The sequence below is a fragment of the Triticum urartu genome, chromosome 2, assembly GCF_003073215.2.
Source record: "Triticum urartu cultivar G1812 chromosome 2, Tu2.1, whole genome shotgun sequence".
Taxonomy (NCBI): Eukaryota; Viridiplantae; Streptophyta; class Magnoliopsida; order Poales; family Poaceae; genus Triticum; species Triticum urartu.
In genome coordinates, this window is record NC_053023.1 from 232,474,867 (window position 1) to 232,546,955 (window position 72,089).

Genomic DNA, 72,089 nt, shown 5'->3' on the forward strand with positions numbered 1-72,089 from the left:
TCGGATCTGAGTAGAAGGTATACCCAGTAGTTTCTTTAGGGTATCCTATGAACACGCATTTTTCCGACTTGGGTTCGAGCTTTTCAGGTTGAAGTTTCCTGTCATAAGCATCGCATCCCCAAACTTTCAGAAACGACAACTTAGGTTTCTTCCCAAACCATAATTCGAGTGGTGTCGTCTCAACGGATTTCGTCGGAGCCCTATTTAAAGTGAATGCGGCAATCTCTAAAGCATAGCCCCAAAAAGATAGCGGTAAATCGGTAAGAGACATCATAGATCGCACCATATCTAATAGAGTGCGACTACGACGTTCGGACACACCATTACGCTGAGGTGTTCCAGGCGGTGTGAGTTGTGAAACTATTCCACATTTTCTTAGGTGTGTGCCAAATTCATGACTCAAGTATTCTCCTCCATGATCTGATCGCAGAAACTTGATTTTCCTGTCACGTTGATTCTCAACCTCACTCTGAAATTCCTTGAACTTTTCAAAGGTTTCAGACTTGTGTTTCATTAAGTAGACATACCCATATCTACTCAAGTCATCAGTGAGGGTGAGAACATAACGATAGCCACCGCGAGCCTCAACACTCATTGGACCGCACACATCAGTATGTATGATTTCCAATAAGTTGGTTGCTCGCTCCATTGTTCCTGAGAACGGAGTCTTGGTCATTTTACCCATGAGGCATGGTTCGCACGTGTCAAGTGATTCATAATCAAGAGACTGTAAAAGTCCATCTGCATGGAGCTTCTTCATGCGTTTGACACCTATGCGACCAAGGCGGCAGTGCCACAAGTATGTGGGACTATCATTATCAACCTTAAATCTTTTGGTATTTACACTATGAATATGTGTAATATTATGTTCGAGATTCATTAAGAATAAACCATTGACCATCGGAGCATGACCATAAAACATATCTCTCATATAAATAGAACAACCATTATTCTTGGATTTAAATGAGTAGCCATCTCATATTAAACGAGATCCTGATACAATGTTCATGCTCAAACTTGGTACTAAAAAACAATTATTGAGGTTTATAACTAATCCCGTAGGTAAATGTAGAGGTAGCGTGCCGACGGCGATCACATCGACCTTGGAACCATTCCCGACGCGCATCGTCACCTCGTCCTTCGCCAGTCTCCGTTTATTCCGCAGCTCCTGCTGTGAGTTACAAATATGAGCAACGGCACCGGTATCAAATACCCAGGAGTTACTACGAGTACTGGTAAGGTACACATCAATTACATGTATATCAAATATACCTTTGGTTTTGCCGGCCTTCTTGTCCGCTAAGTATTTGGGGCAGTTCCATTTCCAGTGACCCTTCCCTTTGCAATAAAAGCACTCAGTCTCGGGCTTGGGTCCATTCTTTGGTTTCTTCCCAGCAGCTTGCTTGCTAGGCGCGGCAACTTCCTTGCCGTCCTTCTTGGAGTTCTTTTTACCCTTGCCCTTCTTGAACTTGGTGGTTTTATTTACCATCAACACTTGATGTTCCTTCTTGACTTCTACCTCTGCTGATTTCAGCATTGCAAATACCTCAGGAATGGTCTTTTGCATCCCCTGCATATTGAAGTTCATCACAAAGCTCTTGTAGCTTGGTGGAAGCGACTGGAGGATTTTGTCAATGACCGCGTCATCCGGGAGATTAAATCCAGCTGAGTCAAGCGGTTATGCAACCCAGACATAGTGAGTATGTGCTCACTGACAGAACTATTTTCCTCCATCTTACAGCTAAAGAATTTGTCGGAGACTTCATATCTCTCGACCCGGGCATGAGCTTGGAAAACCATTTTCAGCTCTTCGAACATCTCATATGCTCCATGTCTCTCAAAACGCTTTTGGAGCCCCGGCTCTAGGCTGTAAAGCATGCCGCACTGAACGAGGGAGTAGTCATCGGTACGTGCCTGCCAAGCGTTCATAACGTCTTGTTCTGCAGGGAGAACAGGTGCGTCACCCAGCGGTGCTTGTAGGACATAATCTTTCTTGGCAGCTATGAGGATGATCCTCAAGTTCCGGACCCAGTCCGTATAGTTGCTGCCATCGTCTTTCAGCTTGGTTTTCTCTAGAAACGCGTTGAAATTGAAGACAACGTTGGCCATTTGATCTACAAGACATATTGTAAAGATTTTACACTAAGTTCATGATAATTAAGTTCATCTAATCAGATTATAATGAACTCCCACTTAGATAGACATCCCTCTTCTAGTCATCTAAGTATTACATGATCCGAGTTGGCTAGGCCGTGTCCGATCATCACGTGAGACGGACTAGTCAACGTCGGTGAACATCTTCATGTTGATCGTATCTACTATACGACTCATGCTCGACCTTTCGGTCTTCTGTGTTCCGAGGCCATGTCTATACACATGCTAGGCTCGTCAAGTTAACCCTAAGTGTTTTGCATGTGTAAAACTGTCTTACACCCGTTGTATGTGAACGTAAGGATCTATCACACCCGATCATCACGTGGTGCTTCGAAACGACGAACTTTAGCAACGGTGCACAGTTAGGGGAGAACACTTCTTGAAATTGTTGTGAGGGATAATCTTATTTACTACCGTCGTTCTAAGCAAACAAGATGAAAAACATGATAAACATCACATGCAATCAAATAATAATAGTGACATGATATGGCCAATATCACACAACTCCTTTGATCTCCATCTTGGGGCTCCATGATCATCTTGTCACCGGCATGACACCATGATCTCCATCATCATGATCTCCATCATTGTGTCTCCATGAAGTTGCTCGCCAACTATTACTTCTACCACTATGGCTAACGCGTTTAGCAATAAAGTAAAGTAATTTACATGGTGTTTCTTAATGACACGCAGGTCATACAAAAATAAAGACAACTCCTATGGCTCCTGCCGGTTGTCATACTCATTGACATGCAAGTCGTGATTCCTATTACAATAGCATGAACACCTCATACATCACATATAGATCATTCATCATTCATCACAACTTTGGCCATATCATATCACAAAGCACTTGCTGCAAAAACAAGTTAGACGTCCTCTAATTGTTGTTGCAAGTTTTACGTGGCTGAAGTAGGGTTCTAGCAAGAACGTTTTCTTACCTACGTGAAAGCCACAACGTGATTTGTCAACTTCTATTTACCCTTCATAAGGACCCTTTTCATCGAATCCGCTCCAACTAAAGTAGGAGAGACAGACACCTGCCAGCCACCTTATGCAACTAGTGCATGTTAGTCGGTGGAACCGGTCTCACGTAAGCGTACGTGTAAGGTTGGTCCGGGCTGCTTCATCCCACAATACCATTGTAGCAAGATAAGACTAGTAACGGCAAGAAAGTTGACAACATCTACGCCCACAACAAATTGTGTTCTACTCGCGCAAGAAGAACTACGCATAGACCTAGCTCTGATACCACTATTGGGGAACGTTGCAGTAAACAAAATTTTTCCTACGGTTTCACCAAGATCCATCTAGGAGTTCATCTAGCAACGAGTGATTAGATGCATCTACGTACCTTGTAGATCGCGAGCGGAAGCGTTCAAAGAACGTGGATGAGGGAGTCGTACTCGACGTGATTCGAATCACCGAAGATCTTAGCACCGAACGGGCGGCACCTCCGCGTTCAACACACGTACGGAACAGCCACGTCTCCTCCTTCTTGATCCAGCAAGGGTAGAGGAGAGGTTGAGGGAGATGGCACCAGCAGCAGCATGACGGCGTGGTGTTGATGGAGCTGCAGTACTCCGGCAGGGCTTCGCCAAGCACTATGGAGGAGGAGGATGTGTTGGAGAGGGAGAAAGGAGGCAACCAAAGGCGTGTCTAAAAAGCCCTCCTACCCCCCCCACTATATATAGGAGGGCCAAGGGGGGGGAGCCGGCCCTAGGAGATCCAATCTCCTAGGGGGGTGCGGCCAAGGGGGAGGAATCCCTCCTCCCCAAGGCACCTAGGAGGTGCCTTCCCCTCCTAGGACTCTTCCTCCCTTGAAACCCTAGGCGCATGGGCCTCTTGGGGCTGGTGCCCTTGGCCCATGTAGGCCAAGGCGCACCCCCTACAGCCCATGTGGCCCCCCGGGACAGGTGGCCCCACCCGGTGGACCCCCGGGACCCTTCCGGTGGTCCCGGTACAATACCGATAACCCCGAAACTTGTCCCGATGCGCGAAACAGGACTTCCCATATATAAATCTTTACCTCCGGACCATTCCGGAACTCCTCGTGACGTCCGGGATCTCATCCGGGACTCCGAACAACATTCGGGTTACTGCATATACATATCCCTACAACCCTAGCGTGACCGAACCTTAAGTGTGTAGACCCTACGGGTTCGGGAGACATGTAGACATGACCGAGATCGCTCTCCGGTCAATAACCAACAGCGGGATCTGGATACCCATGTTGGCTCCCACATGCTCCACGATGATCTCATCGGATGAACCACGATGTCGAGGATTCAAGCAACCCCGTATACAATTCCCTTTGTCAATCGGTATGTTACTTGCCCGAGATCCGATCGTCGGTATCCCAATACCTCGTTCAACCTCGTTACCGGCAAGTCACTTTACTCGTACCGTAATGCATGATCCCGTGACCAGACACTTGGTCACTTTGAGCTCATTATGATGATGCATTACCGAGTGGGCCCAGTGATACCTCTCCGTCATACGGAGTGACAAATCCCAGTCTCGATCCGTGTCAACCCAACAGACACTTTCGGAGATACCTGTAGTGCACCTTTATAGTCACCCAGTTACGTTGTGACGTTTGGTACACCCAAAGCACTCCTATGGTATCCGGGAGTTACACGATCTCATGGTCAAAGGAAAAGACACTTGACATTGGAAAGGCTCTAGCAAACAAACTACACGATCTTGTGCTATGCTTAGGATTGGGTCTTGTCCATCACATCATGCTCCTAATGATGTGATCCCGTTATCAATGACATCCAATGTCCATAGCCAGGAAACCATAACTATCTGTTGATAAACGAGCTAGTCAACTAGAGGCTTACTAGGGACATGTTGGTGTCTGTTATTCACACATGTATTACGATTTCCGGATAATACAATTATACCATGAATAAAGACAATTATCATGAACAAAGAAATATAATAATAATGCTTTTATTATTGCCTCTAGGGCATATTTCCAACAGCGCCATTGAGAATAATTAACCATAATATTATCTAGGAGTTTAGTAGCTTCTCCTAAAGTGATTTCCATAAAAGTGCCTCCCGCGGCCGAATCTAAAAATTTCTAGAAGCAAAATTCAATCCGGCATAATTTTTTTGTATAATCATCCAAAGATTCAAACCATGTGTAAGGCAATTATGCATCATTAATTTCATCCTCTCCCAAGATTGTGCAACATGTTCATGATCAATTTGCTTAAAATTCATAATATCGTTTCTAAGAGAGATGATCTTAGCGGGAGGAAAATACTTAGAGATAAAAGCATCTTTGCACCTATTCCATGAATCAATACTATTTTTAGGCAAAGACGAAAACCAAGCTTTAGCACGATCTCTAAGGGAAAAAAGAAATAGATTCAATTTAACAATATCATTCTCCACATCTTTCTTCTTTTGCATATCACACAAATCAACAAAGCTATTTAGATGGGTAGCGGCATCTTCACTAGGAAGGTCGGCGAATTGATCTTTCATGACAAGATTCAACAAAGCAGCATTAATTTCACAAGATTCAGCATCGGCAAGAGGAGCAATCGGAGTGCTAAGAAAATCATTGTTGTTGGTATTGGCAAAGTCACACAATTTAGTATTGTCTTGAGCCATTGTGACAAGCAAGCAATCCAACACATGAGCAAACAAGAAGCAAGCGAAAAAGAGGCGAACGAAAAAAGAGAGGGCGAATAAAACGGCAAAGGTGAAGTGGGGGAGAGGAAAACAAGAGGCAAATAGCAAATAATGTAATGCGAGGGATAAGAGTTTGTGACGGGTACTTGGTATGTCTTGACTTGTGCATAGACTCCCCGGCAACGGCGCCAGAAATGGCTCGTTGTCGGGAGTCAAATCTTGACTTGACTTGGCGCGAATCTCCCCGGCAACGGCGCCAGAAATCCTTCTTGCTACTTCTTGAGCACTGCGTTGGTTTTCCCTTGAAGAGGAAAGGGTGATGCAGTAAAGTAGCGTAAGTTTTTGAGAACCAAGGTATCAATCCAGTAGGAGATCGCGCTCGAGTCCCACGCACCTACACAAACAAATAAGAACCTCGCAACAAACGTGTTAAAGGGGTTGTCAATCCCTTCACGGTCACTTACGAGAGTGAGATCTGATAGATATCATAAGATAATATTTTTGGTATTTTTATGATAAAGAGAAATAAAGATGCAAAGTAAAATAAACGGCAATAGAAATAGCTAAGTGTGGGAAGATTAATATGATGGAAGATAGACCCAGGGACCATAGGTTTCACTAGTGGCTTCTCTCAAGAGCATAAGTATTACGGTGTGTAAACGAATTACTATCGAGCAAGTGATAGAATTGAGCATAGTTATTAGAATATCTAGGTATGATCATGTATATAGGCATCACGTCCGCGACAAGTAGACCAAAACGATTCTGCACCTACTACTATTACTCCACAGATCGACCGCTATCCAGCATGCATCTAGAGTATTAAGTTCATAAGAACAGAGTAATGCTTTAAGTAAGATGACATGATGTAGAGGGATTAACTCATGCAATATGATATAAACCCCATCTTTTTATCCTCGATGGCAACAATACAATACGTGCCTTGCTGCCCCTGCTGTCACTGGGAAAGGACCCCGCAAGATTAAACCCAAAGCTAAGCACTTCTCCCATTTCAAGAAAGATCAATCTGGTAGGCCAAACCAAACTGATAATTCAAAGAGACTTGCAAAGATAACCAATCATACATAAAAGAATTCAGAGGAGATTCAAATATTGTTCATAGATAAACTTGATCATAAACACACAATTCATCGGATCTCGACAAACACACCACAAAAGAAGATTACATCGAATAGATCTCCAAGAAGATCGAGGAGAACTTTGTATTGAGATCCAAAGAGAGAGAAGAAGCTATCTAGCTAATAACTATGGACCCGAAGGTCTGAACTAAACTACTCACACATCACCAAAGAGGCCATGGAGTTGATGTAGAGGCCCTCCGTGATCAATGCCCCCTCCGGCGGAGCTCCAGAAAAGGTCCCAAGATGGGATCTCTTGGGTACAGAAGGTTGTGGCGGTGGAATTAGGTTTTCGTGGTGCTCCTGGATGTTTGGGGGGTACATGGATATATATAGGAGGAAGAAGTATGTCTGTGGGGCAACAAGGGGCCCACGAGGGTGGAGGGCCCGCCCCGGGGGTAGGCGTGGCCCCCTGCCTCATGGCCTCCTCGATTGTTTCTTGACGCCCACTCCAAGTCTCCTGGATCACGTTTGTTGAGAAAATCACGTTCCCAAAGGTTTCATTCCGTTTGGACTTCGTTTGATATTCCTTTTCGGCAAAACTCTAAAATAGGCAAAAAAACAGCAATTTGGGCTGGGCCTCCGGTTAGTAGGTTAGTCCCAAAAATGATATAAAAGTGTAAAATAAAGGCCATTAACATCCAAAATAGATAATATAATAGCATGGAGCAATCAAAAATTATAGATACGTTGAAGATGCATCAGCATCCAGCGTAACGGAACGCCATTAAGCTATCGGGTCCGGTTTTGGATCCAATAACCTGTTAACAGCCCGGACCAATGGGGATTTTCCACGTGTAAAATCATCGTTGGCCGGAGGAAACACGTGTTACCTCACGTTGGGACAGATGTCATCTACTCATTGGACAGGAGGCGCCTATGATAGGTTGACACGTGGCATGGCCCAATAGTGGCCCATTCCGGTGAAAAAGGCCGGCCCAGTAAAGATTAGCAGGCCGGCCCATATAAGGCCTACTTGTGTCACGTCCATTTAAGCCCACGACCCATACGAGTTGTGCCAATTCGGCCCGTCAACGGCCCGTTAAAGATTTGACACCATTGCAGCCCATCGTCAGTTCGAGCCCGTTAACAGCCCGCTATATATTTGGGCTCAATATCAGCCCGACGAGATTTTAGCCTGTTAATGACCCATTCAGTGGATGGAACAATTTTCACGATGTGCATCTTTTGGCCTTTTAGCAACCCATTTAAATGTTGGGCTAATTTCCGGCCCGGTGTGTCTTTCAGCTTATTGACGACCCATATATCTGTTGGGCCATTTGTAGTCGGACCTGAGTTTTGGCCTTTTGACGGCCCATGCCCTTCATGGTCCAATACCAGCCCGGTTTCTCTTTCGGCCTGCTAAAGGACCACAACACAGTTGGGCCATTTACAATATGACCTCATTTTCGGCCTCTTAGCGGCCCATGCTCTTCATGGTCTAGTACAAGCCCGCTGTCTCTTTCGGCCTGCTAAAGGCCCACAATATAGTTGGGCCATATGTAGCCCGAACTTAGTAATGGCCTATTAACGACCCGTGAAATCAATTGGGCCCACCTGTTGCCCGCTTTGATGTCAGCATGTTAATGACCCGGGAGTTAAGAGGTCCGACCATTAACTTTCGGCCTGGTAACGGCCCATTAACTTAATGGGCCACCACTAAATTTCATACATGTCTTTAGGACAAATTAGATAATTTGAGCCCATTACGACGAGCAATTATGCACAGGGCCAAACCCGATCAAGCAAAGGTACAACATACAGGGAAAAACGTTGCACATCCAGTATATATTACAGGAAATTACATCCACTGGGCAATCAATGATCGATGCCAGTGCAAATAAATGAACATAACCTAACGATCTACAACGTCACAATCTGCAACCTCAACACGGATGACGCCCGTAAGCATGTGGGCAAGTTCTTGCTGCTTTGCTACACTGTCTCTGAAAACATTGATCAGTTGTTGGGTCGCACGACTCTGCACATCTGATTCCTCCACCATTTCCATCATTCCTTCAAACCATTAATTGGTTCACAAACATACATTTTTTCCGTTGCATTTGAGATAGAGGATATTGAACAAATTCAGATGGCGATTTTGGCAGCTTGTATTATTGATAGTGGAGAGTGTCTCGACCACTACATCATAACATAAATTAGGAGGGGAACCAAACAGATTAATCATGAGTTATTGCCATATTACCTGGCCTAGATTTATTGGAAAGAAACAATGGGGTTGCCTTGCTGTTTTCAGAGTTTGTCTTCTTTTCTTCAGCAGCCTGCACCAAATTAAGACACTAGCATTTCTATCATTGGCCAAGTCAGATAATAGGAAAGAAACATTGGCACAACGAACGTTTGGGAAACTATCCAACACCAAATTAACACAATATGGCACAGCTATCATCAGCCAGGTAAGGTAATACGAAAGCAACATTGACACAATGAATGAATGGGCAACTAGAGCAGCACTACAATTCAGTAATGTGCATGATATGAGATAGTACACTCATGCAGCTCAGTATGCAAAACTACCAGGCAGTTTTCTTTACTAAAATCAACATTGGCGCCTTTAACATTTTGCTACAACTAATTTTAGATCATATAAAGGTTGGATTCACGCGATTAAAAAAATACATGCTGATGTAAAAGTATAGTGATATACAACAGGTACTTACATCAGCATTGGAGCAGAGAGAATTCCCGCAAGATATTTTCCTCAAATACAATCCCAATGAAGGAAGTCTTCTATCATTTAACCTTATTTTCTAAAAGAGAGATGGGTAAGAAACATGTAGAAAATATGATCTGAATGCTATAAATTTCATGATGCAAGGATACGCACACGCTTCTTAGAATGGAGTTGACATTCTTTTGATGGACTGGAGCGGACTAGTTCTTTGGCCACTGGAATCTGCTTATTATTAGTGGGAGTTGGGTTTCTCTATGGTGGAGCAGTATCTATGAAAAATGGAGTTGGTTTATTATCTCTCGGCGTTTGGATCTTTTGCAAAGACCTGGTTTGTAACCCTTCAGTTTCTAACATAGCCATCTTCCCCTTGCATGCCTTATATAGAAGAATGGTGCTTCAATTATAAAACATGCTACAACAAAGATGGAATAGGTACTAAAGAATAGAAAGGCATGACATACTGACATGTATTCCCTCCATCCGGAAATAAATGGATGGGTCTAGGCGTATTGCAGTTCTAGATACATCCAGTTTTATCCATTTCTACGACATGTAATCCGGACGGAGGGAGTATGATGTAAGAGCTAGGGATACGACAGGACAACACAGTAAAAAAACACTGAAAATCCATTGCAGAACCAAAGTAATCAAACCCACTGATATGAGATAGTACACTCATGCAGCTCAGGATGCAAAACTACCAGGCAGTTTTCCTTACAAAAATCAACATTGTGGCCTTTAATCGTACATTTTGCTACAACTAAATTTAGATCAAATAAAGGTTGGATTCATGCCGATTAACAAAATACATGCTGATGTAAAAATATAGTGATATACAACAGGTACTTACATCTGCATTGGAGCATAGAGAATTCTCGCAAGAATCTTTCCTCACAGACGATACCAGTGCAGAAATTCTTCTATCTGTTAAGCTTATTTTCTAAAAGATAGATTGGTAAGAAACATGTAGAAATATGATCAGCATGCTATAAAATTTCATGATGCAAGGATACGCACACGCTTCTTAGAATGGAGTTGACATATTTTTGCTGGACTGGAGCGGACTAGTTCTTTGGCCACAGGAATCTGCTTATTATCAGTAGGAGTTGGGTTTCTCTGTGCTAGAGTAGTATCTATAAAAACTGGAGTTGGTTTATTATCTCCTAGCATTTGGATCTTTTGCAAACACCTAGTTTGTAACCCTTCAGATTCTAACATAGTCGTCTTCCCCTTGCATGCCTTGTATAGAAGAATGGTGCTTCAATTATAAAACATGCTACAGCAGAGAGATGGAATAGATACTAAAGAATAGAAAGGCATGACATATTGACATGTATTCCCTCCATCCGGAAAAAATGGATGGGTCAGTTCTAGATACATCCATTTTTATCCATTTCAGCAACATGTAATCCAAACGGAGGGAGTATGGTGTAAGAGCTAGGGATATGACAGGACACCACAGTAAAAAACACTAGTTGAATGTAAAACTATATGCTAGCGGAATACGAACAGAAAAAAATAAGGCAACATACACGTGTATGATTGGGAAACTAAGATGGCATTGCAATAGAGCACTAGAACATTACTTCAATGTAAAAAAAAGGTATGGTAGACAGATGAAGTACATACTGATGAATAACAATGCCTAAGATATTCAGAAGCATGATGTACAAATTAAGCAGATTGCATTGCGATAGAGTAGAATGACAATACTTGAATTTGAAAACATGTTATCATGAATGGAATAGGTAATGAAAAATAGGAAGGCATGACATATTTACATGCATGATTAGCTTGCTAAGCACATGGCATTGCAACAGAGTTGATACACTCCAGGACATTATATGCATGTTCTACCCATATCACGGGCCAAGTTAGAGCAAGGACCTTGTGGGGTGAAGAGGATTCAACATCTTTCTGCAAGACTTCTGAAGAACTGCCTTTACATGTTCCATCATATTGGGTATCATTGACATCAAGTTTATTGGCCTTTACATTGCTCCGTGAGGTTCTTGTGGATATATCAGTGTGTGCAATTATATCTGACATGCATGGAAGACAACTAGTAGTTAGATTTATGTAATGAGTGCCTGTAGGAGATGACATAAATAGTAGGACTGGGGTTAACTAGCAGCAACAGGTCTCAAAAACTAAAGGGAGAACACAGATGAAAGCTATAGAATATGTATCATTTGTACTCAAGGTTTACTAGATGGCACACAAAAGTATTAAAGAACAACATAGGTAATACTAGAAGTGGTATAATACTATAATCACCAGCCTGTGGGATAGCATTGGCTGATGGATGATAAATATGGAACATCGATACCTAAAGAACAAGTATCTTAGCTGAACTGTCAAACATCGTTAACTCCTGAACAAGACTCGTAAGCGATCAACATGAATATACAATGAAATGTCATAATCTATTTTCCATGCTTTTATGAATAAAAAATCCATAAATCTTGCACACAAGTAAGATGGGGGTACAACCTATCAGGACGCCATCCATAGGAGTGAGCATCATGTGCTGACTTGTTGATGGCCCTACAGTTTTTGTGGATGTCCATGTCGGGCACGCGCATTCGATGCAGGGAACTGTTGAGTGGGGACTATAGCTCCCTTCTGGTGTATGCTTCCCTTGTTGGAGCAACTGCGGTGAGTCGGAAGATGGTGTGGCTGAAAATGCAGATAACACATAAGTTTAAGAACGACACATCTCTTTGATCTGAAGAAATACACTAAGAGATCAACAGCAAGGTACGAGAGTGGTCACAAGTCTGTTGACTGAAGACTAAATTGGGGTCACACAATTTTATTTTATTTTGGTAACTGTCCGATCTACGCCGGATGGCTTGATGGCCGTCTTGTGCCTCCCGACTGACACTGTTAGGAATCTTCCTCGAAGAGCCAGCGACCAACGGCAGAGCAGCCTGCCTCCGCTGTCCGTGGCCCCGGCCAAAACCCCGCTCCCCGCCCCACCGCACTACCGTGGTTGCGCTGCCCCCGGGCCAATCCACAAAGGCTCCCCGCCATCCAGATCTGGCGGCGGCTGTACCTTCAACCCACACAACTCTAAGATAGCCATCTAAGCGCTTCTTCCGCGGCGAACTTGCGGCCCCGCACCCTTACATTAGACACCAGCCAACCGACAGCCTAGGAGCTCCCCCCCTCGAGGGGTGCTGCTTCCCATTGGGAATCAATTGGCCCAAAATAAAAATTCATACAACTGGTGCCTAAATAAAGTGATTTGAGATGAGGGTGCGACCTATCTGGCGGCATGGTGAAGTAGGAAGGTCCAGCTGCCGAGTCGGTGAGGCCGGCGCGGTTGCGGTGGCGACCGCCGGCAGGGAAACAACAATGTCGCGATAATCGACGACTACGGGGAAGCAGCGTCGGGACTCTGGATGAATCCGAAGGTGGAGCCGCTCCAGCGCCGTGACCAATGGCGGGGGTGAATCGGCTCCGGTTCGGTTCACGCGGCCGTCGTCGAGGCAGCTCCAGCAGCATGGAGTAAGAGGCACACAACCCAGTGCACGACGGCAAATGGACAACGTCTTCAGCATTAGGGAGGAGGCCGGCTGTGAACACTACAAAACAAATACACTTCTGTGATGATACGTGTCTGTCATAGTAGGTCACGTTTCCTGTCATGCATGTACATCCATGACAAATTTATGACTGAATCAAGATAGTCATACATGTGCTGTCATAGAAGTGTTCCATGACATTACCAAAATTTTCATCACGGAAGTGTCCACTTCCATGACGATAAATCACGCATTACAGAAGTGCTTTCATCAAGGGTGACCGACACGTGGCATCCACCGTAACGGAACGCCGTTAAGCTATCGGGTCCGGTTTTGGATCCGATAACCCATTAACAGCCCCGACCAATGGGGATTTTCCACGTGTAAAATCATCATTGGCTGGAGGAAACACGTGTCGGCTCACCGTTGGGACAGATGTCATCCACTCATTGGACCCAAAGCGCCTATGATACGTCGACACGTGGCATGGCCCAACAGAGGCCCATATAGGTTAAAAAGGCGGGCCCAGTCAAAGGCCCATAGTACTTACTCAGGTACTAGTGGGCCAGCCCAATAACGGCCTACTTAATAAAGGCCCATTTACGGCCCAAAGCCAGATCTGGCCCGTTAATTGTTCGCTGAATATTTGGGCCCATTTACGGCCCGATACCAGATCTGGCCCGTTAATTGTTCGCTGAATATTTGGGCCCAATTATAGCCCAGTGACTTTTGGCCTGTTAGAGGCCCGATGTAGACATGGGCCCATTTCAGCCCGGTGTGACTTTCGGCTTGGGAATGGCCCGTGCTGCCCATGGGCCATATATGGTCCGACAGGACATCGGGCCCACTAACGGCCCGTGATAAAGGTGGCAACTGTAAGCCCAACGTGACTTTGGGCCTGTTAAAGGCTGGTCGCATAATTCGGCCTATTGATGTATGTACTAAGATTTCGGCCTCTTAAAGGCCCATGATATCAGTGGGACAACTAAGGCCCGAGATATGTTTCCGCCTGGTAACTGCCTGTGATATAACTGGGCCCAAAAAGGTCCAGTCTACATTTCAGCCTGCTGAAGTCCCGTCGACGACTAATGAAAATTGAGGGCCAATATGCATTTCGGCCTGCTAAAGGCCCATGGTTTCATCTGGGCCGTAACAGGCTAGTACAATATTCAGCCTGTTAATGGCCCAACGCTAACTGGGGCAAACTAAGCGCTGGGTCCACAAAAGGACCAACTAAAATATAGGCCGGTGTAAGTTGTGGGCCTCGCGCAAAGTGTGAAGGCCCCAACGATTCGGGCCCAAGAAAGATGCAGGCCGGCCCAATTGTGGCCCGCTAAACACTAGGCCCGTTAAAGGTGAATGTTTCGGCCCGGTCGACTACGTCTGATTTTTTTCAGATAGCGAATGATGGCAGTAACTAGTAGGAATTAAGAACAAACCTACTCTATACAATAAAGAAATTACGGCATAGTAACTAAGAATAAACCAACACTATACAATAAAGGATTTATGGTATATTACATCCACTGGGCATCGAAGTTCACCACCAGTGATCATAACGCGCAACGAAGAAGCAGCTTACAAAAACTGGGCACCATTGCAGCATAACAAAATAATACTGAACCGACACCACTTCCAAGATAGTTCAAGAAAGGTTAGCCTTGCGCAGGAACTGCTGCGCAAGCTGCTGAGCAAGGCTGTGAGACCGGCCTAGCATGTCGGTCATAGCTTTCAGGTGTAGCTATTTAGCGATGAGGTTCTCATTGCTGTTCTCCGCAATCTGTCTAAGAGATAGGACTTCAAGTCGAAGTTGAGTTGCAGAATGCGTTTCTGCTAGAACTTGAGACTGAAAAAGTCAAACCGATTTAGATGACGAATTATGTGAGCTTGTCTGACTGCTAGTCTCAAGTAACTTGAACACTGCATCAAGACAAGACTTTGGGGTTGTCTCGCTATCTTCAAGATGTTTTGCCTTCTTTGCTGCAATATATGTTGGGTTTGTCTCACAGCCTTCAGTAGACTTGCGCATGCCATCAGGCATATCACCCGGAAACAAAGCAAAGAGATGACAGGTTTTGCACGTGTATAAACAAAGATGATAACTGTGCTGTCAATTCCATCCAATTTCAAATTAGAAAATAAAGAGTAAGTTCAAAATATCAATAGCATAATTTGGCATTGTTCATAATGCAGGGAGCTTCAGCACACTACTGGATTACCATGTCAACATAACAAGCATAGATGAAGGGCAAAGAAAATCATTGTATCTATTTTGGTTAATGTGCATGGCATTTTGTTCATATCATCATCCACACTAGTAAGATAAAACAGGAGATGACAAGGTGCAAACGTGGGCTGCTTCAACACACACTGGATTATAGATCCACAAAAACAAGCATACATATAGGGAGTATTGAGTAATGTGCATGGTATGAATAAGGAATTTGGTTTTACAAGTAAAACTTAGAACTTACGGTTCTTGTGAACATGCATTTTGGTAGAAACAACAAACTAAACAGCAGTAAATGATAGGGAGTATGAGTAAATTAAACAGCAGTTGAGGATAAAGGCTTTAGAAGGACTGACTTACATTAATAGTTAACACTAGCTTTATAATGACATTCTCCATGTCAAGGGAAGGATAACTCAAGAATTTCAGCACAGAATCTTCTTCATAAGCATTGCCTGTACTCTACATTTTGTAGAGAGTAATTATAGATATGATAATACTGGAAGGGATAGAGGATAATGAAGATAAGATGCATATTGATGCTACATAATCAACTACCAATCCCTAGAAGTACAAGCATTACAGGAAAAAATGTACTGACAAGAGCAATGGGCTACACTTCTGCACTAGCATTGTCTGTGTATTCTACTTTTTGGTAAGATTAAATATAGATCTGATCTTTTTTAGTAAATGGTGGGCGAGGGAGATAAGATTCAGAATGCTACACAATGAACCAATCCCTCTTCCCATAATACAAGAGTGTTTTGAACACTGGTGTACTGTACAAAACGTTCTTATATTATGGGACGGAGGGAGTAGCTGTTAATGTAAGTACGGTGATAGACGACGTTCAGTCCTTACAAGAGGACTGCAGAGGTAAACCTCTTCAAAAGCATGGAGTTGATTCTAAATTTATGTAAGAGTCCATACGGATCTTATAATGCTACATAATCAAACAGCTATGAAAGTAAGTATGGTCATATAGGGAAAGAGGTACTCACAAGAGCAATGCAGTGTGCAGCATAGTTGTGAGATTTTGTGGTCCCTTGAGAATGAATGTTCTTCTGCTGACAGTTTTCGTACAAGTGAGACGTTAAGGCAAATGCATAAATGTAGTTCAAATTGTGATGTGATATCATAGATAGTACCTTACGCTGCAGCCGAGACCATTGTGTAACAAGATTATTCCAGTCACCGTCGGATAAATGTAGCACCGGAGACTTCAAAGAAATTTTGTTTAGAGGCTTGCCATCGAAGTGCGCTTGCCTCAGGTAGGAACGATACTTCATCAATGAGTGCTTGAAAAGTGCAACCAACCCTTGCTCATCTTCACAATCCAGTTTGGTCCTCGCCTATTTAAAACAATGAAATCTTGTGTCTTCTGTCAGCAGAAACATATGGAGCAATGACCATGAATAACATTAGTACATTACTTCCGCGTAAGTTGCAGAGGAAGACTGGAAATCGTTCTGTGTCTGCGGTATAATCTTTCCATGAAGGAAAGATGCGCACAAAGTTCCTGACAACAATATAAGCTTTGTCTTCTAAACTGGAAGAAATGGAACAGGGGTCCTATTTGCTGCAATTGGGGCCATCTCTGGTTCGAAAAGGGATTTGGCAACTGGATTTGGTGTACTCTTTCCTGGAATGGGAGTTTTGCATCGTAGAGCTGGTGCTATGTCAACTGGCATAATCATAATGTTTGCTGCAGTTGGGGTCTGCTGAGTTGGGGCATCATAAATGACCAGTGTAGTAGGGCTAGAGTCTGCTAGAGTTGGGGTGTTTTTGTGGGTCAGGTGATATTGCAACTACACCTAATGGGCTATTTGATTTATCAGGTGCCACTACCTTTTCCAAATACTTTGCTTGTGCTCCTCCATGATCAGCAATCGCCCTCTTCCTTTTGAACGTCTGATACACAAGAACAACATTTGAATGGATAAATATGGTATGATGACAGATGGAATATGTACTGAAAATGGATAGGCAGGGCATATTCACATGCACGATGTGTAAACTAAGCTAATGACAGTTCAACAAAGTAGAAGAAATGCAAAGCATCAGTTGCAAGATATGTGCGACAAATATAACCTTGGAAAGTTACAGCAAGCACCTTGATGGGTGAATAAGATAGGGCATCTTCCTCTGACTCCTCCACTAGGGAGCTACATTGACTTAGGTCTCCCTCTAGCTCAGAATCACTATTAGGATCATATTCTAAGCATGAAACTGTAGGTGGAGAGCGTTTGCATTGCATTGCATCCAGACTCGATTTCAGTCCCTTAATGCCAAGTTTGACAGCCATGGCATTGTTCTGCTTTATTCTTTCATGCGCGCAAGCTCATAATCATTATGATGCTGTTCAGAACCTGAGATTCATGAAAACATAAAAAGTGGTCAGATTATCTATGGTATGCATTGCGGATTCAACTCGAAGAGTGTCTCCCTACAAACCCCTGCATATGCAAAGTTCACCCCCAACCGTGCTGACCAGACCACACACAGAAATACAAACCCCTTATGTCTCTATAACAGGCAGACACATATTTCAAAACTGAAGTAGGAACATTAGAATCATATGAAATTCGTATTTGAACAAATAAACTAAGGAATTATGAGTGGCATAATGTTTAGCTTCAAGGGTGGAGTGTTGGTAGTGCGACACAAAGCAAGTAGGCAGATTGTATTCCATGTAAAAGATCAAAGCCTATGTAAAAGCTGGAAATGACACTTTCTTTCTATACAATGCAGTGTTCGTTGCCCACACATGATGGAAGAGATCACATAGAGAAATACTATTCACTCATGCCTACGATTGCAGTATTTAGAAATAGGGTGGTCCACCCTAAAAGAATATTGACAACAAATATGACAAGGCAAGCATAGATGTAGTGAATCAATCATTTACTTGTGAACTTACTAGGACAAGTATGCAGAATTGTAATTGCAGTAAGAGACCGTCCAAAATCTGATTCAAGAAGTTTGTCTACCACTTATTGTTTGCAACTAATCGACGTGAATAATTGGATATTATATCGAATGAGTAAGAAAGAAAAGTAAAATTGTCAACAACATGGCTTGCAGTAGTAATCTGGGTTAATGTCACTACGACCAACAATGCAAAATGACTAGTGTCTGTTCCAAGGGCCGGAATTTTGAAAACCCTGTGAACTTTACAGGTACTAAAGATTACCGAAATACATCTGAACTATTAAGTGTAGGTAGCACTGAGCACACAACAAACCCTAATGACAGTCCTTCCTAATGAGTAATGAATCAATTAGAAAATGGGTGATGAGGAGTGACTGCTGAGTGTTGAGGACTTATCTCAGGATAAATCGGGTTTGCTTAGTGGGTGCTGCACGCGTGAGCCCTGAACGGACTGGGAAGGTAGGCACGGCGGCGCGCCCGGGCAACGGTGACGTTGTTGGGAGAGCGGCTCCTGACCTCCTGTTAGTCCGGTGTCTCCTCCTAGAGTCATGTCGTCCGGGGACGGCAAGTCGCTAGTGAGGCAGGCGGCTGGGGGCGAGTAGAGATCGGAAGCGCACAACAGAATAGAGGGGAATCGGGGCCTGGGACGACCAAAAATCCCAGGGTGGGCCGACCCACCGTGGGCACCCTATAGAGATACACACCCGAGCGGCGAACATGCATTTTCGAAACTAATTTAGGAACATTTAGCTGATCAATTAAACAAATCCGTTTGAATAATATCAGATTCGTATTTGAACAACTAAGCTTGTTTAGCTTGATGGGTCGAGCAGTGCTATTATGACACGAATCACGTATTCTGATCGTATAGTGATCATAAAAGGGGGAAACCAGAGAAATGATATTTAGCAGCCATTGTTTGCTTCGAACTAAGAACTAAATTCTAAGAGCTGAAAAGAAAGTAGAGTAACCAAGTTAAGATCTATTTTCTGGTTGAGATCAAAAAGTTGAGGATATATGAAGTTCCACCTCTCTTGCGGCACCGTGTAGGCATCGGGGGTGTGATGGCTGTCAGTGGCGTTGAAGCAGATCTGCGACGGTAGACGGGTGCATGAGGGGATAAGTCCCGTTGCGGTGGAAGAGAAGGTCGTGTGAGCGGCCCTGACAAAGAGGGCGGCAGTGCCGATGAAGCGAGAGGATGTGATGCAAGGCTCTTGGTCCGTCGCCGTGGATGAGAAACGTCCATCTCTAGAAGTGGATTACGCGGTCTTGGTAGGCGCTCCGGCATGGTGGAGGATGGTGGCGATGGATGTTGTGGAGGACGGCGGCGATGGATGTGGTGGAGGACGGCGGCGATGGATGGGGTGGCAGACGGAGGCTGGTGTGGGGATGGTGTTCCAGCGCGGATGGTGTATGAATGGCAAAATGGAGGGAGAGGTATGGGGAACCATGTTTTTGGGACGCGCTTGTCTGAAATATGGGGAAGTTACGAACTTAGCCCCCGTTTAAAATTTGGACGTCTCGTCGGTTGGGGATACGACGGTAATCTCGCATCTCGCCAATATTTGCCTAGAGCGATTTCAGGCGAGGAGAGGGTGGTTGGCGCCCATGGTTGGCGCCCACGGTGTATGAATGGGGCTAACAGGTAGGGCGGGTGTATCACGTCTGAGTGAAGTTACAAACCTGCCCCTATTGAAAATAATTGCCTACATCGATTTCGGCCGAGTCGAGTTTGTTTTGCCGCCCACCGTGTATGAATGGGGAAATGGAGGGAGAAACATAGGTCTTTAGGATGAGCTTGAATCAAATGTGTTTTACTTCCCATGTTCGGCGCCCACCATGTCGGAATGGGCTCAGAGGTGGTCGTGTCACGTCTAATTGAAGTTACTATCCTACCCCTATTTAGAGCAGTGGAAATCGGGCCGATGGATTGTCTGTGTAATGGGTAGACATTAATTTCCATCTCCCAAAGACTTGGCTTCGGGCAGCCGATGTGGGAGTGGACATTTTTCTGCTTCTTCCGAATTTTGGGACAATAAGCATCCAGGTTTACCCTGGCAACTAAATTCGAATCCATTTTGTATTCCTATATGAATCTTTATAAATCATTCTATGTGTTTTTATATATCTTCAAAAGGATGACAAAGATATATTCCATTGTCATATATGAATATGGTTTACAAATGCCGATACTCAAATTCAGAAGCTAGAATCCAGTTTAAGGTGAATTCGAATATTTGGAACACTTCATGTCCAACTCAAAGGTCACACGCAACATAATGTGTACTCACATTTAGATATGTACACAAGCGATGTATCAAGATTCAAATACCGAGTCAATCAACCAAGAATGTACAGAACTAATAGACATATAAACACTTATAGAGTATATGGATCAATAATGTCAACTAACATACATAAGCCAGGCCGCTGTACTTTTCTTTGCTACAACATCATCCTTATTTAGCCAAGCTACTACAACATCTTGGCCCTTTTCGATGCCTGCCACTTACGGTCCATCTATACTACTATTATTGCTGAATGCACATTCAACCCGATTGGCATATTTGTAGGTCTGGCACAACAATCAAAATGAAATGTCTCCAAGTCTTATCAATTAATACAGACTTGTGCTCAAATAAAATTACAAACCAAAAAAACAATAATTACATGATCTCTAAAACAAATGGTTTGATTGATTACATGAACAAATAATACAAAGGTTATTCGACGATGGAAAGAACATTTCACCTATGATTTACCAAGTGGGAATTTAATTTCCTTTTTTCCTTCAGGACCTTAGCAATGTGGTCAGTCTCAGCTTGCTTCATTTTGAAATCCACCAAATATTTAATGGTTGTCTTGAGTACTGCTACTGATTGTGCTGTTTGCTTCCTCAACATGTCAACTTCATATCTAAGTGCAGAAGCAGAATCTCTTTCTACCACTAGTTTAGCCTCTAGAGCAACAGTAGTTGGCAATTCATAATGCACGATTGGGCCTGTGCCACTGCTGTGGGATGATACAATGTCCATGGGGACCTCGCTCTTTGATCTTGGGCTAACCTGTTTTGCCATTAAAGTCCCGATTGGATTAAGAAAAGTTGAAGTTAGCAAAACATCTCAACTCGGGTTATAATAGCAAACCAGTTAAACAAAAAAAGGAATTAAAGAGTTTCAATTCGATGCTGAAAAGTAGTTATTAACATCATTGTAACCCGTTGTTGCAGTAGCAAAGCAGTTAAACAAACAAGTAGCTATTTAAGTTCAGGCAAATAGGTAATTCTGAACAGTAAGTATCAAACACATAGATAGGCACAGTCTATAATAGGATTTACAGGCTGTGGCATTATGTAATCAGTAGCACACTAAATTAAGACAAGCAACGTAATTGAATTTTTTTGCAATAAGTGGCTAACTAAAATTCCGAGAAGCAGGTAACTGAACTTACGCTAGTTCTTTGTGCAGGCACACTACAACTTTTTTCGCTTACAAGGTTGGAGGAAGGAGTCCATGGCATCAATTGCTTGGATACGCAGTCCCAATACTTCTTTCTTCCCACACTGCATTGGTAAGTCTAATGGTTAATCTGGAAAGATGGTGCGTCCTTGATATATTATATGAGGACGTGTAGTCAGACTAGTTGTAGCCACACACACATCACACTAGCTTTTACTATATATTTCATGTGAATACTTTTGGCATATCGAGATCTAAGCAATCTACAATAGGATGAAAAGACTAGCATCCTTCACATTATTGGCGAACTCAGTTCATAGACACAAGCAATTCAACCATCCCGTGGGTAAATCAAAAGCGCCACTGGAATACTTTTCACTACCCCTATCATACACGCAAAAAGGGGCGACGCACCATAGGGGCTGGTATGGGCGGCCGCCTCGGGTGGCTCGAAAGTGTGCACCTAGTTTGAGTCGTCCAGGTTGGCCCAGGCTAGTTTTGTTCGTCCCAACACACGAGCAGGCAGTGTAAAAAATGAAGAAAAATATTTCGATTTGGATAGGCCAATAACATAAGTGCAAGGAAGGCAGCCGCCCTGGGTGTAGCCTGCATGGGAGGCAGCGGCGGCAGCACGGGCATGGCATCGATCTTGCGCAAACAGACAATCGCAGCTTGCAAGAGTAGCACGCGCAATGAGCAGGTACATCACATCCCTAATTATATCTAATTCAACTCTTCAATTTCTGGCCAATTGTTAAACCTGACGGTGTTGTAAAACTGCTTGTATGTAGGGAATCTATGAGAATATGAAACCAATTTCTACCTATTTTATAACTCCCCCAATCAATACTGAACTGACTGAATCTGATGAATCTAATCAAGTTTCCGGTGCAAACATCCAAGCTCATGTTGTTCTTGAGCCTGAAGTGTCTAATGAACAGACTGCTAATGAAGGATTTGATGCAAACACTTTACATGCTCCTGGTGATGAACATAAAGTGTCTAATGAGGCATCTAATGCAAGCATTTTGCAAGCTCCCATTGAAGGATTTAGTATCTAATGATGATCTTCTATGTTGAGAGAGACATAGAGATTTGCAGGCATTGATGACAAGCAAATATAGTGCATTTTCATGGCTTGAGGAAACGTCGAGGCCATCTACCAGAAAGTCCCCGTATCATGACGACGTAGCATAAATACTTTTCTAATATGTTGTTTGAAACTATTGGCATACTTGTGCAGGATAGATATATTGATATGAAGTTTGCGCACTTGTTATAGTTGCAATTACACTTCGATATTTTCAGCCAGAGAACGAATAATTCAAGTAGGTACAGACCATGTTTGTAGTCCTTGTACACCATGTTGCATTTTGTGTTTTTTGGTGCTTGCATCATTTAGTGTTTATAATCTGAACTACTTTGGATCATTAGGTGGTTTTCAAAGTGCATGTAGCTTCACATTTCTCAAGTTATGTTGATTTCCGGAGTGCAAGTGCCTTCGTATTTTTTAAGTTAAATGTTCACCCCTGGTAACTTGAATTCGTGGATCCTCCACTGCACACAAATCATACACGAATGCCAGTATGAATTAAATGAAATGCAAGACTTATGCTAGCTCGTTGTTGTCAGGACCCCGATTCCAAGTCACGTCGATCTAGCCGATAACACCTCATATCATTTTGCGGCCTCACGCACGGTATTCCCACGGGTGTCGCCTTACCATGGCCCGGGACCGTTTGCGTCTTTTGGCTCACGTATATGATAGTGTTGCTAGCATCTATATGACAGAGAACCCGGGCCGACATGGCTAGTCGTGAACCCAAAGCGGCACTAACCTATGGGAACAGGCATACATGAATCACATCGAGCATGTCGGTCAGCAGCATGTATATCCGGGCTATAGCACTGGGCTAACAGGACTCCGGGAACCCGGGCTGTAGCAGGCTAGGCAGGACTCCGGATGTTACCGCGTGACATTTCCCTGAAGGGACAGACACAGGAACAAAGTGAAACACATGCCGGCCACTCAAGTGTCCTGAGCAGTAGTCCTAGGCTAACAGGACTCCGGTGAACCGGGCTGTAGCGGACTACTATGGCTCATGGAAGCACAAGACTACATTTCCCCATAAGAGAGGCTGCCAAGGATAAACAACTAGATTGTCGGATCCCACAGATACCAAGCATTTCAATCATACACACAATATGCTCGACATGTGTAAATACAACATGGCATCACAACAAGACTCTACGACTCAAACATTTATTCATTAGGCTCCGAGGAGCGAGATATTACAAACATGGGTCTCATGACGCAACAATCATAGCATACAAATCAAGCACATGCGGAAGCTTAACATGTCTGAGTACAGACGTCTACAAATGAAAAAGGCTAAGAAGCCTGACTATCTACCAGATCCTGCCGAGGGCACAAGATCGTAGCTGAGGTATCAAGCTAAAAGTTGAATTCCACACGGAACTACTAGCGAGACTGACGTCTCTCTGCAAAAACATAGAATAGGCAAACGTGAGTACAAATGTACCCAGCAAGACTTACATCAGAACTAACTACATATGCACCAGTATCAACAAAGGGGGTGGTGGAGTTTAACTGCAGCAAGCTAGCTTTGACTCAATGGCTAATCTGAACTACGACTGCAAGCAACTCTTTTGAGGTGGCGCACACGAGTCCACATGTTCACCATTCAATACACCACTATGGATCCGCTCTCGTCTCCCTACAAGAAGGCCATCCATAGCACTCACACTTATCTTGCGTGTTTTAGAGTATCCACTTTCACTTGTCTATGAACTGTTATAGGCAACCCAGAAGTCCATTACCGTGGACACGGCTATTCGAATAGATGATGTTAACCCTGCAGGGGTGTACTTCTTCACACACGCTCTCACCACTTATCGCCGTTTACACGACATGTACTCGGCAACCTTCAAGCGGAAGCCCAACGAGGGTGTCGGCGACAGCCTACCTAAACACTCAAATCTCTAGTCCAGGTTTATCGCCTATCCAGGTTCCATCCGCAGGGAGTCCGGCCGAGGTTTCCACATACGGCCCCGGACAATGTGTACAGGGTTCCGAGACACCAAACGGGCGCCCGGCATGCCCGGCCACGGTGTATCTACCGCATCATAGCCCACCCCTAGGGTCAGCGCTACGCACGGCCGCCAACACATATCCTATAAACACCAGAAACTAGTTGCAACTCCTGGACAGAGGACAAGGGTGATCAAGAAGCCGAGAGGGTCCATTGGTTTCGGGCCCAATGCGTGGTAGTAACTGTTTCATGGATCACAAACACAGAACTCAGTTCCTAAGGATGGTTTCAATGAGACAACCCACCATGTACTCCTACATGGCCTCTCACCGCTACCTTTACCAAATCGTGTTCACACACTTAGCTCACACACAGTAGCACATGTTCATCACTGTTCCAATTCATCCCCGATGAATCAGACCTGACTCAACTCTAAGCAGTAGCAGGCATGACAAATAAGCATGAATGAGTAGGCACATCAGGGCTCAAACAACTCCTACTCATGCTAGTGGGTTTCATCTATTTACTGTGGCAATGACAGGTCATGCAGAGGAAAGGGGTTCAACTACCGCAACATGTAACAGTTGAATCGTTGTTGTCCTAATGCAGTAAAAGAGAGCAGGAGCGGGAGAGTGGGATTGTATCGAAATGAACAAGGGTGTTTTGCTTGCCTGGCACTTCTGAAGATATTATAGCTCTTCATCAGTACGTCTATCGAGAGGGGACGAATACCGGCAACAGAGAGGGAGGGCACAATCAATGCAATGCAACAATATGATGCATGATCATGACATGGCAATATGCTGTGATTTGGGCTAATGCAATAGAAAGTCATTTTAATTGAAGGGGAATTCAAAACTATATCAATTCCAACTCCAAACCTATTATGAAATTTGCCCTAATCATGTTTCATCCTAAATAGTGAGGTTAACTTGCTCAAACATGCATGAAAATGGTACAGATGGATTTATTGAATTTTTCTGATAATTTTTCATATATAATTTATTTCATTTGGAGTTACGGTTGATTTTCTATGATTTTTAGAAGTTTATACTAATTTCTGGAATTTTCTGAATAAACTTAAATCCAGAAAGTGCTTTGCTGCATCAGCATGACCTCACAGTGACGTCAGCAGGTCAACGGCTCGGTCCAGGTCAAACCTGACGTGTGGGGTCCACACGTCAGTGACACAGTTAACTAACAAGGTTAAATAAATTAAACTAAACCTAATCTAGTTTAGTTAAGGCCTGGGCCCACATGTCAGAGGCTAATTAAACTAACTAAATAAATTAACACTAACCTAGGTTAAGTAGCAGGGCTAGCCCCACGCGTCAATGACCCAGGGTGGTCAAACCCTGGTCAGACGGGGTCAAACCCCCGGTCAAATCGGTCAAACCTGCCAGCGACTAACCACCGGCGAGGTCCGAGACGGCGGCGATGCACGGAATTGCAGCACAGGCCACGGTTCGAGGCGCGGATGGCACCGTTGGGACCTTGATCCTCGTCCGCGTCGGCTGGTGCTAGTGGGCTCGCCGAAGACGACCTAGATCGATGGCGGTGTCCGCTTCTGCGGCGGCCGGAGTTCGGCGAAGGTGGACAACGTGCTACGGTGCACGGGAGGACGAGTGGGTAGGTGTTCTGGGTTCCTGGGAACGCGCTGAGGATGAAAACATGCTCTGGCGCGACGTTTGCGGGCTCTAGCCACGGCGGCGAGCAAGCTTTCGGGCGGGGTGGTGGAGCTAGCTAGGGCACAAATTAGGCAACGATGCATGGGGGAAACGGTGCAGCAGCTCACGCAGTTCTTCTGGTGCTGCTGGTGAGGCAGGGGAGGCACGGGGTCCGGCGAATCGACGGCGGTGATCCACGGGTCCGAAGAGGAAGAAGAGCCCGGAGTCATCGTCACGGAGCTCCTGGCGGTGCCTGGATTGGTGCAGAGGACGCGGGGGTCGAGGCGGAGCTCGTGGCATAGCTGGATGGCGTGGGAAGGGCGATGGCAGCGGTGCGTCCATGGAGGCTTCGGCCATGGCGGGGAACGGGCGAGGGGGAGAGCGAGGGAGGGAGAGATTGATCCATACAGGTCTGGGGGGTGGCGTGGCGCGACGGAAGGCTCAGGGTGCCCCGGGAAAGCAGGAGGTGGCCGGGCGCGCACGTGCGTGCCGCGGGCACACGCCCTCGTGCCTACTGGCACGAGGTTGAAGACAGGGGAGGAGTTGGGCTGGGCTAGCTACAGTGTTGGGCCGCACAACTGGGCTGCAGGTAAGCCAGGTAAGTTTCTCCTTTCTCTATTTTATTTCCTTTTTTATATTTTTCTGCAACTTTGTGGCTTTTCTAAAAATGCTTAGGCACTTTCAAAAATCACTAAACTGCTCATGCCCACTGTTTAGCATATAACCAACATGGAACATTTCAGTTTAGGATTATTTGGACATCTAAAATATTCTATAGCATTTAAATGCCCGAATGCAAATAGAGTATGATTTAATTCAGTGACCCTATGATGTCCTAGAAATATGTGCACCATTTCTGTCAGAGGTTTAAGACCAAGGCAAAGATGATTAACATTTTAGAAGGGCATTTCAGGTTCATTGAAAAAGATTTTAGTAAATCCTAGTTGGATTAATGGGGTGCTGGGGGTTCTGTCATCCCCATTTCAATTTTCTGAGTAAAGTAGACACGATGCAACACCATATGTTAGCACTAGGCATTACCAGAACTTGGGATGTGACAGTTGTACAGGCTCACTGCAGCTTTGCATGCGCTTGGGATGTTCCATGTACAAGTCCATGTTAACACTTGCTTGGATGTGCAGGCCATGTGCTCCTTGCATCCCCCTCTGCATTTTTGACACGGCGAATGGCTGATCAAATAAGAGGAATCGACCTTGCTGTTGTACCACAAGACAAAGACTTACAAGGTTATATGGGTGTGTAGGATGTGTACTAGATCCCGTAGCGCCATCATGCTTCGCTAAAAAATGGATTTGCTTGTTTCAGATGATATCTCCAGAAGAAATAAGAGTTAAAGTTAGAGTTGGATAGGCATGTAAGCTAAGAGAGTAGTGAAAGGATACCCAAACATCGTCGGAACAGTGCACAAGGGAGTGATGTGTGGATACCTAGTTCGGGCCAGCGTTTGGGCATGCTCGCATAGCTAGAGTGCGGGTCACTTCAGAGTCGTTGAGGGTGATGAGCTGGCGTTGGCTGGCCGCGCACGGATGCAGATCTTGAGTGGCAGCGGAGCGCTATGATGCGGAGGACGAGACCGTTGGTGAAGCCCTAGCGGCCTCGGGGGGCGGAGGCGCGATGATGTGCTCGGCGAAGTAGCCCTGATGAGCTGGGAGACGGTGTCGATGAAGCGCACCTGATGCGGTGGAAGTCGGTGTCTTTGAGGCACATCAGTTGCGGCGGCCAACGTTGTCAGTGGACCACCCGGTGCGGTGGACGAGGGCGTAGATGAGGTAGCTCCGGTGCGGTGCTGAAGCGCGACCATCGTCTTCGTCATCGTCTAGCACAGAGGTGTGGAAAGAGAAGAGACGAGGGGCGTTTCGAACTTTGCTTGGTTTGGCGGCGAATTAGGGATTTGAGCAATCTGGGCGCGGAAGGGGACGATGGAGAAGGGAGATTTTGCAGGGCTGGAATTGGGGCCGCCAGATATTTCAATCTGAAATGTGGAAGTGCGAACTTATTTTGTCGTTGTCCTTTTTTTGGGGGGGAGGGGGGAGGGAGGGAGGGGTGGGTGGCTAGGTGCTAAGCGTCCGTCCGACACACGCGACCACCACAACATGACCATGGTCAGCCTGGTGCGCCTACATTTGAGAATGCAAACAAATCTTCTTTCATTTGCAAACTTATCTGTATGTATTACCATGCCCGTGTTTTCCTTGCAATAATTAGTCATTCGAAACGTACTATAAATTAATTAATGAGGAGTTATTTAAAAAAATCGAAACGGTATCCACGCTAACGTGGATTAGAGTGTGTGTCACATAATTAGTTATTTGAATTAGAGTGTGTGTCACATAGCGATTTCCAATTCTAATGTGGATTTCGCATTTCACTGTATCCACGCTACTTTTTAATACAAATTCATATATATATGATGAACACCATGGTAGTGAGAAATCTTTTGGATGGATTCAAATATATGACCTACAAAATAGCACAACAAATCGAGTCAATGTCAACTTTTCAAAACCTAGTAAGGCACAAATTCGAAATAATTACCCATATGCATGGTCCTCAGTTCAAATCTTACAATGTACACCGAATTGAGAAATCGATATTAAGTCTCGTACTATCTACATTCAAATGTTGTTTTTAGCCCCCCCCCTCCGCACACACGCTACATACTTCCTGTATCGGTCAATCTTCCTCTCCTAACAACCTTAGGAAGCTATCGGTTTCCAACACACATCCATTCTTTCTATCCATGTTTCGATCTCTAACTCTCTCAACTACACAACTCCCTTTTTCCACTCTGTTACGAAATGTATTTACCTCACACACCCGCCATTGCACCCCATGTTGAGCTCTCTCTCTCCCTCTCCCTCTCACCCTCTCGCGCTAAATACATGCATTGCCTATCTAGTCCCCCAACCTCTCGTGCGCACGCATGCACGTTGTCTATCTAGGTCACTCCCTCGAGACTGTCTCACTCTTTCTTCCGCATGGCGGGTCACACTCGTTCAATCTCGCTCTCTTTATCTGAGTCTCGTTTAACCTTGTTTTCTTTCACACACAAATGATATATCTCCCTGTTCGGGCCTCGATTGACACACTCTATACTCTCTCACACAGGTTGTCTATCTAGGTCAGTCCATCGAAGCCGCCCCCACTCTTTTGACCTCATGGCGGGCCACACTCGCTCTCTCTCTCTCTCCCTCTCTCTCTCCCTCCCTCTCTCTCTTTGTATGTCTCGACTGACCTCGCTCTTTCTTAGACAAAAAGGATATATCACCATGTTTGAGCCCAATTTGACTTATTCACATTGTATACTCTCTCACGCACATTGTCTATCTAGGTCACTCTCTCCAACATATCTCACTCTTTCGATCGCACGACAACCCTATGTGATCGATTGACCTTGCTTCCTCCCACGCACAGAATATATCTACACGTCTGTGAGTGGATCATCTCTCAAGCTCTATATTACAGCCCTCACCCTTTCCAAAAGCTCAATAGGACAATATTTCTCCAGAGCATATATATTTGTTCAATGAATGTCGGACCACACTCACTTTGTCTCTCTATCTATATGTCTCTCGATTGACCTCGCTTTCTCACGCCGTATCTTCCACACATTGAAGCTACCTCTCCATCCCTCGAAAAGCTGAAGCTATTTACATTGCGAGGGGCATTTATTCCTGTTGGTTTAGATTATATTTTCATAGCATTCGGCCCACGACTACTCGAAACACCGTTGCAACCCCCGCAACACCCCTAGTTGATTTCCCTCTAGCTCGGTCATCGCTCTCTCGCATGTCCTTTCTCGCCTTCAATGTCGCACCATGGTATTATTGCAAAAAACTCTGTTGTTCTCCTTAATTATTATAAATAAGGGCATGTACAATGGTGCTAGCTTAGGAGTGCCACGTAGGATAGATGATGAGGTGGAGGAGAGAGAACTCATAAGAAAAGGCTTGTCTTCTCTTATTTAAGAGAAGACAAGAGGTGATCTCTTAGCACAATATGTCTCACCACATTTTTAGGAATTGCTAGTTATTGAAGATAAGACTAAGAGATGACCCATTGTAGACAAAAAATTGTCATCTCTAAATCACATGCAAGACTTAAGATAAGACTATCTTATCAACCATTGTACATGCCCTAAGCTACAAAACTACACACTGATAGTCCGCTCGGAATGGAACAAATTTCAACCCACAAATTAAAGTGCTACAAACTACACACCGAGGGGCCCACATGTCATGAAACAAATTTGTACCCATATCCAAATTAAAAAATAAAGGATGAGGATCGAACATGCGGCCAGGGCCTTCAAGCCGCACGTCAATAGGCAACATATGTAGAACAACAATGTTTGTTGTACCTCCCTTTGTTCACATAATGTTTTTATATTAACATGGCCTATTTAATTGATAACATGTAATATTATTTTTAGTACTATTCGCCTTCACTTACTGGTGGGTTCCATGTGTGCTCTCTCTATCCTCCCTTCTGCGTTTAGACGCACGGGCAAACACGAAGAACTCGCGGGCGATGTTGTCGTTCACCATATCTGGACGCGTTCACAAGTTACAGCACCAGTTTCACGTGCTAGCACTAGTCAGTGTGTGCGTGCAATGCACGTTAATTTGGAAGTATATTAAGTGCATGCCGATATTAAGTAGGATATTATTTGTGTGTTATTATGTGATTAGCACTATTTTTGGCATGAAATTAACTGCACGCTAAACGTGTTGAGCGATCGACATTGAAGCAGTCTAGGTCGTTGGATGACAAGGAATACATGTGGCTTGATGACGTTTTATATTTAATTTGATACGGCTCTAGCAGAACATTCAATCTATCAAACCATAGATTTCGTTCAGTCTGACTCCGACTTTAAATTATACGACGATCGATCTAAAATAAACGGAAATAATAAACGTTCGGATTTTAAGCATGGCAATCCGAACGTTTTTCATGGCAAATTTAGATTACGCGGCGGTGGCAGGGGCGTCTTGCAGTGGGAAGCGGCTCCTCTGCCGTGCTCTGTGTGTCGTTGGGCCACTGACCGATGGCGACGGCAGCGCCTTGCGCCGTTGTTGGCGTACTCCTGGACGTTGTCCTAGCTTCAAGGAAGGCCAAAATGTTCTGGACTTCGGAGCGAGTCAACTAGCAGGAGGAGGCGACTGGCATTGGTGTAAGGAAGCGGTCGACGGCGGCCATACATCTGCTCTCTTCCTCTCCGATTCTCCTGGCGGGGGACATGCGCTGTCAACGGCGCGGCGGAGGTGCAAGGAAGCGATCGGCGACGGTGCTACAATCTTCTCTCTTCTGCTCCAATCGACTGGCGCAAGGTTGTCAGAATCGCAATTTTGAATCGGATCGGAACCCTGATGGTAGGATCGCAAATCACAGAATCTTCACTATCAGAATCGTAGAAGCGTAGATTCTATGAAGTAAAATCATAGAATCAGAGGGGTTAGTTTGGGTCATAAAGTCATAGAATCGTATAATAGAATCACGATTCTGACAACCTTGGACTGGCGGGAGCAGGCGACTTGCGTTGGTGCAAGGAAGCGGTCGACGGCGGTGCTACAATCTTCTCTCTTCCTCTCCGATTCTCCTGGAAGGGACATGCGCTGTCAACGGCGCGGCGGAGACATTCGTGTGCACGGGCATCGGCACGGGCGTGCACGTTAGTGCACGCGCATGTGCATGTGCTGGCAGGTGCACGGGCACCAGCACGGGCGTGCGCGTTAGTGTACGCGTAGGCGCATGCGCTGGCAGGTGCACGGGCGCGTGAAAGTCGGCGGGAACCTCGTGGAACCCCGTGGCATCAAGCTCGGCGACAATGTGCGGCTCCCAGCCCATCAATGCCGCGGGGATGGGCACTGGCGCACTCGCGGCGACGGGAGCCGGAATGGGAGAGGGGACAGGCGCGACATCTTCCCGCAAGGCCAGTTCAAGATCGTCCCAAAGCTCCTTATGTTCTTGAGACTCCGGCTGGGTGTCTTCCTCAGGAAACTGGAAGACTAATGGCAGACCGTCGTGATGCCGCATGGCGTACGTTTAGGTCAGGCTTGTTGGAGGTAGACGACAGGAAAATCGAATAGGAATAGAGAAGATTGTAGCGATACCAGGTAGTGCGGGGTTGATTTTAAACTGCGGCGCTGGCGACATTAAAAGTGGGAGCAGTTGGGACGAAGGTGGGCGGCAGAGCTTGGTCAAAGGGCTCGCCTCCCGGTGAGCCCGCATAGTGGTCTGCTCGCATGCCTCCCTATCAGCCGGCGCAGCGGTCTGCTCGCACGCCTCCCGTCGACTCACATGGTTGCTTGGACGGCACCTGTCGATGAGAAGTGGGACTCATGGTGGCACGTAAACGCCCACGGTTTCAATAGTGAAAGCGTTCGCCTTAATGTGATAGGTCTTTGTTCCAAAATACCTTGGCTCTTCATTTGTGCAACTTGTCATAAGCAGCTTGTCTCAAATTGAAGAAAAACATTATGAAGTAATATTTGTGCCATATCACGTGACCATGCTCAGTTTCAAGAATTTATGGTCACTTTTGGATTTTCTGAAATTTAAGATCCAGGATTCCAAACAATATCATAACCTACATCATGCAATAAATTTTCAAGACATACATCTATCATGTTGTATTTCTTAAGAAAGGATTTGGTCAAACATTTTGCTTAGTTAGACTTCAGACAAGTTATATATGCAGAGCAAAAGGATAATCCCTCCGTACCAATGCATTTCCTGATATATTAAATCAAGTACTAGGCACGAACAAACGAGCTCAATTCTGTGCTCATCCTGGTGCAGTAGTAGTAGTACTAGGCAATGCAGTTGATGGGTGACCTTGGCGAGCGACGACCGAGGGAATTAAATTGTGCTCGGCACGGTAGGTAACATTGTCTAGTTACTAAAGCATCCCTCCGTTGTTCATCGATAGTCATTATGGACCGGGGACATGAGGGGAATTTCCTAGGGTTGGAATTCTGGCCACCAGATATTTCGACTCGAAACACGGAGGCTCGACTGGTTGGGGTTGCCTAATGTGCATACCACGCACGCCACCAGAAGGACACGGGCCTGTTTTTTTAGGATCAACACGAGCCAAGGTCTGGCTAGTACGCCCTTGGGTCCTACCATTAGAGAATACCAAAGGAACCTTTTAAATTGCCGAACGAATCTATGTTTATTACAATGCCCATATTTTCCTTGCAAATACTAATCTCAACATGGTAATTGATTTATGACGAGTTGTTGAATTAGAGTGAGTTTGTGATATAGTGATCTCAACGTGGATTTCACATTTCATGGTATCCCTGGTAAGTTTTTCAATGCAAATTCAAATTTAAAATATGAACAATACAGAGGTGAGAAAACTTTGTATGTATCAAGCATAGGACCACACACACACACACACACACAGAGACATCCACACACGAACACAACAACAAATCCAATAAGTATAGTGCATCTATTTTTCCAAACCATGCATGTATGCCACGAATTCAAAAATACTCCTTCTGTTCCTAAATATTAGTCTTTTAGATATTTCAACAAGCGACTACATACGGAGCAAAATGAATGAATCTACACTCCAAAATATGTCTATATACATCCATATGTGCCAGTCCACTTGAAATCTCTAAAAAGACTAATATTTAGGAACGAAGGGAGTAAAATGTAAGACATGCATGGTCCTTAATTCAATATTTAAAATGAACATGAAACTGAAACATGAATATTAAGTCTAGTACTACAGTACATGCAAATGTTGTGTTTAATTAGGCGGAGCTATGATTGTCGGGGGTCACCCCTCGACCTTAGATAAAATTCTGAAGCTCTGTTTAGGGTTGTTTAGATTATATTTTTCCCCACCCTCCCAACCACCGATTGGTTGTGCACCCCACCCCTCCTCCCCAGGAGAATATCATGTGCCCCCATACCTTAGATGCTATATGCTGATACGAGTTGCTTGGAGCTTGTAGATCTGAGATATAGCAGCTCACATGATGTTTTAATATTTTTACAGGAAACCATGATGAGTTTGAGAATTGCACACAATTTGTAAAAAAACTACTCAGATGCCCTTGGATCCCATATCCAACGACCTCGAAGCTCGTATCACCGTAGCATCTAAGATGAAGGAGGACATCATATTCTCCTGTATGTAAGAATATCATGTGCTACCACACCATAGATGCTTTGGTGATACAAGCCCTTCGGAGCCGTTGGATTTGTGACCCAACACCTCCTCGGTGGTTTGAATGGTTTTTTGCAGAAAATTCCACAAAGAGTTCAGCCACTGCTTACAAGCACAAAGACTGCTCAGATGCCATTGGATCTCAGATCAAACGACCTCGAAGCTCGTATCACCGTAGCATCCAAGCTGCGAGAGCACCTTATGTTTTCTCGCACGGGAGAATATGAGGTGCTCTCGCACCATAGATTCTATGGTGATACGAGTTCACGGAGATCTAACGGCCCACAGTAGGAGGTTTGAATGTTTTTGCAATATACGGCTGAGAGAGTTTGGGAATTGCGCAGAAAGTACAAGTACTACGCATGTGCCATCTGATCACTGATCATATGACCTAGATGCTCATATCACCTTAGCGGGTAATTAAGCTACGAGGAGAACCTAATATGAGCAACGGGGAGCCGTTGGATCCAAGATGCAGTGGCACACACGAGGCCTGAATGTTTTATTTGCAAAAAAAACCTTTGGAGAGTTTGGAAATTGCGCATAATTACAAAGACTACTCCCAAGCCATTGGATCTCACTTCCAACGGTGTAAAAACTCGTATCACCATAGCATCTACGCTGCGGGGTGGATGTGATATTCTATGCCGCTGTCATTTTTGTTCGTAAACTTGCAAAATATGTGTAACTTGTGATGTTACTTGTCTAACCGCGTAAAGTGTTTGTTCAAAAAAACATCCTACACTGAAATATCGGAACAACACACGGGGGTCCCACTTGTCATTAATCAAATTTGGACCTAAAACTAACAAATCTGAAAGACGAGATTCGAACTGGCAACCTGGACTACAAAGCGTAAGTCGATAGCCTGAAACAACAACGGTTGTTGGCTTTGTCCCATAACTTGATTTTATACAGTATTACGTTGAGTAGAGTAGAGGGAGTGCCTCGTCAACACGTGCATGACCGTTAACTCACTTACTGGCGGGTCCCAGGTCTGTGACCTCTCTCTTCTCTCCATCGTCTAACCTTTGCACGGGCACACACAAAGAGCGGTGCTAGCTTGTCGTGGTGTTATTACAACTAAAAAAATCTTGGAAAATAGACGAATCGCCTAGAACAAGAGACATTGTGGCTGGTCGAGACAGAGCTAACCACACCTATCCTCCGTGCCATGTTAGCATGACGAAGCTGTGTGGCTAGTGGGGTGTTTTTGACCGACTGGCTGGGTCCCGAGGTCGAACCATAGGTACTACGTCTGATACAGTAAATTTCTACAAGCACATTTTTCCTCCGTGCCGAGACATGGGACACCCTACCGCGCGGTTTTGGGGTCCTCCCGGGTGGTGCACGCATATATTCTTGCTGACATGGGATGCCCTACCGCGCGTTTTTGCCGAAGCAAGTAAATGAGTCGTGAAATCACGAAAGACCACTTTTCTCGCCGAGTACATCAGTGAAGCACCGTGGCTAGCTAGTTGGGTAGTTCGACCGATTAGCTAGTCCGCTGCCACATTTGTTTTTTCACCCCTTTTTTATCTACTTGTCGGCAGGTAAATTTAAAATTCCACCACGGCGTTGCTCTGGTGTTTGAGTGCGACAGGATTTTTAATTTTTTCATTGACGGGAGTTGGAGCGGCAGGATTTTAATTTTTTGATTGACGGGACCAGGCGCGGCAGCAATTAGTCATGATGACTCCGCCTGTAAAACCTACTGCTCCCTGATGTGAGAAGTCGTCGACTGGTGTTTTACCATGGTGAAAACCAAAAGATTCCCCGCTCCTCGGTTGGCTCCCTCCGCCTTCCCGTAGATTGCATTGACTTTAAGCCGTTTCACCCCCTGCATCACCATCGCCGTGCGCCTCGAGAAGCAGAGGGACTTCGATGGTGTTTAGGCGCCCTCTGCATGGGCATGTCCATGTCTCGGCGCAACATGACCGTTGGATCAAACTCAGACGGTGCAGATCAGTCACTGTAGCACAAAGCGTGTGGGTGTGTTTGGTTGCATTCTCACCTCAATATACTCCTCTGTCTAGGTGTGTAAGTCACCTTACGAAAACCAAATAATCCCAAAACACTTAGGCACGGTACATTAACTCCCTCCCTGTTTCTTGTTTTGTGACATATCAACCAATAAGAGACGTGGGCTGTGCAAGCTTTCAATGACTTGAGACTAATAAACATGACATGTAGTGGTTAGTTCATTGCATGCAATGCTATTAATTATCAAAAAGACATTATGTTTTCTCGTTTTCCTCTCCGCCTTGGTCGCAGTGCACAACGTAAGATGACTTACACACCTAGACGGAGGGAGTAGTTGTTTCCTCTTCGTGTATTTGTGTTAACCTACTAGTGTGGACTCATGCACCCTCCATGCACTCTGCCAAACACCCAAAAGTGGGTCGAGAATGGAACTTTAGCTCCCATCCCGTGCACCCTTCATACACCCTACACTATTCGTGCTTCATATGGTACATGTTTCGTGGAGTACTGTAGCACCGTACTCTCCGTGCGCTGTAGACCTAGTTCTGTTAACATTGATCTCACCGTTCATTCTCGACTAGACAGTCGAGAAAGCGGCACTATGTTACTACATTACTATTCATAGAGTTGACATGCGCACAACATCATTTATTATCGTCATATCTTACTACACTAGCAACAAGATTATGTAGTACTGACATATGAACCACTGCACATGCCTAGTAGTAGGAGCATTGTGTATATTCAAGTGGCTGCCGTGTTTCGCACTCCTCCATCGAAAGAGTGGAAACGCTTGTTGTAATCATTTTTTTCTTTAGAAAAACAATGGACACGCTCTACCGTGCGGATCCCCCTCCAGCCATGCACTAAATTACTCACTTTCACCGTCGTGTGGGACAGCCAGCATCAGGGTCCACCAGCCATGCACTAAATTACTCCGTAGTAGAGTGAAGGTAGACTACCCAGATCGAAGCACCGCAGTAATGCCAATGAGCCGTCAAATCAAAAAACCCTCTCCTTTCCAGTAGTAAGTTGGACGGATGAAGCAACCATCATTTCACTCTTCTCTCTCAGCTTCCTCTCTACCGAACTCGCTTCTCCCTCATCTTGTTCCTCATTTCTCCAAGAAAACCTCGACCTGCTTCTACCATTGTTCTTCTCTCCCGTCACTCTTCTACGAAGGAAAGGTGAGCGCATCAATGGTGTTGATTCTGGCCAAGTCCCGGTCTTGCGACCCCGAGACTGATCCTATAAATCCCTCTCTTTTCTTCTTTTGGGTTTATGATTATGGTTTCTTTTCTTTTATTTCTATTTGACAGTTTCTTGATGGACATTGGAGCACCGGCCGAAGTGATGTCTATGACTCTCGCCAAAACTGTCGACAGTCATGGTACGAAGAAGTGCAAGCACCTCGCCGAGACTACCGCAGACAAGCTCAAAGCCATCGCCCTGTCCAAGCCCCCTCTTCGGGATCCCTCATTAAGAAAGTCTAGGTAATATCTCTTCTTGACGATCTTTTTCTCGATCTTGATCGTGTTTTTTCATCTAACACGCAGTACTAGTACTAGTAGTACAACTTTCTAGGTGATCTTGCATGTAATTTTTGTGTGACAAATGACAGTTCTAAATTCCTATTTTGACCAAAACATGCGAGAGGTTGACACTGATTTCTTATAGATTACTTTCAACTACTCCCTCTGTCCAAAATTTCTTGTCTTAGATTTGTCTAGATACGAATGTATCTAATACTAAAATGTGACTTGATACATCCGTATCTAGACAAATCTAAGACAAGAATTTTGGGACAGAGGGAGTACTTTATGAACATCAATGCTACCTTTGAAGAGGGTATATTTGCCTCAGTAACTTGTGTTATGGATATTGCAAGTAATCCCTCTGCTCTCATGCCTTTGAAGACATGTTCTAGTGTCTTTGTTCACTCATTTTTGTGCGTATATGTAGTCATATATGGAGTATAATATCGAAAATCATCTTATATTTCTGAACGGAGGTAGTAAAAAAAATATTGTTCTGTTTGAATTAGAACCAGGTCCGCGGTGGAGATGAAGTTCTCAGAGTCATGCCGTGTGAACTGGAAGACCTGAGGATGAGTTCTACTGCTAAATTATCCAGCTGTTCTGTCCTTGTCGCCACGTGTCTTGAACTAGTGTTTTCCTGTAGCATTGTTGTCAGGCGTGTTCTCGAGGCTGTACTTGACCACAACAATTTCCTGGTTGTGCCTTCGATTACGAAGGGTGTGGTTCTTGTAAAGCTTCCCAACAAATCTGATGTGGCCTGTCTTCATGATCGTGTTTATGAGTGGAAAGACCACTCTATTAGGTTCTCCAAGGTTGACGAGATGGTGATGGTGCATGTAGACATCTCTCACAAAGTCCATGGCCTAGTTAGTTATGCGGGGTTCATCCCGTAGGTCGGTGGCAAGAAATAGTCTGCAGAGTTTAATTAGTGCAACTTTGCTTGTCTGTAGTAAGTACTATTGTTCAGTACTTGATTTGTGTTTGTGAACCCTGTATTGTTTATTAGTACTACCGCTTTTGGTGTGTGGTCAGTCCTGAGAACGGTCTATGTTAATGTCTGTCCACTCAATTCAGTATGTATATTTTGAAGTATCCAGATCATCTTTTTTGTGAGGACGGTTTATCAATTATGGTTACACTCCAATATGTGTATGCATTGCAGGGTTTATAGCACCCACCAGGATTTCCAGTCCCATGGATGTTCGGTCCATACAATTTGTCACGACCTTTGGACTGTCCTTCTTGTGGGAGTAGGCGGGGCCCCTACATGCCACCCGTAGTTGGACGATCAATCTTCTGTTTAGTACTTCAACATAGTGATTTCCTGGTAAGCATTCATTCGTGTCACATCAAGTAAATCTTATTGATTTACTGTCTAAATCTTATTGATTTAATGTCATGTTTTCTTTCTTTTCTTGCAATTTTACGATGTAGGTTTTGCCATTTGACATTCATCAAATAATAAATCGTTTGGTTTGCTCTACGATGGCTATTTTTGCAGGTTTCACTTCTTATGTCGTGTCAGTAACGAAGGCACTTTCCATCACTTATATTACTGGAAAAAATTGGATCAGCCTATTGTCTGAGTACAAGTTGAATCCCTATGATGAACTGCAGTTTGGTTTAACAGAAATGCCACAATTAGTCCTTCTCGCGTTTAAAGAAATGAAGAAAAAAACTGGATCACGGTCATGAAGCCTAGTCAAGTTAGAAAGCTGATCATAGCAGACCAGACACGATCGCCGCTGTCTCGCATATCGGTACCACCTTCAGCAACGGATCGAGCACCGGCAGTTGCTCTAGCACTCACAGTGGCAGCAGCTCAGTCTGATCCAGCTGAGGATTGGGCACCGACTGTGTCAGCGGATCAGGCTGATCTACCGGAGGATCGGGCATCGACACCAGCACCTACTCCGACGCCGGCGCCAGCTCTACAAGGAGCACCATCTCCGGCAGCAGGAGCGGCTTCGGCACCTGCACCAACACTTGCACTTGCATCTGCTCCGGCCCATGCAGCCGCAACCGAACGAGAAGTTGCACCGGCAATAGACTGGGCTGCAGTTCGCACTTCATATACCAAAGTCCTTACAAAAACTGACATGCCCACCTTCTTAGTAAGCATTGGCCACCCAAGTGTTTCGTTCTTTTTTCTTTCCATGTTGTTTCGCATGATTCACTGTGTTTATCTAACTGTTTGGGTATGTCTTCTTGTTTGCAAACAGAGAATTGCTAGAGCAACGAGGGAGTCGTTCAACAATCTGGGCGACAGCGGCCAAGTTTCTCTTACCATGCGCAGCCTTGGTGTGAATGAACCTGCTCAATATACCGTAAGTACAAAGGATGGTTGCATGATGATTGATGCTAAAGGATGGTCAAGGTTCAAATCCAAATCATATCTTGCGGTAGGGGATGATCTCAAAATCGAACTTTCTCGGCAAGGAGAGCTGGTCCAAATCAACTTTGAAATTCTTCAGTAGCAGCACGCAGCTGCCGAACTGATCTATCCTACGAGAGATTTTGATGTAATAATGTGGAATGGTGAAACAAGTATCCTGTGTGTATAAGTAATATGAAATTATTATTTATCACATGGTATATCGTTGATAGAATTGCAACTCTCATTGCTAGTTAGGAACTTTCGTTCGATTTCATTCCAACAGCTGTGGTGCTTTATTCAATTTTGTGTATTCGCCTTGTGACAGAATCTAAAACCAGCACCGTACCGATCGCTTGCAATATGAAATGCGCTGAGGTAGAACACATGGCCCCCCAAACATGCAGGGTGGGCCTGTGGCCCAAAGTCTAGAACCGTGAGCCTGTCTGGGTATTATATTCTCAGCCGAACCCCCATAATGCCTGTGCGTTGCACGTAACATCAAGATGCATTTGTATGAGTGTTTTATCTTGTGAGAGAAAAGGATGAATGAGGGAAGGCCTTATTTCCAAATGTGGAGAGGTGTGTGGGTACCTTTGTGCAAAATTGCCATAGTTTCCTTCCTATCCGTCAGATATAAATCGGACGGCCTATATTGGAGGATGGCAGGCACACCATCATCACCAACTCGTCTATACTGTGTTAAAAACAACTCGGTTTTTATTACTATATATATTATATATATTCCCCTTGATTTTTCTTATGTATAAAGTTGTGATATAAAAGATCTGTATATTTCTTTACAGAGGGAGTATCTCTTTGTCAAAAATATATTTTTGTGTAACTAGTTACTCCTGTCTTTCTACTTTCTTTCGCTGATATGTGGGGCATCTGGCAATGGGGTCCATGTGCCATATGCAAAAAATAGAGTGCACAACTGCACGGTAGACACACCCCGGTCGTAGCGCCGCAGTAATGCCCAATGAGCTATCAAATCACAAACCCCCCTTTCCAGCTTTAGCACTAAGCTGGGCGGACGAAGCGGCAATATTTCACTGGGCCTGAATCCCCTTCTCCCTCGTCTGCTTTTTTAGAGAAAACCCCCTCTCGGTGATTGCATAGGGTTTTCTCATGGAGAACCAGGTACGAATTCTTCATCATCCCCGATAAATCCAGGTCCCTTGGTCGCGGGTAATCCTAGGATGGCAGCCGCCGCCGTTGATGCATTTTTCTTCCTACTGAATCTAGTGTGTTTCATTTCCAGTGCCCAAAGTGCAAGGACCCTATAGGTTTCTGCGCCCTCGGCGAGACGCCACACTTATTCCTTCTCATCTTAACACAGGATTTTAAAACGCGCACAGTATGTTCCTAGAATCCTCTTTTCTATCCGGGAGGGTGGGTTTTTTTTGAACATGCTGTCGACTAATTTGGAAATTTGTATTGCTATATTTGGATAAAAGGTACTGCCAGTACGATGGTCAACACTAACGCGAAGGAGGAAGTTATTTCTAGATTTGGATAGGGAATACATTGTGTTCTCATATTATTTTTCCTACAGTGCATTATTTGCTCTGCCAGAACACATGTACTCAAGATGCTCGGCCTTGCCATAACTGAATACACCAGTTTAATGGTCACAGTGAAGACAAGCCATGGGTATAAGTTCCGAGTTGGGTTCATGAACCAAGAAGATCGCTTCTTCTTGTATGGCCGAACTTGGATAAACTTTCTCAAGTGTTATGGACTAAAAGTTGGCGCACGAATGTTGATGGAAATATTAGAACCTGGTCTCATCTTCACTGCGATCTTCCACCCCGACATCATTCCAATTGTTCATCCATGTTAGTTTTGTATCTGGTTCTTGCTTGTTGCCTCGATTACTTCTTAATCCACCTATTCTGTCTAACTAATCGCAATTTATCTTTAAAAGTAGCAACGAATCTCTCACGAAGATTCTACTTCTAACTAATGTTTTCTTATAATTGGTGGCACGTGTAGGTTTTTTCTGAGTTAAGAAGGTTGCTCGTTTGTTATTCTGTAACAACTCGGATGTTACTAATGGCACTAAAGTTGACTGGGACGACATCCACAAGTTCCTACACTTTATTGATCGTCTTGAGGTCCTTGTGAGGCGTTTCAATGGTGGAAGGCCACGTGGGATATGTGTGCCACTGTTGCACTTGTTGAACAAGTCCAACTGTGTCAAGAAACTTATGGTACGAGCTGTTTTCTATTATATATGTTGTTCATAAACTATTGCTTTTACACAGTTTTACAACTATGATCTTCTTGAAACACAAACTGCGCAGTTCTATTGTTCCTATACAGATGCCTGACCATGGTCGGGTCAGACTTGCGCTTGGTCACAGCATGATGTTTATGCGACCTACTCCATTCCCCTTGGAGGTGAAAAGATACTTATTCATGGGTGGTCTCAAATAATGAAGGCCCGTCCATCTTGGAGAATAGGACAGAAGATTATGTTCCTGCTTTTCCATGGCTCTAAAGCGAATATCATGTTTATTGACCACGTTGCAAGATGAAGCCACTTTCAGAAGGTTGTGGATGCGCGGGGTGGCGCTTGGGCCTTGGCGGCCTCACCCTTGGTTAACTATAGGCAAAGTACCACTATTCGAGGCATGCTTTGTATGGTTGAACCTGTATAAGTACTCATACTGCTTTCAGCTATGGTTGCTAAGTGCCCCTGCTGGCTTCAGTTAAGGTTGTTAAGTACTCCTGCTGCTTTTACAGTCTGTCGTGTTTCTTCAGTCCTGTCTTCCTCCAGCCGCCAAAACCAAACCAGCGCCAGTGGGGCCACCTGCTTCCACCTCCCACGGCTGGCTGTGCCTCAGCGCACGCATCGCTGCTCCACCGTCTCCTAAATCGTTAACGCCGACGTCTGAGGCCTCGCCGTCGTCCTCCGCGCGCTTTGGTGTGCTTGCTGTGGTGCCGCCCTCTCGCTTTGTCAACATGGTCAACAAACAACAGGAATCGGCAGAAGTACGTGGAGAGGATGATAGTACGGGCCCACCATGTCAGCGTATGGAAAAATAAAATGCTTCCTCCTAGTGTTTTCCTGACATCTAGGACCCACGACATTGTGAGCGTATATAGTCAATAGACAACAGAACAGCACAAGATCGGCTGACACCTGGGACATAGCTGCTCGAGCAGTACTTTTTTGTTATTGTTGAGACAGAGCAGAGTTTGAACTGGGCTGTGGCCCGTCTAGCCCAGGCTTATATTTTATGTTCACCATGTGACCAGCCCAGCTATTTTTTCTCTGTGAAAATGAGCCCAGTTAATTTTTTCTGAAGAATACCCAATCCAGGCCTATTTATTTTTCTACGCCCTGATGGGCTGCAACTCTTTCAGGACGCCTACAAATCTTGAAAGTAATATGAAATTGGTTGTAAATATAAAAACAGATGAAAAATTGGCAATTCCTTTATAATTTCTGAATTTTTTCACATGTTTAGATTCCTATTTCACTGGGCATTAATCTTATTTAAATATATATTCAAAGTACTTTAAATCTGGCTCGACATTTTGGTATTAAAAATAGTTTGGATCCCACAGAAATATGCGAAGTTGGCCCTGGCCAACCAAAAAAACGGACTACAATAAATTGCATAAGAAGTTGCAATGAGCTATATATAAATTATTAAAAAAAAGAGGGAATGGTCTGACTTATGGGCCTATTAAGTTGACGCGTATGCAATATTTTTTTAGTTATTATATATGTCAACAAATTATTCTAGCAAACGTAACCGTTGGATGTCAATCCAACGGCCGTCGTGTTTCTTCAATCTCTGATCTTCTTGCTCCAGCCGCCAAATCCAGCGCCGGCGGGACCGCCTGCTCCCGCCTCCCGTGCAGTCCTCACCACCCCCTACTACTCCCACCGCCGGCCAGGGCATCCCTCTACTCACCCAGACCCCCTGTTATTCTACGGTGACGGCAGCCTCACGCCGCAGTCAATCCAGTGAACCCTCGTACTCCTCTCCGCATGGGCATCCGTTGCCTCGTCTTCCCCTTCCTAGGCCTCACCGTCGTCCACCGCCCTGGTGCTCTCCGTGCGGCGTGGTCAACGTGGTCAAGGAACGACTTCCATCGGAAGAGTACTGTCGTGGAGAGGCCGACGGCTGGGTCCACGGCAGGCGTAAGGAAGTGCCTCCTTATTATGCGGAAAATAATTATTCCTCCACTTGACAATAGGGACCCACTAGACGGGCCATCGTATTTGGCGAAAAAAAAGTTTCCCCCCTGACTGCTGGGACCCACCAGACGGGCCACCGTATTTCGCAAAAAAACGTTCCCCCCGCTGTCAGCTCGGACCCACCAAAAGTGACTCCTTATTACGCACAAAAAATGAATACTCCCCCTCCTGGTTGGGACCCACCTTGGTGGGAGGCTGACTTGTGGGCCTACTAAGTTGACGGGGACGGAGTGCTTTGTCAACATAGTCAATATGAACGATTTTAGCTCAAGTGACCGTACGATGTCCATCCAACAGCCGTAGTGCTTCTTCAACCTCTGGTCTTCCTGCTCTAGCCGCCCAAAGCAGCGTCGGTCGTGCCACATGCTCCATCCTCCCGTGGTTGGCTGTGCTGCCGCGGAGGCCTCACCGCTCCTACTATTCCCACCGCTGGCCAGACCATCCCTCTACTCACCCACACCCCCTGTTATTCTGCGGCGACGGCAGCCTCACACCGCAGCGAACCAGTGAACCGTCGTACTCCTCTACGCGTGGGCATCCACTGCCGCGTCTTCCCCGGCTCCGCGCCGTCCCCTTCCTAGGCCTCGCTGTCGTCCACCACCCTGGTGCTCTCGGCACGGCGTGGTCAACGTGGTCAAGGAACGGCTTCCATCAAACGTGGATTGTAGGTGGAGAGGTTGACAGCTGGGTCCACGGCCACAGCAAGGAAGTGCCTCCTTATTACGCGCAAAATAATTATTCCTCCACCTGACAGCGGGGACCACCGGACGGCCATCGTATTTCATGAAAAAAAAACGTTTCCCCCTGACTGCTGGGACGCACCAGCTACATCTTCGCATGCAAGGAAGTGCGTCCGGGCAAAAAAACGATTCGCCCCCCTGACTGCTGGGACCCACCAGCTACATCTTCGCACACAAGGAAGTGCCTGACAGTCGGGACCCACCTGGTCGAAACATACGTAGCGTTGTCATTCTGGTCGCGAACGTGTATGTACATACTGGTCGATGTAGAGGTGTGCACGTGTTGTAGCTGAGGCGCGCACGTAGCATGTACACGTACGTATAGCGGCCAGGGTGCAAGAAAGTAAATACGGCCACGTACGTACATACGAGCGGGGTCTCGAACGCCTACTCGCGCTTATGTATGGCCAGGGCTCGTGTACATGGCTGGGTCTGAATGGAGAAATAGTGTCGTCGTCGTGTTCATGGGGAGCCAACTGGCTGGGTCGGAACGGAGTGCGTCGTCGTGTTCATCGGGAGGGCTTGGACGGAACATCCGATGGAAACGAGGCCTGGCATACCGCAGAACGGAGGAAGCGGCCTTGTGTTCGATCGGCCACGTTTGAAACGGGATCCTGTTCATCGGGAGGGGTCTGGCGTACCACAAAACGGAGGAAACGGACCTCCTACGGTCGAAAATGGGGTCCTGTTGATCGAGAGGGGTGTGGCGTACCGCAAAACGGAGGAAAATAACTTGTGTTGGAGCGCTATGGTCAAAACAGGGGTCCTGTTCATTGGGAGGGGTGTGGCGTACCGCAAAACGGGACTCCACGGGATACTGTTCATCTCCACCGTCGACCCCCTCCAGCCTCCACGGGCTACTGTTCATCCACCGTCGACCTCCTCCAGTCGCCACCTGCGACTGTTCATCCACGGGCTCACATTCATCCAGCCTCCACCACGCGCTACTCCACCGACTATTGTTCAACCAGCCCTCTCCACGAGCTCCTATTCAACACCCCTCCACGGGCTACTGTTCATCCATCGCTCCACCGTCTATTATTCATTCTGCCCTCCACGGGGTGGTCTTGTTCATCCTGCCCTCCACGGGATCCTGTTCCTCCAGCCCCAACCGGCTCGATCGATCGGGGTCCTATTCATCCAGAGGCAACACCACGGGGTCTTGTTCATCCACCCCCACCGGAAACTGTTCATCCAAACCCCCCCAGCAACACTCACTGTTCATCCAGAGGCAACACCACGGGGTCCTGTTCATCCACCCCCACCGGGAACTGTTCATCCAAACCCCGCCAGCAACGCTCACTGTTCATCCATAGGCATCATCGATCGGCTTCAGTTAGCAGCAGTAGCGAAGGAATCGCTCGATCGGGTTCAGTTAACAGCCATCGATCGATCGCTCGGGTTCAGTTAGAGCCCAATGCCTTGCACCCACGCGCGTGCGTGTATGAGACAAATGTGCATCGCTCGGCCCCGACCACCCACCGTAACCGGGAACACCCCGATATTTTCCTCGCCCTCGCTTCTACCATGGTTTTTTCCGTCATGGACGGGCCAAAGAATGTCATGCAGCCGCGTCTCCGGCCCGCCCAAGAAGAAAAGCACATTTTCTATCATGATTTTTTGTCATAGAAGTAGGACCCCACCACATCTATGATGATACCATGTTTTTTCACAATTATTGTCATAGAAGTGTCATAAGTATGACGGAAAAAAATTCGTTTGGCCCAAAATGTCACGGATGTGTCTTTTTTTGTAGTGTAAATTGGGGGCGCCATGGAGGAGGGGCTGAGTTTTCGCGGCTCGGGAGAAGGGAGCTTCTGGGGAGAAGGTGATTTGGCACCCACGATGTATGAATGGGGGGGAATTGGGAGGGGAGTGGAACCATGTTTTATGGACGCATTTGTCTGAAATGTGAGGGGAGTTACAGTTCTACCCCTGCCTTTAGGCTTCTCGGCTTGGGTCTGTGTACTGAGGGTCGGGGATAGTAGAGTAACTTTGCTTCTCCCCAAATAGTAGGCGGGAGCGATTTCGGGTGAGGAGGTCGTGTTTTGAAATATAGTGGGCGCGAGCGATTTCGGGCGAGGAGAGCGTGTTTTGAAATAGTGGGCACAAGCTATTTCGGGCGAGGAGAGCGTGTTTTGCCGACAATGGTATATGAATTATTTGGCACATCTAATTTCGGCCAAGGAGAAGGCGTGCTTGGACGAAGTTACGAACCTACCCTCGATCTACAATGGGCCAATTGATGCGTGTCCCACATAGGACGGTAATTTCGCGTCTCCCATTTATTTGCTTGTGCGAATTCCACCGAGCAGAGGATGTTTAACGGTTCGTTCAAAATTTCGGAGAACGAGCATCCACGTCTACCTTACCAAGTCGATTCGAATCAAATTTTGAAATATTAGCTTGCCACTTCTTTTTTAGATGGAGAGATGATGCTCAGGAGTAATGTGTTTTTACATGCTCATTGCTAGCAATTTACTATATGACAAATAGTTGACCCACTAAAAAACGGGAATCAAACCCAAAATGAAATATCTCGATTCAATGAAATAGCTTGTTCACCAGGTCAAAATAGTGAACTAAATCCAAAATTGAACACCTCAATCGAGTAGCATGTTGTACAGTATTATAGTACTCCATGAACATGTTGAAAGTCAAATTAATGAACTTGTTTGATATACGCATATATCCGTTCATGTGTGGATTGCAGACAACATGTTCTCCAATTTAAATATTTGAATGCAAGTTTATATCAAAATATGGTTTATATCAGTCTTTGATGCATGAAACGCGACCTCCCCCTCTCCCGGACTCCTGCTCTCTCTCTCTCTCTCTCGCCGATAATCTTCAATTTTGTCGCACGCATCCAACACACAAACCTTGTTCGTCCTTGTCGCTTTCTCTCCATCTCTCTCTCTCTCTTTGTGCGTGTGTGTGTGTGGGGGGGGTCTTTCTAGTTCGCATGCATATATACTCCATCTATAGGTCTCTCTCGCACACTATGTATGATTCTCTACTCCAAGCTAGATATCTTGGGTGCACTCATCGTACGCACACAAATTCCTTGGCTCGTTGCCAGTAACTCTCTCACGCACCACTCTGTCGTCTCGGAGCTCTCCCCCCCTCTCTCAAACTCTCCATCTACCTGGGTGACACATACACATGCATATGTCACTCGCATTCGATAGGCCCATCTAAAACTCCACCTCTCTCCCTCGTTCTCTCTCCATCTCACACGCACACACACAATCTCATGCCTAGCTAGCCAAGTATGATGGTCTCTCACTCAATTTTAGGCACACACAATCCCCCCTATATGTATATGACTAGCTAATCTTAGTCTCCATCACAAAGATGTGCATGGTCTATCTCGATTTCTCTCGGGGCATCTTTCTATCGCGCACACACCTCCCTCGATCTCCCACCCATATTGTCCCCTCACGATCTCGAGGGGATCTCCCTATCACAAACACACCCTCTCGCCCTCCCCATGCGTCCATGTTCTCCATGTGTCCCTCTCAACCTTTGTTCCTTGTTGGCCAGACCTCTATTGGACATGTGCTATAGGGGTGTCTCTCTCTATTGCAAACAATCACACACTAGCTATCTTCGTGTATCTCCTCGCCTCGCTTTTCTATCTGAGAGATGCATGCGTGAGATGTTCGCCTAAGAAACAAAAACACACACACTCTCTCTAATTTATCGTTTGTTGTCACTTTCTCTTTCACACACATACTATTTTTGCACACTTACTAATTCTCCTTCACACGCACTTGATCTCTCTCGACTTAGGCACTCTCCCCGGTCCATAGCATATTGATTTATTGAAAATTCAAACATCACAAAGTTTGACCATGTATGTGGAGAAAAACAATTACACCTAGAACAGCAAACATATACAATTAGATTCACCATGGGATGTAGTTTCGTATCATGTATCATTGGTATTGTAGATATAAATAACATTTGTGTAAACCTGATCAAAGTTTCCAAAGTTTGACTTCTAAAAAAATTACATGCACTGCACTATCGAGCGGATGGAATATCTCTTTCAAACTTTATATCTCCCCGGTTCACACATAAACATGTCTCGCTCGCGCTATACATATAGACCCATCCAACACTCTCCGCCCTTGTTCTCTCTCTATGTGACACGCACCCCCCTAATAAGTACCATAATCCCTCACTCCATCATAGGCGGAAGCACCCCCCTAAGTATGATTATCTCTCACTAGCCATCAGGAACACACGTATTGTCTCCTTCCATCCATACATCTATCTCAATATCTCTCGGGGTATCTTCTATCATGCACACACCTTGTCACTCGATCTCCCACCCATGTAGTCCCATCACGATCTCCAGGGGATCTCTCTATGACAAACATACACTCTCTCCTCCCCATGTCTGCATTTTCGCCGTATGTCTCTCTCGACCTCTCTCCCTTGTTTCTCAGACCCCTCTTGGCCACGTGCTAGGGATCTTGCTCTCTCGGTTGCAAACAACCACACACTATCTCCTCACCTTGCTTCCGTTGTCGAAGATGCATGTGTTATATGTTTGCATAAGACACACACATTTTTCCTCGACTTCTATCGAGTGTTGTCCATGTCTCTTTCACACACGCACACACACTTTTTTTACTCACTCTTACTATTTCACTCTCTCTCTAGTTAGGGACTCTCCCACGTCCATAAGCATATGGATGTTTTGAAAAGTCAAACCTCCAAAAAGTTTGACCAGGTATATGTGGAGAAAAACATTTACATCTGGAACGATCATTAGATTCATCACAACATGTACTTACTTCATACTATCATTTATCTTTGGTATTGTAGATATAAGTAATTTCTTTATAAACTTGGTCAAAGTTTCAAAAGTTTGACTTTTAAAAGAATGTTGGAACTACATTATCGAACAGTGGGAGTAGCTCTCTCTCTCCCTCTCCTATCTCTCACGGGCCTCCCCTCTCACTCGAACACTCTATATCGACGGATTATACGCTCACTGTGTTAGCGTATAGCTCCGTATATTGTTTAGTTGACCGGTCAACCAGTCCACATGCTGCCTTGTTAGCTCGTGTTCTGTATCTTCGTGTGCTGGACCATGTGGCAGAAGGTGAAAAATAAGTAAACTAGAGGCCCATCTGACACGCGGTGAAGTAAACCAAGTTGAAACCACTCGGGGTAGCACCCCGCACGCTAGTAAATTGAGGGCGCATTCAGGACACACTTCTTCCACGTGAAGGACGCACTCGCGCACAATTCACCACTGCGCGGCGACATGCACAGAAGGACGCACTCGCGCACACCCAGCACACAACACACACAAGCACACATGTACAACGGTGTCGCCGCCGGTTGAGATGGTCGGCGAGGCAGCCAACAAGCGGAGGCGGTTCGAGCCAAAACCGCATCCGGCGAGCCTGGACTTCATCAGCAGCCTCCCCGATGACATGCTGCTCGTCATCATCGGCCTCCTCCCCACCAAACCTGTCGTGCAGACCGCCCCGCTCTCCCGGCGGTGGCGCCCCCTCTGGCGCCGCGTCCCCCTCAACCTCACCGTCGACAGCTGCTTCTGTGACGGGTATCGCAAACGCATGGCTGCAGTCTCCAAGATCCTTTCATCGCACTCTAGGCCAGCCAGACACCTTGACATCCACATGTTCAGTACCAATTGCAAGGTCCAACCCAAGTTCAACGAGTGGTTCTTATCCCCCGCCCTAGATTAGCTCGAGGAGCTCAGCTTTGAAGCTGGATGATGTCGCTCTCTGCCGCCATCCATGCTCCACCTCGCACCAACGCCGCGCCGCGCCAGCTTCAGCTCCTGCTATCTTCCCCAGATTAATGTCGCGCCCGCCCTTCTTCTCCCTCAACTCAAGCAGCTCGACCTCTTCGATGTTGTCATCTCGAAGAAGGCTATGGAGCACCTGCTCCACAGCTGTACTGCGCTCGAGTACCTTCGTCTTGAGCAGATCCACGGGTTCATTAGCCTCCACATCGCCTCGACGAATCTCCGATGGATTTATGTGTCTTGCTGTCCCCGCAACAAGACATCAATTGGGAAGAGATCACTCCAGCTGTTCCATGTTATGGTCATTGAGAATGTGCCTTTCCTTGAGAGATTTCTTGTATCGGATCTAGATGCATGGTCCAACAAAAATCAGGGTCATTGGCGCGCCGAAATTGACAGCGTTGGTGCACTCGTCTCCCAAATTCTCCGAACTCTTTATTGGCTCCATAATCGTTCAGGTACAGCACTCATCTTCTTCTCCGTCTTCTTGAAATTCACATTTTCAAATTTCTTCTTGATGCATTTATGACCGTCTTCCAGAAAATGATTCTCACAAGCTTGACCCAGTCTATGCGCACAGTGAAGATCTTGGCAATAAAATCTATCGGCCCCAATCTAGATCAAGTTGTTGAATTACTTACATGCTTTCCGTGCATGGAGAAGCTACTCATCGAGGTGAAACTTCTTTCCTATTAGTAAACTGTAATCACAATGTAGTTCAATTTTTTTCGTAATTTTCCCAAATCACGATGACAAGTGTACTGTTCAAAACTGCATTTACGCACTGCAGCGAAAGAAATGTTTTTAGTATTTTTTCTCACATGATCACCTGCATCGTGTTTTTGTTGTACTACTATAGTAGCCTAGGCTAGTCATGTGGAAAGTAACTTAGACTACTCCAGTAACTCTATGGTTACCCTAAGAGAAACTACTACCTCCGTCCTGGTTTACTCTTCCCATTTTGTAGTATCAAAATTTTACCATAGATTTAACTGACAACATGTTAATGCATGTCAGTAAGAACTATATCGCTGGATTGTATTTGAACATAATTTCAAATGGTGTAATTTTTAGTGACATGCATTGGCATTTTCTTACATAAATCTATGGTCAAAATATTACACTAAATAAGAGGTAGTACAAAAGTGGGCTATAACGACCCTCCACTATGTAGGCCAAACATGCCAAATTCACTTGTATTGCATTTGGCATCGATGCTCCTCCATTTCTCACCTGGTGCCCCAATCTAGATCACCTACTTTGCTCCGGTGCCAAATTAACTCACGCAATGAAAAAACACTTGCGTGGGAGAGAGAGAGAGGACTGAGGCAATAAAAACACTTGTTTGGGAGAGTGAGAGGCTGGTGTAGTTGGTTTGATTGATTTGTTTATACATGTGGGTTTGTGTGCACAGCGGTGCCAACTCTCTCACATCGCGAGAGGGTGCCAGAATCGTTTGATTTGACATCGATGCGTATTATGTGGCATACTTTTGCGAAATATGGCATCGGCCACATAGTGGAAGGCGACAAAGGCCCAAGCTCCTCACATACTCCTAGGTAAATGAGAGGAAAGAGAAAGAGAGTGAAAAATATCACTAGCCAGCCAACCCTATCGTATGAGCGAATGATATTGGTACCTCTTTGTAACACCCACGATGTGGCTATATCTTCCAAGTGTCGGAGCATGACTTAGAGGCATAACCGCATAGTAGGCATGTCCCAAGAGGGGTAATATTTACACATCCCATGTACTGAATAAGAAAGAGATAAAGAGTTGGCTTACAATCGCCACTTCACACAATACATAAATATAGCATTACATCATCCAGATACAATCAAGGTCCGACTACGGAACCAAAATAAAGACAACCCCAAATGCATAGCTCCCCAATCGCCCCAACTGGGCACCTCTACTAATCGTCCGGAAAGGAAACATAGTAACGTCCTGAATCCTCGTCGAACTCCAACTTGAGTTCGGTCGTGTCCCCTGCACTCGCATCATCGGAACCTGCATCTGGTTTTGGTAGTAATCTGTGAGTCACGGGGACTCAGCAATCTCACACCCTCGCGATCAAGACTATTTAAGCTTATGGGTAGGAAAAGTTAGTGAGGTGGAGCTGCAGCAAGAACTAGCATATATGGTGGCTAACTTACGCAAATGAGAGCGAGAAGAGAAGCAAATCACGGTCGAGAAGCTATAAGATCAAGAAGTGATCCTAAAACTACTTACGTTCAAGCATAACACGAGACCGTGTTCTCTTCCCGGACTCCGCCGAAAAGAGACCATCACGGCTACACACGCTGTTGATTCATTTTAATGAAGTTAAGTTTCAAGTTCTCTACAACCGGACATTAACAAATTCCCATCTTCCCATAACCGCGGGCACGGCTTTCGAAAGTTCAAAACCCTGTAGGGTTGTCCCAACTTAGCCCATCACAAGCTCTCACGGTCAACGATGGATATTCCTTCTCCCAGGAAGACCCGATCAGACTCGGAATCCCGGTTACAAGACATTTTGACAATGGTAAAACAAGACCAGCAAGACCACCCGCTGTGCCGACAAATCCTGATAGGAGCTGCACATATCTCGTTCTCAAGGCGGATAAGCTAAGCGTACAGGAGCCAACGTAACCCAAGTTGCCAATGGACGACCCTGCACGGTGCTCTAGTTTGGACCAACACTCAGAGGAGCACTGGCCCGGGGGTTTAAAATAAAGATGACCCTTGAGTCTGCGAAACCCAAGGGAAAAGGCTTAGGTGGCAAATGGTAAAACCAAGGTCGGTCCTTGCTAGAGGAGTTTTATTCAAGGCAAACTGTCAAGGGGTTCCCATTATAACCCAACCGCGTAACGAACGCAAAATCAAGCAACATAACACCGGTATGACGGAAACTAGGGCGGCAAGACTGGAACAAAATACCAGGCATACGACCAAGCCTTCCACCCTTTACCAAGTATATAGATGCATTAAAGTAAACAAGATATAATAATGATATGCCAACAAATAAATATGTTCCAACAAGGAAAAAACTCCATCTTCACCTGTAACTAGCAATGCTATAAGAGGGGCTGAGCAAAGCGGTAACATAGCCCAACAACAGTTTGCTAGGAAAGGTGGGTTAGAGGCTTGACATGGCAATATGGGAGGCATGATATAGCAAGTGGTAGGTAACACGGCATAGCAATAGAGCGAGCAACTAGCAAGCAAAGATAGAAGTGATTTCGAGGGTATGGTCATCTTGCCTGCAAAGTTCTTCGAGTTGACGTAAGCTTGATCCTCGTAAGCGTACTCAACGGGTTCCTCAATCACGTACTCATCTCTCGGCTCTACCCAAAGCAAGAACACAAGCAAAGGGCCAACAATCAATCACGATGCAATGCGCAAGCAACATGATGCAAAACATGGCATGATATGAGGGATGTGATATGCAATGCATATGCGTGCTTCGCAAAGAAAAGATTGAACTAGGCATCAACTTGGCAAACCAAGAGTGCCGCTAGAAAGATGAGTTGATTTCAGTCGAAATCGATGTAAAGATCACCGGAAACGGATGCACGGTTTGCAAGTGGCAAGCAAAACAAGAATGGCACAATTCTGCGATTAACAGCACAATGCCATCTAGAATGCAACAATAAACTAAGCTACTGCACTCCAACATAACAACAAAGCACATGGCAGTGATCTACTCAAGATGATTGACAAAAGATGAACACTGAGCTATGGCTAAATCATAAAAAGACAGGTTCAAACAAGCATGGCAAAAGTGCAAAAGATATCAGCTTCACAGACTTGGAGAAAATACTAACATGTCAGGAATTAACATCAGGAAGCAATGTTTAGAGCTAGATAACAACATGCTACAGGAACATATTATGGCAAAACAAGGCATGGCATGAATCTACTAAAAGCATATAACAAAAGTCCCTTACTGACCATAAGCCAAAAAGGATCACAACATATGATGGCACCCATGTAAACATAGCATGTTTCGTTAACAGATTCAGACTTAGCAGAAAACTAGACATGGCAAAAACAGAGTTACGAAGGCCTCTTTGCGAGCTCGATTCACTCATCACAAGGCATTTCATGACAAACTAAGCATACTACCAGCAAGAATACATGATCAAGAAGCTACACAAAGCAAGAACAATCTCATAGCATGCATGGATCAACTACAACAACCTTAGCAAAATTGATTAACATGTAAACAATCTGCCAGGAACATTTTATAGCAAAAGTAGAGCAAGATTGAGTCATGCTAGGGCACTCCATAAATGCAAATAGAGGCATGGATGGATAGAGCACAACCATATGTCCAAATCATCCTTACTGAACATACTCAAATGAAGCATGGATCTCTCTGTAGCAACAAGAACACATGGCATAAAAATAACAGCAGTGCAAAGACTTAGTGAAATTCTAAGTCCTTGAAATCAGCAATATTACGAGAGCTACTTTGCATGCTTGTGCTAGTCACCACATTGATCACAAAAATACATGGCATACACCCCTGTAAAGATGGCATGTCATAGCCCAAAACACATGTAGAGCTCATGCTCATATGCAACACACAATAATCATGGCAAAAATGACAAATGCTCAAGATCCGCTAAGTAACAGCACCTAAAATTTTATAGCACTCTTGCAACAGTCATTTGGGCATTAAGATGGACTCAAACAAGCATGACACAATGGAACAAAATGAGGAGCACATCCAGAGGACCAATTTGATATATGGCACGCACAAAACGAAGCTATGGATGCAGATTATGGCATGTCGAATAGTGCTTGAAAAATATAGCAGAAAATAACTTAGGCAAAATTTCAACCTCTAGATCTAGGGTTTCGGTGGCACGCGAACCGATGTTCGCCGGATCTTCGCCGGGGAGCTTGTCGGAGTGGAGGGAGAGGGCCGGAGTGGAGGGAGATGGCCGGATCCGGGTGCGGCTTCACCGGATCTTGAGTCTCCGACGTTTAGCGGAGCCAGGGCGGCGTGCAGGGGAGCGGCGAGGTGCGGTGGTGCCGGCGGAGGCGGCGGCCGGCGCGGCGAAGGGCGGCACGCGCGGGCGCGTGCCGGGCGGAGGAAGGGCAGCGGGGCACGCGGGCAGAGTCAGGCTCCGGGGGCCGGCCGCAGGCCTGGCGGGCCGGCAGCACGGGGGCGGGGACGCTGCCACGTGGCACGGGCTAAGTGGCTCGGGGCGGCGGCGATATTTGCCCGGCGTCACCCGGACATGTCCGGCGGCGCGGAGGGGAAATCTAGGGTTTTGGACTGCGGGATTTCGCGGGGAGGCAACAATTTATAGGTAGAGGGAGCTAGGAGAGTCCAAATGAGGTGCGGTTTTCGGCCAAGCGATCGTGAATGAACGCCCGAGAGGATGGAGGGGGTTTGGTTGGGTTATTGGGCCACTTTGGAGGGGTGTTGGGCTGCAACACACACGAGGCCTTTACGGTTCCCGGGTTAACTGTTGGAGTATCAAACGAACTCCAAATGGCACAAACTTGACAGGCGGTCTACCGGTGGTGTACCAAGGCCGCTTGTCAAATCTCGGTCCATTCCGAGAAAGTTTAACACCCGCACATGAAAAGAGACAAAAGGGGGCGCCAGAGGACGTAGGAGTGTCGGAATGCAAAACAGACAACGGGGAAAATGCTCGGATGCATGAGACGAACACATATGCAAATGAGATGCACATGATGACATGATATGAAATGCATGACATGAACAAAATGCAAAACAAAGAAAAAACCCAACCACGAGGTAATCTCATAACTTAGAGTCGAAAATGGCAAGAGTTGGAGTACAAATATGGTAAGTTACATCCGGGGTGTTACGACACTCCACCACTACGAATGGATCTCTTCCCGAGATCTAGGACTGAAAGAACTCCAGATATTCGGAACGGAGGTGGTCCTCACATTCCCAGGTGGCTTCTCAGTCGGAATGGTGTGACCACTTCACTTTCAGGAATTTGATAGACTTGTTGCAAGTCTTGCGTTCAGTTTCTTCAAGAATAGCAACGGGATGCTCATGATAAGACATGTCTTCTTGGAGATCAACCCCTTCGAAGTTGATGGTGCACTCAGGCGTCTTGAAACACTTGCGAAGCTGAGACACGTGAAACACGTTGTGCACATTTGCAAAGTTGGGTGGAAGCTTAAGTTGATAGGCAAGGTCGCCTCTTTTGCCAATGATCTTGAAAGGTCCCACGTATCTAGGGGCAAGCTTCCATTTGATACCAAAGCGACGAGTACCTTTCATTGGAGAGACGCAGAGGTAGACATGGTCTTTGATCTCGAAAGCCAAGTCACGATGCTTGCTATTATAGTAACTCTTCTGGCGCGATTGCGCGGCTTTGATATTTTCACGGATGACTTTGCACATTTCTTCAGCTTCTGTGATTAAGTCATTGCCAAGAAGTTGGCGTTCACCAGTCTCTGACCAATTAAGAGGAGTACAACACTTTCTGCCATAGAGAATCTCGAATGGGGCCTTGCCCGAACTCACTTGGAAGCTGTTGTTGTAGGATAACTCGGCATATGGAAGACAATCTTCCCACTTCATAACGAAGGAAATGACAAGCCATGAGCATATCTTCAAGAATTTGATTTACTCGCTCGACTTGTCCACTAGTTTGAGGATGGAAGGCTGTGCTGAAGCGAATGTTGGTGCCCATGGCCTTCTGGAAGGAGTCCCAGAACTTAGAAGTGAAGATGCTTCCACAATCTGAAGATATCAACTGTGGAATGCCGTGTAAAGAGACAATCCTGGAGGTATATAGCTCTGCCAACTGAGCTGCTGCGATAGATTCTTTGATAGGAAGAAAATGAGCCACTTTAGTAAGCTTGTCGATGACAACAAAGATAGCATCATTTCCGCATTTGGACTTGGGAAATCCAGTCACGAAGTCCATCTCAATATGGTCAAACTTCCATTCTGGAATGGCAAGAGGTTGGAGGAGACCAGCTGGCCATTGGTGTTCTGCTTTCACTCTTCTGCAGACATCACATTCATTCACGAACTGAGCAATCTCTCGCTTCATTCGAGTCCACCAATACGATTGCTTGAGGTCATGGTACATCTTTGTACTTCCAGGATGAATAGATAGGAGTGAATTGTGAGCCTCGTTCATAATGACTTTATGTAGATCACCCTTAGGAAAAACAATTCGATCCTCGAAGAATAGAGTATCTTTGTCATCAATGCGATAACACTTGTACTTGACAAGGATCTTGGCAATTCCATTCTTCACCTTCTTCACCATTGCATCAAGAAGTTTTGCCTCGCGAATTTGATCTTCCAAAGTAGGAGAGACTTGGAGGTTGGCAAGAAATCCTTGAGGAATAACTTGGATATTAATTTGCGGAAAGCTTCAGAAAGGTCCAGTTGGAAGGGCTTGAGAATCAAACTGCTGCAGTAAGCCTTCCTGCTCAAAGGGTCAGCAATGACATTGGCCTTTCCTGGAGTATATTCAATACTCGAATTATACTCTTGAATCATTTCGACCCAACGAGTCTGCCTGACGTTGAGGTTGGGTTGAGTGAAGATGTACTTGAGACTCTTATGATAAGTGAAGATGTCCACTTTCCTTCCCAACAAGAGATGTCTCCATGTTAAAAGAGCATGGACAGCTGCCGCCAACTCGAGGTCATGAGTGGGGTAGTTCTTTTCGTTGGGCTTCAACTGGCGAGAGGTATAAGCCACACCTTTCTTCTCTTGCATTAGCACAACACTGAGACCTTGCAGGGAGGCATCACAGAAAACTCCGAATGGTTTGGATTCATCAGGGGGAGTCAAAACTGGAGCTGTGACTAACTTCTCTTTGAGGGTGTTGAAAGCGATGTCATATTCAGGCGTCCAGACATACTTCACATGCTTCTGGAGGAGGTTGGAAAGAGGCTTCGCGATCTTAGAGAAATTCTCAATGAATCATCAACAATAGCTTGCAGGCCCATGGAAACTACGGAGCTGCTTGACATTCTGAGGCGGTTCCCAATTCACGATTGCAGACACCTTCTCAGGATTAACAGCTATGCCCTTGGCGGAGATGATATGGCCAAGGTCGATAACCTCATCGAGCCAAAACTCACACATTGAAAACTTCACATAGAATTGATGTTCTCTGAGTTTGTCCAGCACCAATCTCAAATGCTTGGCATGATCCTCTTTGTTCTTGGAAAAGACCAAAATATCATCGAGATACACCAAGACGAAATCATTTGTGTAAGGGTTGAAGATGAAGTTCATCATGCGAGATAAATGTTGGAGGAGCGTTGACAAGGCCGAAAGACATGACAGTATATTCATAAGAACCATAGCTTGTTCTGAATGCTGTCTTGGGGATATCTTGTTCACGAATGCGAATCTGATGATAACCCATATGAAGGTCAAGCTTGGAGAATACTTGGGGACCTTTGAGCTGCTCGAAAAGCTCATTGATGTTGGGAAGTAGGTACTTGTTCTTTATGGTCTTCTTGTTCAATGGGCGGTAGTCGACACAAAGTCGGTCCGTGCCATCTTTCTTCTTGACAAAAAGAACACCACAACCCCATGGAGAAGAAATTGGTCGGATCAGACCCATATGCTCTTGTACATCGAGTTGTTTCTTCAGCTCCTTCAACTCTTATGGTCCAAGCTTGTAAGGACATTTGCAAACAGGTTCCGTGCCAGGCTCAATATCGATGACGAATTCAACTGGCCGGTGAGGAGGCATTCCTGGAAGCTCTCCTGGAAAGACGTCTTGATATTCACAAACGACTGGAATCTGAGAGATGGCATTCAACTCGCCCTTCTCATTGAGAGAAAACAGTCGAATGGTATCGTCACGAGTGGCATAGATGATCACATCCTCAGACGAGTGTGTCAATTGAATCAACCTGGCAGCACAATCAAGCTGATCCTTGTGCTTATAAAGCCAGTCCATGTCGATAATTAGATCAATATTGGAGTCACCAAGGACCATTGGAGAAGACAGAAATCTATAGTCACCCATCTCGATAGAAACATTCGGGATCATCGTGGTAGCCCTCATAGACTTGGCCGGAGAAACCACTCCCATGGGTTTACCCAACATTTCCGAAATGAAGTCATGCTTTCAAACAAATGATCTTGACTTGAAACAATGCAATGCACCAGTATCAAAAAGGACTTTTGGAGGAATATCATTAATGGGAAGATTACCCATGATCACTTCTGAAGAGTCCTCTGCCTGAGCTGCATTCATCATGTCGACCTTTCCAAACTTGGAATTATGCTTGACCACTGCATTGCTAACAGATCTCACAGGAGGAGGAGGCGTAAGGCACCTCTGGTTGAAGCATTTGTTCGCATAGTGCCTTTTCTGCTGACATTTGTTGCAAGTAACCTCTGAGAGCGGACGGTGATAAGAAGCACTTGACCTTGGAGCATGAGACAAAGCTTTGTTCTGATAGCCTGGGTTGGGTGGGTGGGAAGATCCATTGCCACCTTTACTCTTCTGCTGATAAGGCTGGCGTAAGGGAGGAGGAGGAGGCAACCAGAACTTTTGCTGCTTAGCTGCCACTTGAGTTGAATAAGAAGAAGGAGTTGCATCCCTGACTCTCTTCTTGGAAGCATCGCACTTGATCTGAGCAGCTTCTTGCTTTAGTGCCATGTTGTAGAATCCATCATACTTGGTCGGCTCAAAAAGCACGAGAGCTACTTGCAGATCTTCTCTGAGGCCATCTCTGAATTGATAAATCATGCTCTTCTCGACAGGGACGTCTTGTTTGGCGAAGCGAGCGAGCCTCTAAAATAGGATGTTGTATTGGTAAACAGACATACTGCCTTGCTTCAGATTGCGGAACTCCTCGCGCTTACTCTCAGCAACACTTTGAGGAATGTGGTGAGCTTTGAAGTCTCGGCGGAAATCATCCCAGGTAATCACACGACCTCCTCTAGAATCTTTGTATTGTTGATACCACTCAGCAGCTTGGTCTTTGAGTTGGAACGAAGCAAACTTGATAGAGTCCTCAGGCCTGACGTTGCTACACTCAAAATGTTTGCAGATATCCACGAGCCAATTTTCAGCGTCTGTGGCCTCGACACAGTTACCGAAGGACTTCGGCTAGTTTGCGAGGAACTGGTTGAGGGTAGCAAACTAAGCTTGATTGTTGCCTTGGCCATGATTTCCTTGGTTACGCTCTTGCAAGAGTTGCAAAAGCATCTGCGTGTTGGTGTTGGTGGCAGCCATGACAGCTTGCCATGCCTCCAGAGGTGGAGGTGGTGGCGGAGGTTCCGAATTTTGACGCGTTGGAGGAGCCATCCTGAAGAAGTTGACATCCGTTAGCATCTTGAAAGACATATATTTGAGCTGAATCAATGGATCGAAATTGCAACATATAGCCTTAACATTCGAACAAGGATGAACGAATAAATTCCAAAGTAAATGATCACACTTCCATAAAGTTGAGAAGCCACTTAGATAGATATAGATGAATGAAACAACAAGGTACGGATATGAACAAATAATTGGTAAGGATTACCCAATCACAAACCAAATATCTGCGGGAAGAAATACTAGAGCTACATGAATTCCCACCTATGAAACTCCCGAAACTTTCTGTTTATGCAATCGGGTGTTGGGGATACAGGGGAAGCATAATATCTCACCCAAATCTAGCAAATCCTACATCCAGCTGTATCCATCCTTCAACACATAACCAAGAAACCTTCAGAAATCATTTACCTCAACCTTCAAAAAGCATCCGTTATACGTGTTATGGCAATACTCCCGAACTCCCGCCCTAGTACTGGGTGGCGTCGAGGTTATCTCACCAACAACTGCATAAAGGAGATTTTCGATGTCGGTGAACTCAGATATTCCAGAACTGCAACGATCAAATTGTGATGACAACACCTCGGAGCTCAACTCCCCGGGACACTGCCACAACCCCTAAATGTCAGGAGGCACCGAGAACAATGTTCTCGTCACAAAACCATTGAAACGATTCCAAGATACCCGCGTGATCCTAAATTTTTTTTAGTGAAATTTGAGAAGAGAAGAGTCAAAACTCTACACCAGGAGGCCTCACGAGAGCGACGAAGGGACTAAGGAGTAAAAAGAATCCTACTCTCCGATATATATAATCCTATAAGACTCAAAACATTTTTCTAGACTCAGCAACGCCAGCAATTTGATAAAGCAAGGGGCTCCTAAGTCGGGGAAGGCTCTGATTACCAACTTGTAACACCCATGATGCGGCTATATCTCCCACGTGTTGCAGCACGACTTAGAGGCATAACCACATAGTAGGCATGTCGCAAGAGGGGTAATCTTTACACAACCCGTGTACTGAATAAGAAAAAGATAAAGAGTTGGCGTACAATCGCCACTTCACACAATACATAAATATAGCATTACATCATCCAGATACAATTAAGGCCCGACTACGGAACCAAAATAAAGACAACCCCAAATGCATAGATCCCCAACTGGGCTCCTCTACTGATCGTCCGGCAAGGAAACATAGTAACATCCTGAATCCTCGTTGAACTCCCACTTGAGTTCGGTCGCGTCCCATGCACTGGCATCATGAGAACCTGCATCTGGTTTTGGTAGTAATCGGTGAGTCACGGGGACTCAGCAATCTCACACCCTCGCAATCAAGACTATTTAAGGTTATGGGTAGGAAAAGGTAGTGAGGTGGACCTGCAGCAAGCACTAGCATATATGGTGGCTAACTTACGCAAATGAGAGCGAGAAGAGAAGCAAAGCATGGTCGAGAAGCTATAAGATCAAGAAGTGATCCTGAAACTACTTACGTTCAAGCATAACACGAGACCGTGTTCTCTTCCCGGACTCTGCCGAAAAGAGACCATCACGGCTACACACGCTGTTGATTCATTTTAATTAAGTTAAGTTTCAAGTTCTCTACAACCGGACATTAACAAATTCCCATTTGCCCATAACCACGGGCACGGCTTTCGAAAGTTCAAAACCCTGCAGGGGTGTCCCAAAATAGCCCATCACAAGCTCTCACGGTCAACGAAGGATATTCCTTCTCCCAGGATGACCCGATCAGACTCGGAATCCTAGTTACAAGACATTTCGACAATGGTAAAACAAGACCAGCAAGACCACCCGCTATGCCGAAAAATCCCGATAGGAGCTGCACATATCTCGTTCTCAGGGCACACCGGATAAGCTAAGTGTGCAGCAGCCAACGTAACCCAAGTTGCCAAGGGACGGCCCTGCACGGTGCTCTAGTTTGGACCAACACTCAGAGGAGCATTGGACCGGGGGTTTAAAATAAATATGACCCTTGAGTCTGCGAAACCCAAGGGAAAAGGCTTAGGTGGCAAATGGTAAAACCAAGGTCGGGCCTTGTTGGAGGAGTTTTATTCAAGGCGAAATGTCAAGGGGTTCCTGTTATTACCCAACCGTGTAAGGAACACAAAATCAAGGAACATAACACCGGTATGATGGAAACTAGGGCGTCAAGAATGGAACAAAACACTAGGCATAAGGCCGAGCCTTCCACCCTTTACCAAGTATATAGATGCATTAAAGTAAACAAGATATAATAATGATATCCCATCAAATAAAGATGTTCCAACAAGGAACAAACTCCATCTTCACCTGCAACTAGCAATGCTATAAGAGGGGCTGAGCAAAGCGGTAACATAGCAAAACAACGATTTGCTAGGAAAGGTGGGTTAGAGGCTTGACATGGCAATATGGGAGGCATGATATAGCAAGTGGTAGGTAACGCGGCATAGCAATAGAGCGAGCAACTAGCAAGCAAAGATAGAAGTGATTTCGAGGGTATGTTCATCTTGCCTGCAAAGTTCTCTGAGTTGACGTAAGCTTGATCCTTGTAAGCGTACTCAATGGGTTCCTCGATCACGTACTCGTCTCCCGGCTCTACCCAAAGCAAGAACACAAGCAAAGGACCAACAATCAATCACGGTGCAATGCGCAAGCAACATGATGCAAAACATGGCATGATATGCGGGATGTGATATGCAATGCATATGCGTGCTTCGGAAAGAAAAGATTGAACCAGGCATCAACTTGGCAGACCAAGAGTGCCGCTGGAAACATGAGTTGATTTCGGTCGAAATCGATGTAAAGATCACCGGAAACAGATGCACGGTTTGCAAATGGCAAGCAAAACAAGAATGGCACAATTCTGCGATGAACAGCACGATGCCATCTAGAATGCAACAATAAACTAAGCTACTACACTATGACATAACAACAAATCACATGGCAGTGATCTACTCAAGATGCTTGACGAAAGATGAACACCGAGCTACGGCTAAATCACACAAGAGCAGGGTCAAACAAGCATGGCAAAAGTGCAAAAGATATCAACTTCACAAAGTTAGAGAAAATACTAACATGTCAGGAATTAACATCAGGAAGCAATGTTTAGAGCAAGATAACAACATTCCATAGGAACATATCATGGAAAAACAAGGCATGGCATGAATCTACTCAAAGCATATAACAAAAGTCCCTTACTGACCATAAGCCAAAAAGGATCACAAGATATGATCGCACCCATGTAAACGTAGCAAGTTTCGTTAACAGATTCAGACTTAGCAGAAAACTGGACATGGTAAAAACAGAGTGACGAAGGCATTGCATGATAAACTAGGCATACTACCAGCAAGAAGACATGATCAAGAAGCTACACAAAGCAAGAACAATCTCATAGCATGCATGGATCAACTACTACAACCTTGGCAAAATTGATTAACATGTAAACAATCTGCGAGGAACATTTTGTAGCAAAAGTAGAGCAAGACTGAGTCATTCTAGGGCACTCCATAAATGCAAACAGGGGCATGGATGGATAGAGCACAACCATATGTCCAAATCATCCTTACTGAACATACTCAAAAGAAGCATGGATCTCTCTGTAGCAACAAGAACACATGGCATAAAAATAACTGCAGAGCAAAGACTTAGTGAAATTCTAGGTCCCTGAAATCAGCAATATTACGAGAGCTACTTTGCATGCTTGTGCTAGTCACCACATTGATCACAAAAATACATGGCATACACCCCTGTAAAGATGGCATGGCATAGCCCAAAACACACGTAGAGCTCATGCTCATATGCAACACATAATAATCATGGCAAAAATGACAAATGCTCAAGATCTGCTAAGTAACAACACCTATCATTTCATAGCACTCTTGCAACAGTCATTTGGGCATTAAGATGGATTCAAACAGGCATGACACAATGGAAAAAAATGAAGAGCCCATCCAGATGAACAATTTGATATATGGCACGCACAAAACGGAGCTACGGATGCAGAGTTATGGCATGTCGAATAGTGCTTGAGAAATATAGTAGAAAATGACTTAGGCAAAATTTCAACCTCCAGATCTAGGGTTTTGGTGGAACGTGAACCGATGTTCGCTGGATCTTCGTCGGGGAGCTTGTCAGAGTGGAGGGACATGGCCGGATCTGGGCGCGGCTTCGCCGGATCTTGAGTCTCTGGCGTTTAGCGGAGCCGGGGCGGCGTGGAGGGGAGCGGCGAGGTGCGGTGGTGCGGGCGGAGGCGGCGGCCGGCAAGGCGAACGGCGGCGCGCGCGGGCACGAGCCGGGCGGAGGAAGGGCGGCGGGGCGCGCGGGCGGAGCCGGACTCCGGGGGCCGGCCGCGGGCCTGGCGGGCCGGCGGCGCAGGGGCAGTGGCGCTGCCACGTGGCGCTGGATGAGTGGCTCGGGGCAGCGGCGCGATTTGTCAGGTGTCGCCCGGACGTGTCCGGCGGCGCGGAGGGGAAATATAGGGTTTTGGACTGTGGGATTTTGGGGGGAGGCAACAATTTATAGGTAGAGGGAGCTGGGAGAGTCCAAACGAGGTGCGGTTTTCGGCTACGCGATCGTGATCGAACACCCGAGAGGATGGAGGGGGTTTGGATGGGTTATTGGGCCACTTTGGAGGGGTGTTGGGCTGCAACACACACGAGGCCTTTACGGTTCCTCGGTTAACCGTTGGAGCATCAAACGAACTCCAAATGGCACGAAACTTGACAGGCGGTCTACCGATGGTGTACCAAGGCCGCTTGGCAAATCTTGGTCCATTCCGAGAAAGTTTAACACCCGCACACGAAAAGAAACAAAAGGGGGCGCCCGAGGACGTAGGAGTGTCGGAATGCAAAACGGACAACGGGGAAAATGCTCGGATGCATGAGACGAACACGTATGCAAATGAGATGCACATGATGACATGATATGAAATGCATGACATGAACAAAATGCAAAACAAAGACAAAACCCAACCACAAGGGAATCTCATAACTTAGAGCCTAAAATGGCAAGAGTTGGAGTGCAAATATGGTAAGTTACATCCGGGGTGTTACACTCTTGATGACACGGCAATCTTATACAGCCAGCTGCTCTAATATATTCTGTTCTTTTGCAGATAAAAAAGATCCGAAAGTGGAAAATGTGCTGCACTATAACAATCTCATCGAATGCGTTGATCTCCATCTTACAGAAATTGATTTGATCGACTACCGAGGCATCACATCAGAGATTAAATTGGCCAAGTTCTTTGTTCTGGAGGCAAGTGTGCTCAAGGTAATGAGGTTTGGCATTCTCTGGTGCAATAATGAATGGCGTGCTGATCACCGCAAGCGTCTAAGCCTAAATGACAAAGTCTCCGCAAAAGCTGAATTTGTTTTTGAAACATCAAGTGGATAGAGACTCGAAAACATATTTGCCCATTAGTGACTTGTCAGGGCGGTGGATTTTAGTTTGTATGATAATGCTGCATCCACCTAAAGTAACGAAAGTTCTTACGTAAACTTCCTAGTAATTCCCTCTTCGTAGGTGCAGCATTACTCCTAACATTTGTAATATCAGTTTGAAACTTGTAATATTGTCGTGTCCTATTCCTGCGTTTTCAAAATCCAGCGAATCAAACAGGTCCTGAGTTGGTGATGATGTTGTGCCTGCCATCTTTCACCAATAGCCGTCGGATCTAGATCTGACGCATACAAACCAAACTTCTTCAGTTTTGCAAAAAGATGTCCGCACTTGTTCCCTATTTACAAACAACTCCTTGTCTCTCACAATCAGCCTTATCTCCTCCCCACCACATCTGGAAGGCCATGGAAAAATCTGGCGCGATGGCCGCTGCCGGCGCCATCCACCCCCAATCATGGTGTTCCGTGCAATGCACAGGCATGTACGCACGGGAAATTATGTCGAACACGGCTAGTTGTAAGCAGGCTAGGTCTACAACCATGATGATAGTGACTACAGATGGTGAGGCTGACTATGGTATGCCAAACACAGCGCCTATACTCAGGTGTCATCTCCGGCGTAGGGTCTTGTCACTTCACTGTGAGGAGCAGCACGTAATAATTTGACCAACGGGTAGTAGAGTACTACAACATTGGTAGTACTACTACTAGTACTAGCACCACCGTCTGGATTTAGTAGTACTACCACGTCCATATGGATTTAGTATTTGACTAGCAATATCTAGTAATGCATGTCACAAAAAATGTACTACTCCCTCTGTAAATAAATACATGGTGTATTTTTTTATTCCTATCGGTGAGATGACTTAATGTCTTTTTGCTACTTAATAGGATTACATGCAATGAACTAACCACCGCATGTGATGTTTGGTAGTCTCAAGTCATTCAAATCATGCATGGCCCACATCTCTCATTGGTTGATATGTCACGAAGTAAGAAACGAGGAGGGAGTTAATGTACCATGCCTAAGTGTTTTGGGATTATTTGGTTTCCGTAAGGTGACTTACACAAAATTTTTGGTTACTTGCATTAACATTTTATTAGTTAAATCAAATGTCAAAACTTGGCGCAAAATGCAAAGGGGACCAATAAACCAGTAAACATCAAAGTTCTCTCGTTTGGCCCCAACTAGAGGTCCGGTGAGATGACTATACTACACCGGCACTGAGGGGGACGCAACTTCATTGACTTACTGCACCTGCCTTTGGGTGTATGACACGTGGGCCCAACGGGTGGATGGCCAACCTGTCATACAACCAAAGGCAGGTGTAGTAGAGGGGCGAGGAGTAGATGGAGAACTCACACGTGAATTCAACACAGTCTGCACTTCTCATATAAATGCTCCCGCCAGTCCAATCTACGAAATCCTACACACCTACGCACCCAAGGGCAAGAGTGATCACTCCAATCTCAAGATCAGTTGACTAGAAGCTAGACCCATGGAGGCGATAAACGCGAGCATCAGCTGGCTGTGCCAGATGGTCCATGATGCCGGCCTGCGGCCCGGCACCGAGGAACGTCTCCAGGGCGAGGGGCCGCTTGGACGATAGCTTCGTCTCCTCGTTCAACGAGGTCCTCGTCGGCTTCCTCGACAAGTTCATCATCATCAAGAAGCTCGCGGACGACCTTGACGTACGCCTCCAGCCCATGCACCCAGGCTCTGCAATGCCTGCCACCCTCAACGGCCTCTATGGTGACAACCTCTTTGACGCACTGGTGGCCCTGCGACTGCCCGCTGTCGTGCCAGAGAATGTCTACCTCGAGGTTGCGCTCGCCGCGCAGCGCCTGGCGTAGCAAGACACCACCGACATAATCACCCATGTCTGCGTGCAAATCGTCCACAAAGACTACTACATGCAAGAGGAGGACGATAGGACACTGGCCTTCTTGGACCGCAGGGAAACCTTGGACGGCATTGTTCAGAAGCACGTTGAGCTTGCCGCCAATGCCGCTGCTCCTCACCCGTCGGTTTGTGACCCGGAGCACTAGCGCGTGAGGATGTCATTGATGGACCCGTATGTATCTTTATCTTTCCGTCAAATCCATGTAGTAATATATGGTACTACTAGTAATTATCTTACCTTTCGCATCAACTTCATAATTTTCGTACGTACTCCATGCATGAACCGTGCCAGAACCAAACTTCTTATTACTCCAGGGAAAATCATTATTTCTGTCTATCGGTCGCGCCATGGAGCAGAACCAAAGTTTACAAGTTACAAGTTCAAAAGGAAAAGCCTGGCGTGTTCGCGTTGCACCCCACCACGGTTGGTCCGGCACACCTCTCAAGGGGGAATGCGTGTTGTGTTGCCTTTTCACTTACAAGTGGGACTGCAGTTGAGCAAACCGACTATTGGCAAACCCCCACCCCGCCCACCGCGCGATGGCTGAGAAAACAGGAGGGAGAAGAGATGGCTGTAGCATGGACTCCAAGAAAATTGGTGTCGGATGGGACTTGTGTGGGTGGCGTGTGTCGTACTGCTAGACATGAATGCTAGTTATGGCCCATGGCACCCCACTATATCAAGGTGCTGGTTACAGAGAACAAATTTCCTGGAGTCCATGCTCATCCCTCCTCTATCTCTCTTCTCAGCCAGCCAGCAAACACGCGGAGCCCATCGTCTGTTTGCTCATATGTGGTCCCACATGTCGGTGAAACGCAAGAGGACCCACTGAACCTGCACATCTTTCACCTCGACGGTCTAGTGATGAAAAACAAATCCAATAAATATATTTGGTGGCCGCTTTCGGAGTTACTCAAGAGTAGTAAGATTCTATTTACAGTTTAACCCAAGATGCACATCACGTGGCTTCAACTACCACTTTATTTTCTTGCATGACACGACCTGGATGTGATAGAGGCGAGGGTCCCGATCTTTCGATGAGATGATAACTATCGATTTGGTGGAGACGACTTTGACAATCCGACTACAAACGTGCACGACGTTGCGCCTTAGCAATCGCTAAACCAATCTCCTGAGGTCACTGACGATGCCGGAAGCACGGTCAGCCTGACCATGAAGGTCTATTCCTGCAGGCAATCGAAGAACGAGCAAGAATATGATAAAGCAATCTGAATATTGCAAATATATATGAGGTATTGATAATGGTGGGGATCCATAAGCGGTCTTTGTCTGGTCGTTGGACACAAACGAAGTACACGAAGTTGCAATGGCTAACTTTTAACTAAACAAATCCCCAGGAAAAAGCTACTAGATGGATCTACTTATATAGCAGCAAGGGGTGGCGGCCAAGGAGGTGGGAGGACGTCCCAAGGCAGCCTAAAACTAACCCTAGGTCGTACAAGGCTCATGGGCCCAAGTGGAGGTGATGCAACACCTTTGGGCTTGTAGTTTGACTCGGATTCTGCTGCAACGTCAGATTGTTTCATCCGTAACTCAACGCTCTGGACGAATTTGAAGGTGAATCCAATTGGGTTGGAAAGAGCACGAAATCGAGTTTCCAACAAAAAAAGAATCACCCAATTCGGAGTCCGTATGAAAAAGTTGTTGGCGTTTTGAGTCAGGTATGTCTGTGTAGTCCGAATCTGAATCCAGAACGTGAAAGACTTGGACTCTATCTTCTCTTGGCCCAAAAGTGACGTGAGGGGACTTTTTGAACACAACATAAACTTCTCCTTTTCCCTTATCTTCATATGTGGATTGTACAAATGTCCCATACACCTGCAATTAGACAAAACACAAAAGTTTGTGAAGTATTTTTGTTCTGTATAACATAAATGGATTATTGAATAGTTTGCATTAGAAATCACCTGACAAATATGCATGTATGCAATATTTTTGGTCGTATCCAAGGTAGTCATGTCCTCATCAGGATGGTGGATGTCCCACGTGTCTGCAAAAGGAGGAAGAACTTGACCAAATCTTCGGTTGTGCTCTCGGATTAGACTAGTTGTGCTAACTTAAAATTTTATTGTGTAGAATGGATGCAAGTTTTGGTATTGGGAAGAAGAGTACAAAGATATATTGATAGAGCGCAATTTAGTAGATCTTCTAGCACTTTTAGCTAGCATAGAGGCTAGAGATGAGACTAGTGCACTTGTTGATACAATAGAGGCTAGACACGTCTACTTATTTACACCCGAAGAAGAAAGAAGCACGCAAGATCGAGCCTCCGCAGATCAACAATGAATGCATCGAGAAGGCACTAATCCAACTTATAGGAGCAGTTATGGAAGTTGGATATCTTCTAAAATGTATTCTTGTGGTTCTTGTTTTCTTTGGTCTTGCTTTTCTAGTCAAAATTTTGGTGATGTATTTCCATGTACCAAAAAATCAATGATGAAAAAAAGATATGTGTTTGCAAAGAAAAATGTACACGACCGGGATGCATCCGCGCGTTCGGCACACGACCACCGCATCCGAGAAATGGCCCGGACACGACCCCATTGCCCTACCCAAATGGACAGAATCCAGGAAAAGCGGAGGTCCATTTGGGGTCGTGCGTTGGAGTTGGCCTTACAAGTGGGACCACCGTTGAGGAAACCGACTATCGGAAAACCCCCACCTCGCCTGCCTCGCGATGGCTGAGTTAGCAAAACGACGAGGTTGAAGAGATTGATGTAGCATAGACTCCAAGAAATATGGTGTCAGATGGAAGTCGTGCTGGTGGCATGTGCCGTACTCCTAGACGTGAATGCTTGTTCTGGCCCATGCCACCCTACTACTCCTACAACTTATAGTAGTAGTAGTATCGAGGATTCGAGGTGCCGGTTATGTACAGCGAACACATTAACATATATACCACCTCACACTGTGGCCAAATTTCCTGGAGTCTGTGCTAGGTTAAAAAGTGTTCTTTGTGAGGATGGGTGGCTGGTCTCAAGTTTAAAAGTTGTTGTATTACGTACATAGACGTAGAGATAGTGCAACATGTGAAGCTAGTACAAATAGTGTATTATTGTTGATTGGCCTCATCCGATAACCTGTTGCAATGCATGTACAATTATG